Source organism: Crocodylus siamensis, chromosome 8 (assembly GCF_052110815.1).
Source record: "Crocodylus siamensis isolate JL-2025a chromosome 8, ASM5211081v1, whole genome shotgun sequence".
NCBI classification, from domain to species: Eukaryota; Metazoa; Chordata; order Crocodylia; family Crocodylidae; genus Crocodylus; species Crocodylus siamensis.
Window position 1 is genome coordinate 32,486,732 of NC_143402.1, and position 72,089 is coordinate 32,558,820.

Here is a 72,089-nt window from a genome sequence, read left to right on the forward strand (position 1 = left end):
CTGGTTTAAGTTGAAAAAAGGTGAGGAAATAAAAATACATGCCTAAGTCTAAACAGTATTTGAAATCCCAGTTAGGCTGTGTGTAACTTTGAACAATGTGGCTGTATCCACATGAGTGTGTACGTTTGATTCCTCAGGGACAACTAGCGGCGGCACACTTTGTGCCGCCGCTAGTTGTCCCCAGGGAATGCCTGTGCCATGAGCCCTCTGTAGTGTGGCAGGTTACCCCAGGTGGGGTAAGGGAGGCTGGGGCCAGGAGTCCTGGGGGCCTCCTAGGGCTGCAGCAGCAGCGATCCTGATGCTTGGAGGCAGGTCAGCAGCTGGAGTGTGGCTCCAGCCAGCCAGGCTCCAGTTTTGAGCAGCTTGTGCTGCCCCCCATGTGTTGCTCCATGTTTTTTTGCCAGGATTTTTCTGACCCCTGGATATCCAAGGGTAAACCTCCTCCCCCCCAGCACTACTTCTTTGGAACGCAAAAAAGAGCTGAATGTGTTTCAAATGTGTCTGGGGCACCACATATTGTATAGCCACGCTCATCTGGACACAGCCTGTTTGTGCTAAGAGTGGGTTAAATAAGTCACCAGAAGTAAAGAACATTATATAGAAACCATTTAATTAATTATTTTAAGCAAAAAGTGGCAGTGTTATGCAGAAATTGCCTAAATATTTTTCTTTTACAAATTATACTGAAATAGCAGGTGATAGGATAATATGTTACTTAAAATATCTTTGGTCTTTTTGTATTTCAAGAGAAATCTAAACCAAGCTGAATCTTGTTACTGTGCATTAACTTGAAATGTATAGTTTCCTAGTAAAAGCGAATTTAACAATAATGGTATTGTTTTTTCTAGCATTTTTGCATGTCTAGACTGCTCCTTAAACACAAGCTGCATTGTAAAGCGTAGCAAAAAGACACAATATATTTCAAAGTTTTCTTGGACTGCTATTATTTTACAAGTCATTAATCCCTAAAGACCTTCAAAGATGTAGAGAACAGCACAGTTTGGCACTTGCTAAGTTTAAAAAGTCAAATTCAGTGTACAATTTGAGTGCCTTTTCATTCCCCAACTAGGTACTTTTAGAAAGGGTAGATGAAAAATACTTAGCATCTTGTTGCTATTCTTGAATTGCTTATCTGACTTTACAATTCCAAGTCTGAATTTCTTCTCACTTATTCAGCTGTACACTATGGCTGAATTGATATTGTTGGCGTTGCTCCTGATCTGCACTGAAAGAACTGAAAGGGGAATCAGGCCCCAAAATTTTATTATTTGTGTTGCTAATTAAGTTGCGCTTCAAATTTCTCTTACATCTTGTCTTGCAAGAGTCTTGAAAAACATTGTAGCCTTTTCAAAAATGCATAGATGAACTCTCAAAATGCTCACTCTGAAAATTAAGGATTTTGTAAATAATTCATGAGACATTTAAAAAACACTGTCACTTGACAACTTTATGATAATAAAGTTACATCCTACCTTCTGTTGTCTTTTTTATTATTATTTTCCTGTGTTTGATACATTCCACACTTGAGCTTTAGAACAGTGGTTTTCAAACTGTGTTCGGCAGAACCCTGGGGTTCCACAACAGACTCAGGGGATCCACAACCCGATCTGAAGTAATGGCAGAGTGGGCTGGGAGGTAGCGTGTTACCATTACTGGACCAGGTCGCTTAACTCCTAGCATCAGTCTTTAGGGTGAGAAGTGATAAGAAAGGGCACAAGTGATATGAAAGGGTTCCATGACTTTAGGAAGTTTGAAAAGCACTGCCTTAGAAGATAATTGATAGCATTGTTGATTCACCCCCTGAACATGCTAAATTAGACATCACAACAGTGCTAAAAATAATACAGTCCAGAATTCCTATACATTGTCAATGATGATCTTGCAGCTTCACTGTTGAAAGAAGAAAATATCTGCTACAGTCATTCAGAATAAAAAATATTGAAATAGAAAATATTTTCAATTTGTAGACTCTTATAGGACTGTGATGTTATCTAATTAGTACCATATCTACATAATAATACTTAACAGTGTCACGACTAAATTATGCTCCAGAACATGAATTTAGCTACACTGAAGGGTATGAGGTTGCACAGGCATAACTGTAGGCAGAATTTGGCCTTCAATTTATAGAGCCCTTTACAATTGTAGCTCCTACCCTAAAGACCTTAAAGACAAATTTCTCCTAAAATGAATGGGTGTGTCATATTAATGAGAAACAGAACATGGCCAACAACCCAAGGAATCTTTAAAATAGTAGGACAAACGTGTCATTTTCTTCCTGCACTGAAAAAAGTGAGGCGATGGAATGAAACATATGAGATCAGTACATAACCTCGGGCCAGAGCTGAATTAAAAAATTGGAGGTTCCAAGACTCCAGAACTGTACTGAGGCAAGCTATACTGGTGAACTGTACTGGTAAATTAATAACCTATAAATTAAGTGCAAGCCTTTTGTCTTGGCCATGCCTTGCAGCAGTCGGTCAAAACTTCGCATGAACTAATAGCAGGTGAAAAACTTCAAGCACCAGAAATGTAGGAAAAGCAAAAATTGCCTTTCATCTTAAAGTTTCTAAGAGCTATCGAGCAGTTTTGCAGTTGACTTCATAAGATTCATAAGACACATTTTCTTCATATGCTCCTTTTAAAATTTTAAATCACTATATTTTGTATACAGCTTTCCATACACCTACAAAACTTCACTTGTGATTTTTAGTTACAGAAATACAGCAGTTACTACTGGATAGTAGAGCATTTAACAATAGATCCACAGTGTCCTCTCTAATATTAAAGTTGCAATCAGCTTCCATTTTAAACTATTTTAGACCTAACAGCTTTGGATTGGAAAACTGATTTGGCCTAGAAATTGTAAAAATTATCCTCAAAGCAAATATGATTGTCTTGTAAAAAATAACTTATCCCACCATTTCAAATTACAAGTAATTAAAAAAAAGTACCAAATTGAAATTCTGAAAGGTCAGCTTTTAAATCCATGTATCATTCTCAGTTATAGTATTCAAGTGATAATCTGTTCCTAAATACCAATACAAAAACACTGCATCCTGCAACAGATAATTTTTGGGAACACACTGAAGCACACTCTCACCCTGCACACAGATCCGAGGGGCATATGCCCCACCCCCATGCTTGCCTATGATTGCACACAGGAGCGTGAGCCACCCACCCCCCATCCCCGCGTCCACCCAGACGAGCTGCTTACAGCTATGTCCCATGTCCCACCCCATCTGGACAGTGCCTATTGACACTCCTTTGCTTCAGCACCTGGGATGGTCATCCCACTGCCCTCACAGCCCCTCGCCCCTTGCTATGGCACTGCTCCAGGCATTTATAGGTTGGCAGTCTCTCCCATGCTAGTATGCATGAATGCTAATCTTATCACCCTATTTATTTAAAACTTAATTCTGACCTATAGTGAAATCTCTGACCCATTGCTAATCTCAAAATATAAATCATACACAAAACTTTTTGAAATATCAACATAGAATATGTACACACAGAGTGCACATTTTTCTGCTTCAAATCCAAGTGTCCAAATGCATGTAAAAGTATAACCCACAATGCAATATTATGCACTTAGCATGCATATACATTATTAAGAATCACAAATAAGATTACTTTTAGTTAAAAATTATATTACCTAATTTCCCTCTAGTAGTTGTTCTTAAAAGACAATGTTAGAGACAGAAAGCAAAATTAAAATACAGTAAAATCTCTGTTATCTGGCATCCCCAGAGTAAGGGGATTGCCAGTTAGGTAAAAACTCCAGTTATCTGAAATAACCCAGCAGGGTTTTCAGATAATGTGGAGTGGGAGGGTGAGGGGAGGTTGGGGAAGGGGTCAGAGGTAGGGGCAGGGGCCGAATGTGGAGCTGCAGCAGTGTGGGGTGGTGGGTGGCAGTGGTAGCTGCCATGTGGGAGCTTCCCCTGGCACCCCCGCAATTTCCAGCTGGAAACTCCAGTTAATAGAGTATTCTGGTTGGTGAAATACTGGATAACAGAGATTTTACTGTATTGTTCAAACCTATGGGTCATATATAAAGACATATGTTTTAATTTGTATCAGTTGACTCATATTCTTAACAGATGTTGAAACACTGCTGGCAGATCCAGAGATTTTGACTGACTTTCTGTGGCAGATGTGGCTTTTTACCTCTACCTATATAAACAAGATCGGGAATAATCCTCTGGGCTCTGAATATAGGACAAAGTTCTCCATGAGGAATCCTAGAAACAGGATAGTCTTGTGCTAGATTATTTATGCTTGTTACTAGATTCTCTCTTAACAAATGCAAGGAGGCTAGCTTGCATCTACATTGTATGCAGAGATTTGGTCCTGCTCCTGCCATCTATAAACATGAGGAATGCTTTTGGGATCTATTCCTGTGCATAAATTAACAAAAGCAGTTGCAAGACTGAGACCATGGTTTACATCAGCATAGCAACAATATCTTCTGACAAGCTGAAATTTCTTTGTTCTGGTTAAGAATAATGCATTTGTTACATGGACAGCATAAAATTCATGCTGTCTTTAACTATTCATTTCTTTGGTTTTAAGTGCTTTGGGTTTGTAAATGAAGTGAAAAGTAATTACACTGTTGTCAGTTAGCTAACTCATCTGCTCTTGAAACATTTTTTTGTTTTTGTTTTTTTGAATAAATCTATATTCCAAATCTAGCTGTTGGGCATTACCAATGGAAATACTTCCATCCCTTAAATACAGAGGCCTCCTTTGGGACCTAGTGCCCACCTAAGAGAGAGCACTATTTTCAAATATGCATAATACCCAAGTATACATAACCACACAGTCCTTACAACATAAATTCATGAGAGTTCAGGCTCAGTGGCCACTGGAAGAGGTGCTGAACCATAGAGAGGTGTCTCTCTCCACCCTGAGATTTTTTTAAAATCGTTAAATATCCCTGAAGTATGTAGAAGGCTACACAGATGCCAAAAGGTTCCCTCCACCATAAGGTCTTACACAAATTCAGCAACCATATGGCCTACTATATCTCCCTACGAGGCCAGACTTTGCTCAGAAAAACTGCCTCTGCTTGTCATGAGTCAACGGGAAGGAGTCCATATAACATTCTTTATATTTTTGTCTCAGAGCTAAGGCAAAAGAGGAGGGGGGAGAGAACTAATTAGTGGAAGAAATGATTACTGAAGCCACTTCTTTCACTTAGTTTGTAATAAATGCTGTTCAACAGAAGGCAAAAAAATTCTGGATGAATAAGTTACTTTATGGTTTTTTTCAAAAGTAAAATGAGACTTAGGTTTTGGCTTTCATAAATGTAGCAGCTAAGTCAAGAATCCGTATTTAGAAGATCAAATAAAGGGCTAGGCCAACTGTTATTCCAACTGAATGAAACAGACGTTAATGTTGAAAATCAGGTCTAATAGATAATGTAAGTATTACAAGGATCAAAACACAAAATACCTGTTCCTTTTCTACTATTCCTTTTTCTTTTGATTCTTCCCTTTTCTCCATGTTACAAATGTGTTACAATCGTAAGGCACTTTTGGTTGATTTCTGTGCCCTCTTTAAAGAGTTACATTGAAATAATCTTCATGCTTAGATGTCTTTACAACTGGACATGGTGAATAAATGTGTTCTGAAGAGCATCCCCTATGATATGGTGACCATAAAATGCCATTCCCTCCCCCATCAGTCTCTCGTATGTTATCAGATGAACCGTAATGTTCAGATGATATTTTACTTTCGACGTGTGATGCTGTAACCATTTTTGTATGATAAAGGAAGGAAAGGGAAAACTTTGGTGCTCTTCATTTTAAAATATGGATACATACCCATTTTTCTGGTCTACCAGGGAATGTCATCTTTTACTTGTCAGTAAAGAGTTCCAATCCATCTCCTCCCCCAAAACAACAAAATTCAGAGAAGATAATGAAGCATTTATTAGTAAATCACTTTGTTCAGTGAGACCTATTCACTTCTCTTCAGGCATCTTGCAAAATCAGAAATGTTTCAAGATCTTCAAATTATGAGAAAAAACCCCATCAATTGTCTGTTAGCTAGGGTCTCTTATCATGGTGATCCCTGGCAAAATGGCCAGCTGCAATTAGAGGTTATTTTAATAAACCTCTGATACTATATGTATTGCCCAGGCTCTAAATTTGTGTTGGTTTGATTTTCACTATAGGAGGTTCAGCCAGTTTTACTGCCATCACTCCTTAGAACAGGAGTGTAAAAGAAAGGAGCTCCCCTCTGAAAAACTGAACCTTGCTTGCAATCTCCCATGTCTAAAAAAAAAATTAAAAAAATGCTGAGGTGAATGATTTCACTGGAGCCAGAAGACTGTCGTCCTGTCCCCTTCTTTGGAAGGGGAAACTCATCTTGTGAAGGTGGGTGGGGAAGGGCAGTGCGGTCCCCAGGCCTGTAAGCGGGGGAAGGAGGCTCGTTCTCATCCAAGGCAGCTCCAGGGCTCTGACTCGGGCAGTTGGGATGTGGTTGGCCTCCGCCTCACAGCGGGACCGGGTCTGGAGCTGGTGAGCCAGGCGGGCGCCAGGGCCGCCGGCTGGAGCCCGAGCGGTTCTGGCCCTGGAGGGTTGGCGGGGAGCGCTGCCAGCACCAGTTGCGCCCAGCCGAGCCCGTTCCTGCGTGTGCCGCGGGCAGCCGGGCGGGTCCCGAGCGGGCCCGGGGCCCCAGTGCAGCCCCTCCCGCCCCACAGCTTGCGGTTGCGGGTCTGCGGGCAGCCCCCGCCATACGGCCGCCTCGAAGCTCCGGCCTCCCCGCCCCGCAGCGGGCGGCTCTAGCCTCCAGGGACCCGCCGCAGGGATCCCCCCCGCCCCCGGCCGGCTCGCTCCGCGGGGCCGGGCAGGCAGCTGCGGGGGAGGGGAGCAGCGGGAGGAGGCAGCGAGCCCGGCGGCCAGGGACCAGCTCCAGGCTGCAAGCTCCGTGCCGGCCCCAGCGGGAGGCTGCGGGGACCCCGCTCCGCTGGAAAGCCGCCAGGTCCCTTCCCGGGCGCGGCTGCCGCCCCGTGCGGGCCCCGCTCGGGCAGTGCAGGGCCGGTGGCGGGCGAGGAGGATGGAGACTCCCCCGGCACGAGCCGCCTCAGCAAGTAGCTCCCTCCACCGCGGCCGCTGCTCTCGGAGACTGGGAGACGGGAAGAGTGGGGGCACCTTTAAGGGGGGGGGGAACCAACCCCTTAGCTCCGCGATTTGCATCTTCCCGGGAAGCGCCTCCCCTTCGCAGTGATGTCAGGCGCGGAGAGCACTTGCTGGCAGCGCCAGGCAGCCGAGTTCAGACGGCAGCGGCGGAGCCGAGCCAGGCGGTGGTGCCGCGCGCGGAGCTTGCCTCTCCCCTGCACCCCCAGCCGCGGCGCACTGTTGGCCGCGGCCGGGCACACCGCCGCCTCGTGCCGCTCGCTCCTCGGGGGGACTCGCGGAGCGCTCCAGCCGGCGGCGGACCGAGGAGTCTCGCAGCGGGGCCGAGCCGGCGGCTGCCTTCACGTGGGACCCGCTTTGCCTTGAGCTGCGGGAGCAACAAGAGCTCCCGGCCCCGCAGCCGCCACCGCGGACTTCGCCGAAACTTCGGCTCCTTCCTCCCGGCGCGGGAGCTGCCGCGGGACCAGGCGCGAGGATTTGGTGGCGCCCGCGGGTCCAGCGCCCATGCGGCGGGGCGGCCGGTGCCCGCGGAGCCAGAGCTGCGGCGGGAAAGGAGTTCAAGGTAAGGAGGAGAGGGGCTTGTCCCGGTGCTTCCTCCCAGCCGGCAGGGCGTGGAGCCTGAGCGGCTGCGGCCGGGGCTAGCGTGCCCTACCCCCTCGGTTCAGCCTCCAGCGTCCCGCCCGCCGGCTGCCTGCGGACACTGTGCCTGGCGCTCGTGCGAGACGGGCAGCGGCGCTGGGGGCGGGGCGGGCCGGGCCGGGCCGGGGGTGAAAGCCCCACATGGAGCCTTGCGTTGCTGCGATCGTAATCTTGTAATGGAGATTGCGCTCTGTCGAGCCTGCTGTGCGGGGGCGGCAGCTGCGCTGGAGGCTGAAGTTTGGCTGAAGGGCGAGCCGCGCAGGGCCGGCCGGGTGCGAGTCCCCGGGACGGGTTGGGAACCACCGCAAGCGGACGCGTGTTTGCTTGCCTCCAACTTGCGACATGATCGAAAGCTGTGGGAGAGACGCGCTCACTGCCTCTTGTGCTGCTGCGGACACGCTGGCCAGGCAGCACTTGGTTTCATCTGCCCAGACCACTGGGAGGAAGAGAGCCCTGCCTGGTTTTGGGGGGGGGATAAAGGGCTCACTAATGACTTTTCCAAGAAAGAAATTGATGGCACAGAGCATAGAGCCGGCTGGTTGCAGGCAGAAGCCTAGTAGATGAGCTGGGGAACAGAGCCTAGCTCTCCTTTTCTGTCTACACCATTGGCATTGTAGCCTTTAAGAACTGTCTGTACTATACGTGACAAGAAGCAAGCGGGGGCTATTAGCCTTTCTGGGATGCTGAAGAAACCATAAATGTAGAGCAAAATTGGCTCAGCTACTACAATCCCATTTTTGAGCTTGAGAGCTGATGTTTCAGTGAATGAATTGTGGAGCAATCATTTTATGAAATGCTGTTGCTTGCCTCATTTGGCAAAAGTGTGGAGCTGTGCAAGATGTGGGAGTCTGCTGAACCACGTAGCAACTGAAGGCAGAGGAGACTCTAAGTGTTCTCTTAAGTTTGCTTCTTGTTCAGTTTTTATGAGACTAAAAAAACTGAGCCCACAAGATCCAGTTGCTAATGTAGGTTTTATTGAAGGGAATATCCAAAGAGGATACCAAAAATGAATTTCAACTTTTTTCTTGTTATCATTGAAAGAATGGAAGTAATTTTGACTTGCTGTATGTAGGCAATAAGAAGGGCTGATGTTGTGGCAGGGTAGGGCTCAGTTAACATTCTGACAACTGTCTTATCAAAAAAGATTGTGGTGGTGTTCATATGGATAGCAGACTGCAAAAGAGTCATCTATAAACATCTAAGGAAACTGCCGGGACCAGCATCTTTGTGCAACTGCTAAACAAAGGGACTGATTTAAATCTAAAGTTTTATACTGAATATAGCAAAGCAGAAATATTTGAGGTAGTCAGAAATAATTTGTTTCTGCATTTGAAATGTGTACCTAAACCTGAGTAATAGTTCCACACTTGAATGACTCCAAAACTGTAAATTTTGCATAAAATAAATAAAGTTGAGAGAGAATAATAATGCTTGTTTTAAATACAGTGGAGAAAATCTGTCTGAGCGCATTGAATTCCACTTAAGCATTTCATCTTGGCAAAAGGGAAAGAGGTTTTTTTTTTTTTGTGAATTGTAAAAGATGAGGTGAGAATATTAATAGCTAAGCTCTGGGGACCTAGGGGTTAGTTCAGTAGGCAGGAAACTCTTTCTTTTAAGAAAGAACTGGAAAAGATACCTGTACATGGCAATTTGGGCTGATGGTACCGAGATTTTAAAATTAAATTTAGTATAGCTTAAAAAAAATCTTGCAGCTGTAAGACTCACTTAGTTTTTCTTTATGGAAATACCAAGCGATAGTGCACTGAATGTGTGTGTGTGTGTGTATGCGCGTCTGTCTGTGTCTGTGTATGACAGAGAGAGAGAGAATATTCTTTATTTTAATTACATTTTCACCAAATAACAGGGATATATTTATGAGGGAAAACCTGTTTTTTTTTTCTATAAGGTCATTACACATTAAGATCTTTGTTTGTATTTTTTCTCCAGAAGAAGTCTTACTGCTTCATGGCTCCCTTGTTCATCCTTGCAGCGTTTCTTTAAATGTGAGCACGAGAATGCCTAGCTATAGTTAAAGGATAATTTATATTCAGTGTAGTACTGTCTGCTCAGTAGAATTGGTTTTATACATCACAGCCTCTGCAAAAAGGGAGATCAAAGATCTGAACCTGTGGTCCTGTACTGAATTTGTATTCTACATGGACCTGAGCAATATTATACTGGCGCCACTTACACTTCTACAGTCAGTCTTCCCATTACAACACCCATTTGTTTAGTGGTTTATAATTTAGTTCTAAGGATGAGCTCTGAGCTGAAACCAAAATACATTTGGTAAGCACAAAGCATTGGGAGAGATTGTAATAAGGTCTGTGTTCTCATTGTCTGCCTGAAAAGAATTCAGAAACTTGAAGTGAACAGTAAGGAGAGGGGAAACCAAACTTCAGATTTTGGGGTCTCCTTGAATACTAAGTAAGTTTTTGGTCTTAGATTTTCAGATGGCTAGGAAGCTGGCACTAAGGCTTTTCAGGAAAGTGAAACAATGCTGTCTCAATATAGTATGTAATTAGATCTGAGTTATGATGTTTCAGCCTCAGACCATATTAGGGACTTTGCCTCTGAAATTATTCTGCTTAATTCTTTTGAGGCTAAGGTATAATAGGAAAACCAAAGGAAATCATGTAACTGCCAGTTAAATTAGCTATAGAATAAACTAAGAAGAAAGAAAACTATGTTAAACTGGTGTTTAGAGTGACCTAAGTTCGGAAAAGATTTCGGGATAAGGCCACAAAAGGTCACCCTTAACTTAGTACACATGAAAACAGGCATTACTGTGATTATGCACTTCCATTAAGAGGATACCAGAACAGTAAGTGATGCTACTTGTTATCTTGCATTTATATACTAGCTTTCTTATTGAAGGATCCCAAAGTCCTTCACAATTAATATCCATGCATATCTAATATATACCTGTCTCCAAGGAGTAAAATATTTACTTCACCAGTGTAGAAAAAGTGTGTGGATGGTTATAAATATTTTGTGCCTTGATTAGGTTACAGACTTAAAGTCTATTCTTGAAGTGTATTTCAGTGTTGTGGTCATAAGCATCTCAGTGCCTAGGCTCAAATAGGCTGAAATAGAGGAGCATTTTCACTCTTAACTCTGAATATTTTGGTGTTGGTCGAAATAGATTCTGATGTTCCTTGGATGTAAGTGTTTTTGTTTTAAATAAAAAGTTCATGAGCCAGGTTATTCTAAGAAATGGAAAAAGATAATTGAGCCTTAGAATTATTGCCGTTAGCCTATTTGTCTAAGTACTGGTGACCATACCTTTCTATGAGTATTTTGACGGCCCGCGTTCTCTGCAAACCGACTTACGGATACCCAGGCTAGTAATGTGGAGCAGGACATTTAAGGCAGAAATGGGAATTTCATTATCCCTTTAGATTTGTGGGGAGACTCCAGTTCTCATTATCCAACAGTAAAACAAGGAAAATAGTTTAAAAGGCAGTTTCTTTCAATTATGCTCTCTGAATTAGTAGAGCAACTTGCCAGAAATCATAAAAGCTTCTACTGGTTTCTTTTAAAAGCTCCACTGTTAGAAGAGTTTAAACTGCCCTTGAAATTGTCTCTGATGTGTTACGTAGTGAATAGTGTAGAATTAGTAGAATAAACATTTTTAGACTAGGAGTGACAATAACTGCATTTGTTATCTCTGGTACAAATCGGAATGAATGATCTTTTTTTTCCTAAATAAGACTTTTCTGATCATAATTGTTTTAATGCAAACTTAGAAAAGCGTTTGTCTGCAAATACTCTTAAAAAAACCCCAATATTGTTAATAATCGATAATGGTACGGTACAGTACAGCTTCAGTTCTGAATGAAATAAACCTGTTCATAGAGAAGCATCAGTGAAAGAAGAGATATTTTATTAAGATGGAGGAAAACTTGATTTAAATAATAAAAATGTAAATAGAAAGAACGTATTCTGCAATCCAATGCCAGGTCATCATATGTTTGAACAATAAATAACATGTTTTAATAGGTTTTCTGTTATAATCCAATTAAACATTGTTTTTATCTGAGGTTTGTCTCAGTGCTGATAAATATATATCTGGTGAAAATACTGTATATCAGTGTACAGGAAAGTAAATGTTTTCCTAACCCTTTTTCCTCTCTGTTTAGTTTGCTTTATTAGAGCCTGATCCAAAGCCTATTGCAGTCGATTGGAATATTCCTATTGGAATAGCCCCTAATATCTTTTTGTATCATGTACATTTTGTACTTTAATTTTGGCAATTTTTTTTCAAGAATGTTAAGATGATATGGAGATAGGGCTCTGCTGAAAAGGGAGTTTTGCTGGGGAAAGACAGGATTTGGCCCACTTAATAGGCGGCACTAAGCTAAGTATGCAGAAAGAAAACTTTGTAATTAACATAATTTCCTTTCCTATCTATGTAAATAGAAGTATGTTTCACATAAAATATAATTTTAGTTGAATGGAACTTAGTAAATAGAACCTAGCAACCAAATCAATGGGAGTAGACGAGTTCTGCTCTATGTCTAAAGATATTCCAGACTTAAAATGGTGCAATTGAGAGCTGGCTTTGACCACTATGTTTAAACACCGTAGTCATTAAAATGGTAGTTCATACTGCCCAGAAATGTCTGTTTAACTTTCTTCCCAGGGAAACATCTTGTATTGGATGTTGCTTTGATTTGAGTTGGTAGTTTCTGGAATTATTTTCTTCTTCCAAGCTTTTCTAGAAATCAGATGTTTCTAGTGATGAAGTTTTGTTTGCCTGTCAGTGTTTCTGTTATATCCTTCAGGACATGGTTTTGTTATTTTTTGTACGAATGTAATTAGTAGTTATGTGAGTCGCATGCTGTCTATTGAAGTGGTAGGAAAGAAATGTTAAGAATAAAAGCCAGCCAGAAAAAAATGGGGGACTTTTAAGGATAAATGGAAAATATTATCGACATATTTATACCTTCAGTGTCATTATGTGCTAATTTAGCAAGTAGCTAAACTGCAAGGATGTTGAGATCTAAAGTGATCATATACTTGGACACACTGAAGCAAATCAGTTTTGTTTGCTTCTTCATTGTGTCTAGTTCTAAAATACTTTCTTGGCCCTAGATTTATAAGTATCAGTTAACTCAGTTGGGAATATTTAAGATTGCAAATGCTATGAACCAGAGGAAAACTCCAGCTGCTTTCCATCCCCCCGTTTTCTTCCCTACAACTTGTGTTCTCCAAGTTGTGATCTGCATGTGTTATTCAAGTTGGTATTCAGTCACAGGAATATGATGTTTCATTAAAGGTAAGTGTTTTTCTGGTAGCCCATGTGGGAAGACTTGTGATGCTGAAGACAAAATCACCTCAAGTTTTCCTTTGCTCATGGAAGTCAAAGGTTAAACTATCATTTACTTTGATAGTTTAGGATTAGGCAATTGTTTGAGTAATTAACTGTTTACTTCTCTCTCTGCTTGTTTCCAAATGCCTGGAGATGCAGGGACAAACTATCATGGCCCAAATTCAGTAGTACATCAATTACAGTTGCATGCACTGAAGTTTCCCCCTCCCTCAAATTGGGGAATTTCAAAACATCATCCTGCCAATGCATAGGCTGGGTATGTGAAGTTGGATGAGACTTCCTGTGACCTCTGGGGAAGCTGGAATGTGGCCCCGCATTTATCTAGGGAAAGAAAATTACAGCAGGAATCTTAACGTCATGATTTAGTTGTGACGCATTCTAACTGCAGTGGCAATTTGCATACTGCTATGCTCAAGTTTGGGACTTGCATTCCAATTAACTAGCTTGAGTTTGTCTATGTGTTAGTTTATTGTAAACAGGTGCTATTGTATATTGTATATTTAAAAATACATTTGAATAGCGTGATATGAAGGAGGAAACAAAAAGTAGAGTGTATTAATGAGAGTAATTGCTTTACTTTGTCAGTCTGGATAACTCCTGGAATATTTATTTAGCAATTTGCTCTAAATCTGAGTTGTCATAGAATACCAGTCAGTACTTCCTGAAGGATAAGCTCAGGGATAAGCTATTGCAAGACATTTTCATTCTATCTCTCTGTCTGGTCAGCAGAGGTGTAGCAAGCTCATTAAGTAAAAGTGGGGGTAGTGGGGTATGGGTGTGTCAACCATTGTGGACTAGGTCAGGGAAGTTGGAGAAGGGGGAGCACATGTGAGTGAGAGGAAGGGGAAAGTTTACCTTTTCCAGGCTGCTGCTGCTACTTCTGTAGCTGTGTCAACTACACTCCGGTACCAGCAGCACTGTGTGGCTAGACTTCCTGGGAGCTGACCCTGGTGCCTTGTTAGCTCCTTCCCCAAATACATACGTATTGGGTGCAGGGTTATGCGAGCACGGACAAAGGCCCCCCGAGGGGTGGGGAGCACCATTTGACTTGCTCCACTTGCCCCCTCCCCATAGATAGTGTGCGGTGTAGGACTGCCCTGTCCAGCTTTTATGGCTGGCATGGTGCTGCTGCCCCTGCTGTGGCAAAGATTCCCAATTCTAGCACCTTCTCCTAGGCAGCACCTGTGGTTGGTGCCCTGCTTGTCCCACTGTAATAATGCTGCTTCTGGTCAATTAAGTGTGATGAAGGATTTATGTCACTTAGATTTTGACAGTGGTTTCCTGAGATCTGGATTTTATTGATAGACTACTTAAATGCATTTTAGCTTGGAATGCAAATATACTCAATTAGCAGATGACTATGTTTAAAAAGAGATTAAAGTTGAGGAAGCATTTTCTTAATGCTTTGAGGGGGAAAATAGTAAGTGAGTGCAAAGTGTCTATTTTTCTGGTACTGTTGGTGTCCATTCCTTCTTACACATAGGAATCCCCCCCGTCTGTCCAATGTAAGCAGCAGAGGTGACTGATGGCATATATGACACTGGTTTGAGGTGCCATTTGATTTTTAAAAAGTGAAGAAGCTAATCCAGTTTTTTAATTTAGAGTATAATATTAAGAAAAAAATTGTACACATGTTTAATTGTTTTCTGATTATTGCATATCTTTTTATGTAATAGAAAGATGACATGCAACTGTGATGAAAAAAATCAGGATATTGTAATAAATCAGTTGTTATGTATGCATATTATGTTAGTTAACCTTTTTGAAAAGGGATTAATCCCTTAGGAAGGGGAATTTGGGGAAAACATAAACCTTTTTTCCCCCAAATAAACTAAAACTTTAATTTAAAAATATCCCTGAAATAATATTTTTTTAATATTAATTAAATAAAACTGTTAGTTAATTCATAGACAGTGGGCTGATTCAGAACTTGAACCAGACAACAGTAAGTTTTCATGGTTAAGAAGTTTGCTTAATATTTGTATTGTAAAGCTAATTATAGAATAAAACTTGTATGTAGTGGACCGGGTATTAAAATAGCATATACATAGAGGCAAATTTATTAATTAATTCCTGTGTTCAACAGTCTGTGGGGGAAAAAGAGAGAGAAAAGATCCTGTTACGTTAGGTACTTTAAAAACAGCATGTCCAATCCAAACATTAGACTAAAGAGTGGGAGGGGTGGAAAGCAAAAAACACTTGTATTGCATTTCTAAGATTAGTACGTGATGTCAGATGTGTTTATTGATTTAGGAATAAAGGTTACTGGAATTTTGGGGTAAGGGGTTCTGCCAAGTGTAGGCATGGAGTCCTCATAGTCTTCACAAAAGGAACAATCATCTATAACAACTGGTGTTCAGTTGTACTGGGCCATATCCACACTCCAGAGACTTCAGTTGACTTTCAAATGATTTTCGTGCCAAATGGCTCTTTAGCCTTCAAAGACTTTTCACTAACTTCTCTGAGTGTGTTTATAAAACAATCATCTCTTCTTCCTCTTCTGCTGTCTTTTCCCCACTCCTGAAAATTAAAAAAATTGGATTTTACAGAGTTTACCCCTCCATCGCCTTTTTTTGAACTTTTAGGTAACTGCAGCATCTATGTGCACATAATATAGATTCCATTTTTTTTTTATTAGACTGATTTTTATATGCTCATGAAAACTTGATGAAAACATCAGATTCCTTTTTACACCTACTGTAATACTGTCTGGAAAGCTACAGGGAAAAGGTCTTGGTGGATCTCTTGCTAGTTGCTTAAAAAAAACTAACAAAACCTGTTATAGGGCACTGAACAAACAGTGGGCTGTGAAGTACTGAGCCATTGTGGGGAGTTGCTTATTTAGATTCTGGAAACTTTTGGTAGTTGAGCAGGATGTCTATACAAAGCTGGCTTGATCATGGGTTTTTTTTTCTTTCGTGTTGCCTCTCATCTCAGAGTGGTTTCTCATTCTAGGTGTTGTAAGTTCAATTTTCCTAAAGTGAGATGGCTGTTTAGGAGTCTAAGTATCACTGAAAGTCTATGAAGGCTTTTGAAAATCATACCTATTCGCAATACCATCATCATCATTAAAATGTTGCTGTGATGATAGTTAATGCTTTTTACCATCAACCTCATTCAAGAGTAGTCGTCTTTTACACTCAGAAATCACTCACTTGTGATTTTTGTCCTAAAAAACTGAAAGCAGTGAGCTGAACTTGAATTAAAAACTGGCAACCTAGTTCAGTGTAGAAGCAGTGGCTTTTAACTTTTGGTCTGCAGACCCATAGGGGTCCACAGGCTATGTTTTAAGAGGTCTGGAAAAGATACTTTTGATTGGTCACAGTCATGTGAATACCCACACTTAGAATTCATAGGGGTCCACACCTCCATCTGAAATTTTGTATGGGTCTGTAAATGAAAAAAGTTGAAAGCCACTGTTATCTTTTTTAAAAAGATTGTTGTAGCACTTTATCCTTGATATACTCTTCAAAATAAATGTTGAGTACCTCAATTGACTAATGACAAAATGGGGGGAGTAAAGAGAGAGAGATTTGTCTTGATCCAAGAAGACTTTAAATTTAAGATGATTCCCCAATAATTAGATTCTATACACGAAAAATACAGTGCTGTAGCAAGGTGGGTTGAGTGGGGTGACCACCCCAGGCACCAAAGTGAAGCCAACAGGTGCTGCCCAGCTGTGGCAGGGCACAGGAAGGAGCTATGAGCGGCTTATGCCAGGATGAGGGAAAGGTAGCTCCCGCCACTGTGTGTGCTCCTGAGCAAGCATGGGCGGGATGTGCTGCCTGGATATGTGCATGGGGTGAGGGCAGGCTGCTCCTGTGGCCTTTGCCCCAGGCACCAAACTTTGTTGCTATAGTACTGAAAATATATATAATATATAGTTTTCGTTATAATTTTCCCATGTGTAGAATCTAATTATTGGAAGATAATCTTAAAATCATCCCCCTTCACTTCTGTAGCCAGAAAAACAGTGGCAGAGAGGCAGGTGGTGAGAGGACAGGCAGCGTGACCCTTCTCTTCTTGCCTCCTGTTGCCTGTTTCCAACTTACCCTCTTGTGGAGCGCCCCTCCCATGGTGCCTGTGCCTCTTGCCATCTGTATCTCCCAGTACTTAGTTCCCCCCCCATTCCCCACTGCCATCTCCCTGCCCCATGATGCCTGCACCCCCTGGAGCTAGCCCTTCGCCACTCCCCCCCCCCAGCCATTTGCCTACTCTGCAGCTTCCTGTCCCCCCCATGCTTCCTTCACCCCTTCCCCCACTTGTATTCCTCTGCTGTCATTTTTTTCAGTTGGTGCTCCAATCCCACTTGGTCAGTGAAAAGAAGATGGCTGTGGCAACTTTAGCCCAGCCCTGGGATTGAGTCTGAGTCCATCAGAGCTGGGGTTGAGGCTGCCACCATTGCTGCTGGGCCAGAGTGAGGCTGGAGCTGGAGCTGAAGGTAAGTTGTGGCAGAGGCAGAGCAGGGGACAGAGGTAGTAGGGTAAAGGTGGTGACTGCAGCTCTAACTCTGACCCCAAACCATGCCCTTATATTTGAATCCAAAATGTGGGTTTTTTGCCTCATGTTAAATGGGGAGAAAGCATTTCTTGGAGTCGAGTAAATGTGATAAAAGAATCTTGAAATCCAGGTTTACAGTTTTTAACATGAAAAATGACTTGGTAATGACTACAAGAGCCTATAAAAGGTGAAATATTTTTGAGTTGTGTTGAAATAGAAAAATATGGATACTGTGCCAAAGTGTCTAAAGATATCATCCAAGATTGCACTGAAGAGTGTTGCTAACAATCTTGCCTGTTTTTTCAGGCAACAAAATATATATAAGAAAAAATCTGAGAACTTGTCATATGCATCATTTTAAATTTCTGGACTGACATTCTTCTTCCACTTGTCACTAAAGTAAACGAGAAACTCCTATCCCATCAGGATACTCTGCTCCCTATTTTAAACATCATTACAGGGAGAAATGTAATATGCAACATAGACTTAAATTCATAGATTCATAGATGTTAGGGTTGGAGGGGACCTCTATAGATCATTGAGTCCGACCCCCTGCATAGGCAGGAGGGAGTACTGGGTTCAGATGACCCCAGCCAGATGCCCATCCAATCGCCTCTTGAAGACCCCCAGGGTAGGGGAGAGCACCACCTCCCTTGGGAGCCCATTCCAGATTTTGATCACTCTAACTGTGAAGAAGTTCCTCCTAATGCCCAGTCTAAATCTGCTGTCTGCTAGCTTATGGACATTATTTCTTGCGACCCCCAGGGGCGCCTTGGTGAGTAGAGCCTCACCAATTCCCTTCTGCACCCCCATGATGAATTTATAGGCAGCCACAAGGTCACCTCTCAACCTTCTCTTGCGTAGCCTGAAGAGGTCCAGGTGCCCTAGTCTCTCCTCGTAGGCCTTGGCCTGCAAGCCCTTAACTGTATGAGTGGCCCTTCTCTGGACCTTCTCCAGGTTATCCACATCCCTCTTGAAGTGTGGCGCCCAAAACTGCTCGCAGTATTCCAGCTGCGGTCTGACCAGTGCCTGATAGAGGGGAAGTATCACCTCCTTGGTTCTGTTTGTCATGCATCTGCTGATGCATGATAAAGTGCATTTAGCTTTTCTGATGACTTCTTCATCACGCTGATGACTCATGTTCGTCTTGGAATCCACTAGGACTCCAAGATCCCTTTCCGCTTTTGTGCTACCGAGTGGGTCATTTCTTAGGCGGTAGATGTGCTGGACATTTTTCCTCCCTTGGTGCAGCACTTTGCATTTCTCCTTGTTAAATTGCATTCTATAGTTTTCTGCCCATTTGTCCAATCTGTCCTGGTCTGCTGTTGTTGTTCCCTGCCCTCCGGTGTGTCTACTTCTCCGCACAGTTTTGTATCATCCATAAATTTGGACAGAGTACACTTCACTCCCTCGTCCAAGTCACTGTTGAAGACACTGAAAAGTATCAGTCCAAGGACCGATCCCTGAGGGACCCCACTGCCCACTCTCTTCCAGGTTGATACCGATCCATCCACCACCACTCTCTGGGTATGACCCTCTAGCCAGTTTGCCACCCACCAGACTGTGTAATCATCCAAGTCACAGCCTCTTAACTTGTTCACCAATATGGGGTGGGATACCTTATCAAAGGCTTTCCTGAAGTCTGAGTAAACTGTGTCAACCCCTACTCCTGAGTCCAGGTGTTTTGTAACCTGGTCATAAAAAGAGACCAGATTAGTCAGGCATGATCTACCTGCTATGAACTCGTGCTGGTTTCTCCTCAGCATAATTTTTCCTGCTGGGCTCTCACATATATGAGCCTTAATAATCTTTTCAAAGACTTTGCCAAGGATGGAGGTGAGACTGACTGGCCTATAGTTGTCTGGATCCTCCTTTCTCTCCTTCTTGAAAACAGGGAACACATTAGCCCTTTTCCAGTTCTCTAGGACCTGGCCCTTGCACCACGAGTGCTCAAATATTCTTGCCAGTGGCTGTGCAGTGACATTAGCCAATGTCTTCAGTACTCTCAGATGGAGCTTATCCTGGCCTGCTGATTTAAACCCATCAAGTCCTTCCAGGTGACTCTCTGTAACATCTCAGGGTCAACATTTGGTAGTCTGGCACCCAGTTGCTGCATCTCTACAATCCCACTGTGAGACTTGTCTTGCCTTTTGTTTAGGAACACTGAGGCAAATAACTCATTAAGGAGTTCAGCCTTGTCCCCCCTGTCTGTCACCAATTGCTTCTTCCCGTTCAGTAGTGGTCCTATTCCACCCTGGGCCTTCCTTTTACTCCCTATGTATTTTTGTTATCCTTAACTTGGGATGCCATCCTCAGCTCCATGGTAGCTTTGGCCTTTCTAACTGCCTTCCTATAACTGCGAGCTGAGGAGGTATACTCCTCTTTAGTAATCTCTCCCTGTTTCCACTAATTATATGCCCCCCTTTTTGTCCTTAGGCTGCTCTGGATTTCTCTGGTCAGCCAAGGAAGCCTCTTGGCCCCACTCTCCCTTTTCCCCCGCATCGGGATCATCTCCCTCTGTGCCCGAAAGATTGTTTTCTTAAGGCACAGCCACCCTTCTTGGGCTCCCATCTCGCCAAATCTGAAATCTCAATCCCAAATTATGTTTAGGAAGTTAAGAAATTATTTTGATCAGATAATTGACTTAAATATTTATGTCTCACTTCCCCATGGTGTTCTGTTGACCTCCTAGGGACAGTTCAGTCTGTACATTTGAATCCGGGTACTAGATATATATTAAAATTTACATTTCGCACAAGGCAAACCATGATCAAAAAACAACAGATATTTTATGCAACAGTATACTCTGAAATGAGGCCATAGTGTTGACAATTTAGGTTTGGGAACAATTTGATAGACTATAGTTTATGATATTACTTTTTCAGGAGAAATTTTGATGGGTCTGATTCATTACGAAGTACCAGAATCATAATCACACTATGCAGAGAAATAGTTCAGTGAGACTGTGGAACTTTTCATTTCTTAGGTAGTATGGATAATCCTTTGTGCAAAGGTCTTTGGTTGAGCCCAGAACAAGAATAAGAAGCTGAAATATAGCTAAGGAAACAGAATTTGAATCCTTTCTTCTCTTCTACCATTTAAAAGTTGTTCATATTTTAACATCAAAACTGCATTTGTGAAAATGACTGTACAACAATATAATGGAAATTTGTGGAAGCAAATGCACAAAGACTGGACAATTGAATTTAGTGTTTGCCAGTTTTTAAATGATCAGCACTTATTCCCAAGCAAATATCATATTTTCTCACATAATAAACACATGACTACTGCAAAATGTAGCTGCTGGAAATTACAGTGTGTATTAATTACATGTGAGACAAAGCTGGAAGAGCATTTTCTGCTTTACTGTGGAAAAATGGAAGTAAAGTCTGCCTGCATCTCAGAGGAAATAGAAGAGTGAGCAGGCATGGCTTCCAAGTTACTGCTACTCAGTTTCTTAGTACAGTGAAATAACTTTGTTTTTCATTCTTCCTTTTAAAAATAGGCTGTGTATTTTATTCTGGCGAGTGTTATATATGAGAGAGTATGGTAAGTGACAGTCATATTTTTAGTGCATTTAGTTAGGATTAGTTGAGACTTTATGATATACTATATGCTGAAAAAGTTATACTATATGCTGAAAAAGTTGATCAATGCCTAAGAGGAAAGAATAATAAATCAGACTAGTGAATTCCAAGAGAAGTAAATTATTGTATTCAGGTATGTGTATCTATGTATACTGATTCGGATGATTTCAGTATAAATTGATGCGTTTCCCCAATATTTAAATAGCAGTTTATTCTTGGTGTGGGAGAAGTGTATTTCTTCACTTTGTAGAAAATAGCTTCCTAATGCTTGCGCTTGTGCATGGGAGGATTCAGGATTTTCTAAAGAGGGGTACAGGAGCAGTGACTGGCACTGCAAAGGTGGCTGTGCCTCCACTCCCAGTTCCAATCTACCCTAGGATGGGCAGACCATCCTATAGGAGCAGCAGAGAGGGACTTTTTTCAAGGCCCTGAGTCAGATAAGAGCATTGCTGTCCCTTGTCTGCATTATTTCTCTTTTCCCTCCACGCTCAGTGGCATCGCCCCAGCTAGGGCAGGGCAGGAGGAACTCTAGTATCATCAACAATACCAGTATCATCATACAACAGGCTGATAAAGAGGATGCTAATATGGAAAAGCCAGGAGTACATACAGGAAGCTAAAATAAATCTCTCTAACAAGATCCAGAAACCTGGCAACCCAGTGCATCCCATTGTCTGTCTCTGGCACTAGCATTGGCCCCATCATACAGGAAGTTTCAGGTTATGTCAGCTCAAAGCTATCTTCATATGCTATGGGGGCTGTCAGCTATTTGAAAGACACCACATATTTCCTGAAGAAACTAGCTTCTATGGACAAGCTTCCAGCTAACATTATATAAGCTTCTATGGATGTTACATCTCTGTATATCAACACTCCCCATAAGGATGGAGTAAAAGCCATAAACAGAATTATTCCCAAGAAAGATGCCACTTCAATTTCCAGTACTCTCCTGTTCTGTCCTCACAAACGGTTATTTTAGATTTCCGAATTGCTTATACCTACAAATGAGCAACACCACCATGGGTGCACACATCTCTCCTGCCCCCTCCCCACCCCATCAATATGCCAATATATTTATGGCGGACCCTGAACTCCACTTCCTCTTCAAGTGCCTTCTCATTCCCCCGCCTCCTGTATACTCCGTATACTTATGAAGACCTTGTCATCATATGACCGCATGGGAAGAAATCTCAAGAAAATTCCACCAGGATTTTAACAGCTTCTACCACTCCATCAAACTAACTCTCGAATACTTCTCCTAGCTAATTCATTTCTTAGACACTACTGTAAAATTTGCAGTGGCTGCATCACCACCACGTTGTATTGAAAACCAATCAACTATTATAGCCACCTTTATGCCATTAGCTGTAATCCTAACCACACCACTAGCTCCATTGTCTACAGCCAAGATTTTTTTTTTTTTTTTTTTTTTACAGCCGTTACCTGCTCTGATTCCATGGACTGGGATGCACACTTTGAGGTTCAGGAGCAGAGATTCCTACAACAATAACATAATCTCAAACTGCAGTTACTTGAATCAACAAAGTCAGATTCAGCCCCTGCTCTGACCTGCTACAATACCAACTCCAAGACAGACAACATAGGCCAGGTACAGACATTACACTTTTATTGGTATAAATGATCAGAAACCTGTCTATACCTGTAATAGAATAGAAGTTTGGCATTCATCAACTGGTTTAAAAATGGCAGAACCTAGTCTAAGATTCCTACCCCCCAACCAAAGAGTGAATGTATGTTCTGTTAGCTAATGATCTATACTAAACTATGCAGCTTACAAAAAACCATGTGATGGAGATCAATTCTGCCTTGGGCTTATTAAATGTTTGTACCTAGCCAGAATCCTTTTGTTTGTTACCTACTACTCCTACCTTGAACATCTCAGACACCTCATTAGTGACTTCCACCCCCTGCTGAAAAAGCATGATCATCTGGGCCAGCGACAGACATTACACATTAACTGTTTTAAGTGATCGGAAACTGGTTTGAACTTGTAACAGAACAGACATTCAGTGTACATAAACCAGTTGAAAATGGCTGGCTGAAACCGGTTTGAGATAAACCTGCTTGAATGTAGTATCAGACATAACTGATTTGGCTCAAACTGGTTTATGCATTGTCTGTTCCAGACCCTTTGCCTGTTTCAGTTAAGTCAGAAACCCCCAGCATGCTCTGTGGGTGGAGCTCTCTGCTCCAACCCAGCCAGGCTGGCCCCACCCCTCTGCTTTGCAGCCTGAGCAAGGTGTGGCCAGAGAGGAGTTTAAATCCCTCTCCCTGTGCCACTGGCAGGGACCCAAGCCATGTCTGCCTGCACTTCCCCCTCACTGCTACAGCAGGGGGGTACCATGGCCCCTGAGGTAGAGTGGGGCAGGGAACAGAGTTCGTTTCCCCTTTACCCCACTGACAGCTGGGTGGCTCTCTGCCCGGAATAGTCCCCTGGCCTCTTTATTAGAAGCCAGAGGAATAACCCGTTCCCTGCCCCCCAGGGGCCCTACCTGGCTGTGCCCCCTTCCCACGGCAGCAGTGCCTGCTCACATTGCAGCTGGTTCTGCCCAGCAGGGTCTGCCCAGCCTGGCTGCTGCTGTCCTGTGTTTGGAGACAGTGGCTAATTAAGCCACCTCCTGGTGGCTGGGAGCTGTCTCTGAGCACAGAGCAGCAGTGGCGAGGCTGGGCACACCTGTCTGCGATGTGAGTGGCCAGCAGCTGAATAAATCCCTTCCTGCTGGGAGGGGGCTTGTTTCAAGCACAGAGGGGCTGTTCCACCACAGCAGGATCTGCCCAGCCGGGTCTGTGTGGCCTGGCCGCTGCTGCCCTGTGCTCAGAGACAGCTCCCTGCTGGCAGGAGGGGACTTAATTTAGCTGCTGTCTCCAAACACAGGGCAGCAGGAGCTGGGCCAGGCAGATCCCACTGGGCAGACCCTGCAGCAGTGGAGCAGCCTCTCTCTGTTTTGGGCAAGTCCCTCCCAGCAGGAAGGGGCTTATTCAGCTTTTGGCGATGGGGTTTGCCTGGCCAGGCTGTAGCTGAAGCTCGCGGGGAATAAAGGGGGCTGAATAAGCCCCCTCGGTGTCTTGCCCAGGCACAGGATGAGCTGCGGAGGCCAGCCCCTCCACTACTGCCTGGCAGGTAGAGCAACGAGAGGTGAGTGACCCATCACAACTTCCTGGTGGGGCTGTTGTTTGGGCCGGCAAAGCAGCTGTGGAGCATGGCAGTGCTGCAGGGCTTGCAGGGCTCTGGCCCATTCCACACCCCATGCACTGTCACACACAGCCCAAGCCCGCAGCACAGCTCCTTGTGGGGAAGGGGCTCGCTCTCCCCTGCAGTGTGACGGGGGCTGCCATCTCCAGTGAGGGCCCTGTCTTCTCCTGCCACAGCGGTGGGGAGGGGGCATGGCCAGGCAATGCCCCAGAGAGGGGCAGGGACAGGTTTACTCCTTTGGCCTACAGTGGAGGGAATAACTGGAGTCCTATTCTGTGCAGACAGCCACCCAGCTACCAGTGGGGTAGAGGGGAAATGAACCCTGCTCCCTGCCTTCTCTGCCTCAGGGGCCATGGTGCCCCCCTGCTGCAGCAGCAAGTGGGGAGTGTGGGCAGACCCGGCTCAGGTCCCTGCCGGTGGTACAGGAAGAGACAATTAAACCCCTCTCTGGCCAGTTCAGCCTTGGATGGCCATGCCCTCCCCCCTCCCAGCACAGCTTCCCTGCAGACAAGGGCCAGCTTTAGTCACCCCTGCACCTGGCCTGAGCAACTGCAGGCTTGTGCCTGCATTACCTCAGTCCAGAGAGCATGTTTGTCCTGTTATGAACCAGTTCAGCCTAGGCAGGTCAGACTATCCTGCAAAGGTTGAATCAGTACAGGCTCTGGTGTTTGAATGTCTGTTCCTAGCCCTGAAGGTAGCCATGAGCATCAAACCTATCTTGGTTTACAGGCAGCCCCCAGGGTCAAAAAATGCTAAGAGACTATCTAACTCTTATTTTCACGTATGCTCCAGACCTTGCTCCAGACTCAAAGGCCCCCTCATCAACACAGACCACATCATCACTAGACTATGACACAGATTATAACATCCAAGGTTTATTTACCTGCATCTCAAACCAGCTTCATATGTTATCACCTGCTTACAGGTCCTCTCTCCTGTCTGTGTTGGACAGATGGGGTTGACTCCTGCATGTAAGAATGAATGAACACTGATCTGCCACCAGTACCAGAAATGGGGGCAAGCCTGTGGCAGGATGTCTGAATGTTCCATTGCTGACCTCAGAGTGGCTGTTCTTAGATAAGAAAACTTTAAAAACAAACTTGAATGAGAAACTGTGGACCCAGAAATCATCCACCGACTGGACTGCGTTAAATGTTGTCTAAAGCAAGACTACAGCTTCTTATTCTTATCCCATTACCCGGATTAGCTTTTATGTGCCCTGTGGCCTTCGGTGGGTTAACTGCTTTGTTTTTCTCTTTCCTACTCACCTTGCCTCTCTGAGCAGTGCTCTCTTCGTTTTTCTTCCACTTTCCTTCTCTTTCATGTATTTTTCTAATTGCTTCTTTCTATTTAGCAGCTCTGCTTTCTCCAGACCCTTCATAGCATCTGACACAGTAAGCCCTCTGGGTATGAAAGCTTATGGTATACAACTCTAGTTTAGTTAAGTTTATCTGCCCTGCTTTCTTGTGTCCAGGCACCTTATGAATTTTGTTCACAAACTCACTTTTTAAAGATGTCTGGTACATTTTTCTTGAGCACGTGGAGTGTGAGGTCAGAAAGGGAGTGGTTGTTCTATGAAAAACATGCACGTACTGATGGTCTGTCCTTATATTTTCTAGTTAATACTGGTGTACAGTTTCTTCTTAGTTTCATGCATGTGATTACCAGGAAGGCAGCTGGTGCATTGGATAAGATATATCACATTTTGAGAGAGGCATGTATAGGATCTATAGATTCTCCATGGAGTCTTCTAATTGGTTCCATGGATCTGTGGAGTCTTGTAATTGGTTCCAGTATGGGGTGGTAGGTGACCACCAGAAGCATGCAGTCACAGAAGGGGTTTCTTTTTGCATTGTAGTAGGTTACCATGGGGTATTTGGGTGGCTCTTTCAAAGAGACAGTCTATTTATTTCTCTACTAGAGTGTCCTTGTAAACAGGCAGATCGTAGCTTAGCTAGGTGGCCATTGTGAGTATTCTCCTAAGAACAGATGTGGTGGTATCTGAGGGCCTGATAGTAGATTACAGCTTTTCAGGTGTGCTTGGGCTGATTATGTCTTTTGGACATATGTATGGTGGTTTATGGGTTTTTATATACAACAGTAGAGTGCCATCTTGGATTTGGATCATGATATCTATGAAGTTGATGTTAGTGTATGAGTATTTTAGGGCAAGTTTGATTGAGGGATGATAGTTGCAAAACCTGTGGTTGATGTCAGTAAGTGAACCAGGGATGAAAATATCATCTATGCAGTACAGGTATGGTACAGTCTTCTAGATATTCCTTCTTCAGGTGGCTCATGAACACATTAGCATATTGAGATTGTCACGGGGCGGGGTCCTAGAAGTGGCCGTGATCTCTCTTAGCACCCCCTACCATGCCAAGTTGGTATAAATACACCCTTGTTCTTGCCCGCCACTTCTTTGATGTTAAGAGTACTAAGGGAGGCTGCCTTTTGTCCTCCTTGACACGGTACCCCGACGTATTCAAGTTGGTGGCCCCTCTAAAGGTGACTCTGTGCGCTCATGCCTTAAGGGCAACGCGTGGCTTCTACCATCCCTGATGCCACGCCCCAAGCCTCACAGATGTACCGGATGTTGTCTAGTCAAAATCCTGCCTGTGCCCTGTGGGCACCCCTGGCTCCTCACGGGTTCCCTGGGCTCGTCTTCCCCGGCCCAGGCCCTCACAGGCTGTCTGGCCTCTTTCTCACTGGCCTGTGCCCTTATGGACGCTCCCTGGCCTTCCTAGCTATTGCCAGCGCTGCCCGTGGACGCGCTCTGGCCTCTCGTGGCTGTGCCCACACCGGGGCTCTCTCTCACGATCCCGCCCGCACTGGGGCCCTGCCTCACAATCAGGGCTCAGGTGGCCATAGCCGTGCATGGCCCCAAATCCCCTCCCTGGGGTCTCTCGCCTGTGTGCCCTCTTCCCGGGGCTGTGCGCCCTCCCTGGGGCTTTGCCCGCACTAGGGCCTTTCTCTGCACTTAGGGTTCAGGTGGCTGTAGCCATGCTTGGCCCCCCAAATCCTCTCCCTGGGTCTATGACTCTTGTGGGGCTCAGGCAGCCTTGACCATACCTGGCCCCCAATGCACTGTGCCCCTTCTCAGGGCTGGGGTCAGTGCACCCCTAAATGCTGTGCCCTCTGGCACCGGGGTCCCCACACTGCTGTGGAGCCCCTGTGAGGCCTCCTTCAACCCTTATTAGCCTCACCGCGGCCTCTGGTGTAACAATAAACAATGACATGTAATAACAGGCTACAACTCATACTAAGCCTCCTGGCTAAATGTAAACCTCTAAGCCACCTGGCTAATCATCAATCAGATCCCTACAAGGGCCTTCTCCTCCCAGTATCCTCAAGCCAAAGCTGCTCAGGCCATTAAGGTTCTCTAGGCTGCCTACTGTAGCAGAGCTCTTTCTCCCTTAGATGTTAGCAGGGAACTGCCTGCTTGGCCTCAGCCTGGGCTGTTTATATAGGCCAGGCCCTGCCCCCTTCCAGTCAGCTGACCAAACTGCGGTTGCCCCGGCAACCGGCACCTGTACCTTTTCCTAAGAGCAGGGCACTGAAGTGCCCTGCGACAGAGAATATAACTTTGTGTCCATAGCTATGTCTGTGTTTGGATGACTGTTGCAAGTGAAGTTATTGTGGATGAGAACAAAGTGGATTAATTGTGCAACATGTTGTTGCAAATCTGTGTGCTCTGCTCCTGTAAGCATTTCAGGTAGGCAGCTGTGCTTTCCTGGTGTGGGATGTTAGTGTACATGCTGGTGATATCTGTTGTGTGTGTGGCCTTCTCAGGGAGGGTTGATTTTTTTTTTTTTTTCTTTTTTTCTTTTTTCTGCATTCTGCATTCTGTTGAGGGAGTCTGCTGTGCCTAATAGAAGTTTGCTCTCTAATTGACACCTGGTTTCAGGATAGTTTATATGAATCCTGATAGCTCTTCAGTGAGGGTACTGCAGTTGGATATGATTAGCCTACTAGGGTTTCCTTGTTTATGACTTTGGGGGGCATATAAAAAGTTCCTTGGGTAGCCTTGGAGATTGGTGGAAGTAGGTGTTCCTGAAACTCCTGTGAAAAGGATATGATAATATTTTCAGTTTCAGGGAGAATACTGGTCCAGGGTCCTCGCCAAGTTCTTTATAATATTTGGTGTCAGAACATTGTTGGCCCCGTTGATGTGGTGTTGATGGTTGAGGATTCACTTTTGTTGGCTGGGTAGATTTACTATTTTGTTGTTAGATCTTAGGGACCGTATGGATTTTCCCTCTCTGAGGAAGTGAGGTTGTCATAATCCTGGCATTTGTTGAGAACGTCTTTGTTAGCTGTCTTCCTGAAATGGTCAACATGGTAGTGCAGCATGAGGTTACATCTGCTAGGTAGTGTCCAGTTTTATTGTTGGTTTTCTAGGTTGTGGCAGGTGGGCTCTTAGAGGTGGTTGTCCTGGTTGTGGATGTATTCTTTCAGGTGAAATCTTAGGAATAATTATTCTAATTCTACATATATTAGTATCTTGTCAAGCTGTTTCTTTGGGCAAAAATTTGGAGAGTACAGATATTTCAGGGTGAGATAGGGAGTGCTGTGATACTTCAGTACAGTCTGCTTTTTGGGTGGTGCTGTCTCAATTCTTTCTTGTATTGTTGGTACACTGCTTGTGAGATGTCTCTTGTTGTGATAGTTGATTTCACTTTTTCTTCTTATTTGCATGGCTGTTGTTAGGAATTTTTAGTAGTATGTTTGGGTTTGCTCTGTAGTAGTCAGATATTCATCCAGGTTAACATCCCTTTGTTTATTAGCATAATTAAGTATGCCCTGTTTAATCGTTTGTGTTTTACCTGGAAATTTCTCCTCTCTCAAGTTCCACAGATTTACTCATTCTTTTTTCCTCAGACCTAATGAAGAATGCCTTGCATTTGAAAACTTGTCTAATTTTATCCAAACTATGCAGTTGTTCCAATAAAATTCTTGCCTCTTGCATAATCCCTGAACCATCACAGCTACAGTATCATACCAACACTAAATCTTGGGTATTCCTTAGAAGTGAATTTAGAGAGTTTATGGATGCTATGTACTACTAGAATTTTACGACTAGAGACTTAAGTTGCATTTCCGGGTCATAACTGGGCAATTTCCTGATCCTATTTAAAGACGTTCCCTCTACTTTACTGGGATTCTCCATGCTCAGTGGACCTTAAACTGAAGACTCCTTGGGGTGGAAACTTATGTATGCAAAGTACCATGTGCATCTCTTTCCATATAAGTAATCCTTCATCTTTCAGTCTTTACTGGCATATCCATTTACTCTTCTGTCCTCTTTTTAATTTGTTTGCCACATCTCCTATATCTTGGAGCATGAATTCTATGTAAGGAAACAAGGCATTTTCATTTCCTGTTGATTTATTTCAATTTTTAAGGAGCACAAATTAGACAAATCAAGCTAATACACAGATGAAAAAATGCAAAGGAATTAAATTTATGAAGGAAGAATGTTATTAATCGAAATGTTGCAGAGTATGTGGCAGCTGGGATTATATTACTGACACTTGTATGAATGAATATTTAAAGTGGTATTGTGTTGAGTGTCGTAACACTTATGGATGTATGGGTCAAATTTGGTGCATATGTGAAATGTATCCTCTGGCATAACAGATAAAAATGCTTATGAGAATCCTGATTTACGCTATTCTTTTTCAAGGTCCAGAATTGTATTCATTAAGGTTCAAATCTGAGAATCAGATGCATGGGGCTTGGCCCTAGTTAAATATTTGAGTGTTGTTTTTTAGTTTAATTTTATGTTGTCATATGCAAGATAAACAAAGTAGTATTTCTATGTGAGAATATTGTCTTAAGTTATTAGGTTATCCACCTTATGCTGTCTATAGACATTTGTAATTTTGCTAATTTGAAAGCAGCTCTGGTTCTTGTTAACATCAGCAAGACGAGTGGGGGAACTTCTCAACAGTTTCAGTGAGAGTTGGTTTGGACTTTTAACAAAAATTCTCTGACATAAAAAGTAAATTAGTTTATATAGAGTCACTGATCATTTCCCCCTTAAATGGACAGTGTGCATAATTTCATCCTATTATATTTAACAAGGAACTTTTAAAAATTAGCTTACTAAAAAATGTATGGAGTCAGGCTGAAAAAAAGGCATTTACAGTCTCAGCTTCTCATGTGTAATTCATCTTGGCAGGTACAGTACTTTGAGGTTTTATTGTATTAAAGTTAAAAAAAACTTGAAAGAAATCATTGGAAAAGGGTTTAGAGTAAGTGATTTAGATGAGGTTGGCAGGTGGTGCAATATGGCTATTGCTGGATTAACTAAATTCTGAAAATGCTGTCACTTCAGCGTATTGGATCTAGGTCTTGATTTAGTCATTGCTAAGGCAAAAGCCATCACCTTGCTGATCAAGCTGTGTGAGGCAGTAGTTGATGGTAATATCAAACAGAAGCAGCAGAAACCATTTCCTGAGCAATTTTGGAGTCTGTAGCGTTTAAAGAGATAATTAGATCAAAATACCTCTTTAACTGCTCTGTGTGTGCATGTGTGTGTGCATGTGTGCGTGCACACGTGTGCACGCATGCACTGACATAATTTCCATTTAAAAATATATCTGAAGGGAGGGAAGGAAAGGAAAATGATGGAGTAAAACAGTGGAATCAAACATGATGAAAGAGAATTTCAAAATGTCAAAACTAATATAAACAGTTCTCATTTTTGAATAGGCAGGCAGTTGCCTATTGAAACATTATGGAAGCAAACCTCAGGGGACAAAAAACAATGTGGAAATGACCTAGTACAAATATTAATATGACTAAATATGATAACTGTAAATAGGAATCCAAATCTAGATAAAATGTTCCTTTTTTCAGAGTCTTAGATGAGAGGTGGATGATAGAAGGTGCACTGCTTTTTATGTAGGCACACTAATCCATATATTCATTGGCTTCTAGTCAGTCAGATTGTGTTTTCTGGGAATCTACTTTTGCCTTTTGTTCATACTGCTAAAACTGAGACGGATACTAATGTTAAAGTCTTAGCTTTGTAAGCTTTGAGGCTGAGGGCTGGGATGAAGGACCTGAGACTTGCATTATTCTCATTTAATTTTACAGCGCCCATGTTTGTTTGTTTGTTTGTTTGTTTGTTTGTTTGTTGTTTTGTTCTAGGGCCACAAAACTCTTATGCAGGCATCTCCTGAGGAAGTAGCTTATGGGGATGTGTTATTTATGATTGGGTTTAGTTTTATATGTATCAGTTGATACCATTTTGCTAATATTTCATGTTGATGGATTGTATTGGTATCTGTTAGAGATGTGCCTGGAGGTTGATCAACAGATAGATTTATTCCTTCCATTTTTATAATGTATCTTGATTGTTAGCAAAATATTTCACACAGCATTACACTGAAAGACTAGAGAAGTACCCAATTAAAACAGTTTTGGGGACAGAAAACAAAGCCTTAGGTGCTACATTAGATTATCAAGAGACTGTACAAGCAACTAGAATCCTTCAAGATGCTCATATAGACTGGTATTTTCAAAGAAGCCAAAGGGTAGTATAGTCATAGGAATACTGCACTGGGAGGGACCTCCAGTGTCAAGTACACTCGCATGCTTTTTGTAGGCACCTGTCATATATTCTTTTTCATAGATTTTCCAGGCTCCCTCAGAATCCCTCCTTTTTACCTTTCACTATTACATCATTGAGATTCTGTATATGAATCTACAGATTCTTAGACTGCAGTCTCTTGAGGCGTGGGGCTCTTTTGGGGGAAGTACCATGTACATCTTTTTCCATATAGGCATAGGCATTTATTTTCCTGTTGCCTTCCTAATCTGCTTGCCACATCCCTTGTATTTTGGAATCATGGAGGTGAGATAGATTCTAGTTTCTTTGCTGTCAGCACTTACCACTTCTCAAGTGCTGGTAATGAAGCAACAAACAGAGAGAAATGGAGTGGGGTGGGATAAAGCAGGAGGTATGATTTGCTCCTGTCTTTAAGGTCATAGAAAAGCAGAATGTGTTGTTTAGAACAGCATACATTCCACCACGACCAAGAATTCAGTGTTCTTCAACTCCAATTGAAATTCATATCCAGGCAATAATCTTAGAGGAAACTTTTAACTAGCCTTACATGACAGTGAGTGTATCCTAGTACTTTAAAAAAATGAGGATAAATTGGCCAGGATCAAAATACCTGACTTTTGGGGATGCTTAATAGAGTCTACAGACAGTTGGGATGGAAATGTGGAATTCTAGATTCAACAGTTGGGGAAAAGGAGGAGGAGTTTAGGGGAGCGGACAGCATATTTTACAAAAGGAAACTAAGGAATTATTGAAGCCAAAGGATTCTATTGATACAAAAACAAATAGGTATAGATCAGTCGCACACAAATTCAGGTTGTAAATTAAAATAAGGTTTCTAAGGAGCCATTCTGGAACAGCCTTTTGATAGGAGTAGTGGAGGGCAAAATGCCTAGTAATTAATTTTAAGATGGAGTTTGGTAAGTGTTTGAATGGGATTATGTGATGTATTGTCTGCAATAATAGGGTGTTGGATTCATGGACACATAGGGTGCATCCAGATGAGCATGCACATGCCTCTTGCAGCATCTCAGAGGCTGCAAATTTGCAAATGTTCCCCATGCTGCAAATTTGCAGTGTGGGGGCCAAATTAGACCCCTGGATATCCAGGGGTCAAAAAATACCTTGGGCAAAAAAAGCAGGGCAAGCCATGGTCCAGGACTGCCCTGAGGCAACTGGAGGCTCGGCCCTCCACAGCGATACTCTGGTAGCTAACTGAAGCACCTCTGTGGCTGGCCTTCACCACAGTGCTGAAGCATGCTGTTACCCATGCAGGGCAGGCAGCGTGCCAGCTGCAGGGAGCTGGACCCGGGCTCTGTGCAAGTACGTACAGGGTGAGAGGGACTGGAGGAGGGGGGAAGGGACCATGAGAAAACACTCACCAGCTCCATCCCCTCCCACTCCCTGAGCCGCCCGGATTGCTGCCCCACCTGGCCCCATCCACTGCTGGCTCCTGCAGCCCCCTAATCACTGCCTCACCCAGCCTCAGCCCCTGCCTGCCCCCAATTGCTGCCCTGCCCAGCCCCAGGAACTCAGCAATTATTAAAAAAAAAAAAAAAAGAAAAGAAAAGAAAAAAGCCCCACACTAACCGGCAGTAGCAGCAGCCATTGGGGTCACTGGGGCCTTATGGCAGAGCCCCCCCCCCCCACACAGCACATGGTAGTGGGGGACAGCGGGGACCGACCCTGGCTGCCTGGCACCTGCACTGCCACTGTTCCATTGTGTGGGTGCAGCCGGGGTTGGCAGGGCGCTGCACAGCTCTGAGCTCTGTTGGGCAGCTGGGGCTGCTGTGGCTGTCACCTGGGACCCGGCACTGCTCACCCCGAGTGGCCCCAGCTGCCTGACAGCTTGCAGTGCTGTGTGGCACCCTGCTGACCCCGGGCCGCACCCGCACAATGGGGCAGTGGCAGTGTGGGTGCCAGGTGGCTGAGGCTGGTCCTTGCTGCCCCCTGCTTCCCTGCGCTGTGCGGTGGGGCTCTGTCATGAGGCCCCAGTGACTCTGACTGCCAGTGAATGCAAGGTTTTTGGTTTTGTGATTTTTTTTTTTTTTTTTAAAGTGCCGGGAGGCTGTGGCTGGGTGGGACAGCTATCGAGGGTCTGGGGGTGCAAGCAGGGGGTGGGGCTGGGTGAGGCAGCCATTCATAGAATCATAGAAGTAGGGTTGGAAGGGACCTTGTAGATCTTGAAGTCCAACCCCAAGCCTGGGTGGGAAAAAAACTGGACTCAAATGAGTCCAGCCAGGTAGGCATCAAGCCTCTTCTTAAAGATCCCCAGGGTAGGAGCCAGCACCACTTCCCTTGGAAGTTGGTTCCAGCTCCTAGCCGCGCTAACTGTGAAGTAGTTCTTGTGGATATCTAATCTAAACCTACTCTTCAATAATTTGTGTCCAATATTCCTTGTCATGTGGGTGGGGGGGGGTGCTAGGGGAAATAGTGTTTCCCCCAAACCCTTCTGGTCCCTCCTAGTGAGTTTCTAGACAGTCACCAGGTCCTCCTTCAGCCTTCTCTTGTGAAGACTGAACAGGTTTAGGTCCCGCAGTCTCTCATTGTAGGGTCTGCCCTGTTGTCCCCAGATCATGCGGGTGGCCCTCCTCTGGACCCTTTCAATGTTGTCCACATCCCTCCTGAAATGGGGTGCACAGAACTGGACGCAGTACTCCAGCTGTGGCCTGACCAGTGTCGCATAGAGGGGGAGGATCACCTCCCTGGCTGTACTTGAGATGCACCTGTGGATGCACGACAAGGTCCGGTTAGCCCTGCCAACCGTGACCTCGCATTGTCAGCCCATGTTCATCTTGGAGTCAGTAATGACTCCAAGATCCCTTTCTGCCTCCGTGCTCTCAAGAAGGGAGTTTCCCATTCTATAAGTGTGCTGCTGGTTTCTATTGCCTAAATGCAGCACCCTGCACTTGTCAGTATTGAAACGCATCTTGTTTATGTTAGCCCACTCCTATAACCTATCCAGATCTTGCTGCAGTCTTTCCTTCCCTACTAGTGTGCTCACCTGACCCCAAACTTTGGTGCCATCAGTGAATTTAAAGAGGTTGCATTTCACCCCGTCGTCCAAATTGCTGATGAAGAAATTGAACAGCGCGGGCCCAAGGACCGAGCCCTGGGAGACTCTGTTGCCCATTTCCTCCCAGGTCGAATATGACCCATCCACCACCACCCTCTGAGTGTGACCTTTGAGCCAATCTGCAATCCATCTGACTGTGTAGGCATCAATGCCACAGTTGTCTAGTTTTTTAATGAGGTTGGGGTGGGAGACGGTGTCAGAGGCCTTGCTGAAGTCCAGAAAGGCTACGTCCACAGCGACACCTGCATCCATTGCCTTTGTGACCTGATCATAAGAGGCAATCAGGTTGGTCTGACATGACCTGCCCCTAATGAAACCGTGCTGGTTGCCCTTGAGCATCATCTTTGAGGCCGGCCCATCACAGATGTGCTCCTTGAGGATCTTCTCAAAGAGTTTCCCTAGGATTGAGGTAAGACTGACGGCCCTATAGTTTCCCGGGTCCTCTGTCTTCCCTTTTTGAAGATGGGGACCACGTTAACTGTCTTCCAGTCATCTGGCACCTGGCCCGAGCACCACGAGCGCTCGTAAAGCCATGCCAGGGGCCCTGCAATAACTCCAGCTAGCTCCCTCAACACCCTGGGGTGGAGAGCATCTGGACCTGCTGACTTGAACACGTTCAGCCCCTCCAGAAGCTCTCTAACCCGGTCCTCCCCAACCTGAGGTCTTTGGGGGCTGCAGGAGTTGGTGGGGGATGGGGCCAGGCAGGGCAGCAATCTTGGGGGCTGGGGAAAGAAGTGGGTAGTGGGGCACATGGGTCCTGCAGTGGGGGGTTGTAGACCCTGTGGGGGCCATGTGGTCCCTGTTGGGGGTGGGGCTGTGGCCTATGTTGGGGGCTGTAGCCCTGGGGGGGGTAGTCTATGAACTGTGTGTGGGGGGGCTGCACCCTGCAGGGGACGGGGGCGTCCACCCCCACCTACTGACACACCCCACAGCCCCCCACATCTCTCCACAACCACCTACATCCCCCCACCCCTCTTCTGAAAACCCTACATCCTCCCAGCACACACCCTGTGTGCCCAGCTGCCAGGCAGGATGAGACCTGCTGGCAGCAGCTATGCCTGCAGGGGCAGCTGTTCTCCCATCCTGGCTAGTGAAGGGATCAGGGGGAGCTCTAACTTCTCTATGGTAAGAAAGCTGAAGGCAAACAGAAAAACATATAGGTATTTAGGATTCATTTTATGATGATGATAGAGACACTGGTAGGCTTCCAAATCACTTAACGCTAGATATATCAATAAAACATTGCCCAAATGATCACCGTCTCTCTTTCTCTCTTTCTATATATAGTGGTCTTTTGTTTTAATTGTGGAAGAACATGGATTTTGGGGTATTTTACAGAGTGACTTTGGGACTTTTTATCAAGGATTTTTCAGTTTTCAAATGGGGAACACCAAAATGCCTGCTGGGAGGCAAGTGGCAGGACTTAGGCAGAAGAGCCTGCTCAAAGCTAGCACCTTAGACTCAACTGGAGGTGGCTGATCTCCTGGCTAATTGGGGCCAGGAGGACATGTCTTGACTGTTCAAAGCAGACCTCCACACTGGGAACATCTTCTGGAATAGAGCTGCCTAAATGTTGAGGCAGGGGCACACATAGCAGTAGTCTTGCACAAAGGCAACTCTGCAGCCACAGCCCACTGGCAGGTGCACAGCAAGACACAGCCAGGCAGCAGCCCCCACTGCCAGACTACTGTAGTGAGTAGAGGGTGCAGGTAACTCTCAGGGTTGCTTCAGCAGTCCAGCTGGCTCAAGGGGTAGTGTTGCCAGGTACCAATTGACTGCACCCCAGAAGCTCCTGAGAGTGCTGCTTGCCAGGGCAGCTTTTTTGGACTGATGGGGCCAGGGCAGGGCAGCTTTTTATATTATACAGGTGCTGGCCCCAGGTACTAGCACCCCTGACTGCAGATTTGGGAGGAGCCAGGCAGGGTTATTTTGCCCCAAGTGGCACAACTTGCATCACACTAAACTGCATGTCTAGGCACATGCACTGGGACAAAAAGCCTCAACTCAGATTTGCACTGCTTCTATGTGAGCCACTGCAAGTGCATGTGCCTGCATGTGTGGATGCATGCATAGGGTCCACTCTACTATGGCTTTAGGACTCCTCACTTCACTTACAGACTTCTAGTTTCATCAATTTAATTTCTACAAAGCCAAATGCAGAACCATAAACAAACCTGAAAAGAGGTCATAGTAATAGTTGGTTGTAGTCAGCTGGTTATTGTTAGTAACTTTTCAGCTCAAGGTGGTAGGGTGGCTGTTTTATACTATAGTGTCCTCAGATGTAGATCTGGAGTTTTTTTGTACAAGATAGGGGGGGAAAAAAACAAACCAAAATAAGTGTTTCCTGATACCAGTCTGAGAACCATAAAAAAAAAATGCTGTTAAGCTCAAGAAAAACCATAGTCCAGGTGTTTAATGCATCCAACTTAGAGCCATGACTTAGATCAGAAAATAAAAAAGGTACAAATGGAGCAAACAAACAAACAAAAAAAAGTTAAGAAAAATCTCTTTTTCCCAGTCGTCTCTATGCTTCCTGTGGTTTCACCAGAATCTGGAATGATCCTGTATAGTATGTTAACTAGATCTGCTGCTTAAAGAAATGAAGTCTGAGTATACATAATTTTCAATCTTGATATTGCTATGGTCAGTGGCGTACTGATGGGTGGGAGGGGCCAGGCCCCTGGGTGCTGACAGGGGAGGAGGGCAGTGCTGGGTGGGCCCTCCAGGGAGCACTCTGTCCCCTGGCAGCACTTCCAGGCTCAGCGATTGCCTGCTGGGGGACCCCACTCCTTCCTCACTCGGTGATTAGCAAATGCAGGCATTGGCCTGCAGGTGCCGGAGCCCCCAGGTACGTCACTGGCTATGGTAAAGGATGTTGGGTTCTTTGTAGAATCCAGGCATAGGTAATTAGTGCATAAGGTCTTATAAATATTTGCAACCTCTTTCCACCTAGTGAGGCATGTGTATTCAGTCCACTGTTGTGACAATACTTTTTAGAAGGTGGAGAGTATGTTTGTAATATTTAAGCCTGAAAGGCTTTTGTTGCAAAGTCTCTTGAAAAGAAGGTCAGTTCTCTTCTGAAACACTCATTAGTGGTATAGAGAAGTCTCAGTTCTGTCTGTGTTGCCCAGGATTACGGGTATAAGTAAAAAAAAAAACAAAAAAAAACTGGGTAGTGCCAGGAGGAGGTAGATAAAATCACTTGATTCTCAACAGGGATGCAGAAAAAAAACAAACCTCTTCCTTTCTCTAAGCTATTCTTTTGTATTTTTGCTGTCCTTTTTAGAACATGATGCTATTGGACATAGTTTTGTAATACATTAGTGGAGCACAGTGCTGTATATATCGCATCGGTGGTTTTACATGCATTTCAGGCCAGAAGTAACTACTGTGGATTTATTTTGGTTTGTCTTCTGAGTGTCAAACCGTGACTTCGGCAGCATTTTGAATTGTCAGTAGGTAACCCACACACCAGCATCTGCTGAGTTGCCTTTCTGTGCTAACATTTTGGCAGTGATACACTTGCTCAATATTTCCTGATTAGCAGACTCCAATTATATTATACTGGTATTCATTTCTGTTTCTTTTACCTAAGAGTAAAATACCAACAAAAACCATTATTTTTTTTCTTGATGGATACAGTAGCAAAACAAAAATATTTCATCAAGATTTAGATCTGCAGTTAGCTCCTGGTAATTTACTCATGAGATTCCTTTGTTGCACAAGGACAAACTCACTATTTTGGGACCATATCAGGCCTTTTCAGGAAGATTTAAGGCTGGAATTTTTAAAGGAGTATGTCAAAGTTGTTATTAATACACTATCTCCCTGGAGTGTCCTGGAAGAGAGATTCCTGAGCATGCTCCTCCTACTTGTAATTGTTCACACATGCCAAGTTTGGAAATTCCAGAATGAAACCGCTCTGGGAAATGGACCCCTCTTGGTTGCTCATGGCATTTTGGTCTGAGATTGCCACTGGGATGCTTAAAAAATCAAGTTCTGGGTTTGGTGCATGCAAACAGGATTGGGTTGGAAGTGTCCTTAGAAACATTCCTCCTGAGACATGAGATTTACATAGCCTCCTTGCTGTAATGTCCAAGGGCCTCATGGTCTTATCTATCCTTATAATATTCTCTGAGGTAGAACAAAATTGTCTTCTTTCATTTTGCAAACACACATTGGAGGCATAGAGAAAGCAACTGACTTTCCCAAAGTTTCTGTAATCCAAGAAGAGGACCTTAATCACTCATCCATCTTTCCTCTCGGGTTTCAGTGGGAAAGTTAATTTCAGTGGGATTGTGGTTCCTGTTAAGCTCCTTAGAAAATCTGAGCAGAATGCAGCTTTACACTGTACTGTAAGCCTGTGTCTGAAATATTTGGCACATACACCTTGTTCTTGTTAGTGCTTGTTTTAGACATAAAGCTTAGTCCTTCATGGAGATGAGCAACCCCTAAAGGTGCTGAACATAATAATGTTAATATAATTAGTCATTTCTAGCATAAAATCACTCCTGCCATTTTTCTTGCTGTATGGAGGAGCGTGTGAACTGGTTTCCTATTATGCTGTATCATTTAGGTTTTCTATTTGTATCAGCTGGGAACACTTCCCAATTGCTTTCTCCCCTCCTTGTACTCAAGGATGGGTTATTTGACAAGACAAAACTTAATAAAAGAAAAACACTGAGCTAGTTTCAACTGGTGATAGAACAAAAAAACCATAGGCAGGAATGGGAAATGGAAGTATTCCTTGAACTTGATATACTTTTCCCATACTCAGTTGGGTTTACATGTAAAATGACACTTCTATCCTTATAATTTTCATCCAAGAAATGTTTGCTAAGGTGATGGAAATATTGTAATAGGTTGGGTGCTTTGAGTAATGGAGGTTTACATTCAGCAAATTCTAACCTGTTTCCTGGCTGCAAACTGAAGTCAAAGGAATCATATCAATGTAGGTGTAGAATACATAAGATTAAAAGCAGCCCAATGGATCCTAATCTTCCTGTTTAAATCAGTGGAAGAACTTTGAAGAGACCTTGCTAGGATCAATACTGATGCAGAGAGCTATTTTTTAAGTTTACAGTTGCTGGTACTTATACATGGTCTATTTAAACCACAGGGAAATCACAAATTTCAATTTCCCTTGGAATATCTTCATTATTAGAAGGCATTACCAGAATATCATTTGTTGTCAGAGAAGCAAACCCTGTTTAGGTTTTTTAATGAATCTCTGGGGAGATTCAGCAGACATAAAGGTAGAAAATGCTGTAAATATTCTTCTGAGGATAACCATTAAAAGAGAAGATGAATGTAAGTTATCTTTACAAAACAATATCTCGAAGGTATTGTTACAAACCAAAGAAATAGATTATTTCAGTGTTCTGAAATGCCATATTCTGTAGCACAGCATAAAGTAAGGTTTAAAAGTAACTGTTTGCAAGGAGAAGTTCAGACTCACTAATTTTCCTTGGACAGTTTATACTGGGAGCACAGCATAGCTTTGAATGTGAGCTGAAGGAGGTTTAGAGTAATGTTTCCTAGGTTTCTAGACTAGGAAAAGCAGTGGAATGAGAAGGAAAAAACAAAATAAAACAAAAATACCCTTTACTTCATAGTTAATCAACTTGAAGAGCTTGGGTTGAAAATCTGATTTTGAAAATTAACTAGAAATGAATTAATAAAAGCTCTGTCATTTAAATAAATTCTGAAAAAAAAAAAGCAACTCAATCCTTTTGTGAATCAAAAAGTGACAGCAGAGGACTGCTAAAAGGCTTGCTTTTCTACAAAGCTTTTCAGACCCCTGATTAGTCACTCAGGCTTGACTGAACCAGCAGCAAGCTATTCACAACTCATAATTAGTGGGCTTTGTGATGAAGCTGTTTATTTAATCTTTATTTTTCTAGCTGAAATATTGCAGGTTCTGTGAAAGAAGAGGCTGGGAATATATTTTTAGAAACTATGGTGCTAGTAAATATTTTGTCTCTGTATTAATATGTTAAAAGTTTATTCAAAAGTTTTAAAATAAATTTAATATAAGATTACAGGGTGATTTTTAAATTTGAGTCTTCTTCAAAAGATGCCTAACGTTAGCCATGAAGAATCTGTCTGTTTTTATCTCCTAATGAATTTTGGCATTAGATATGTTTTGTTGATATACAGTATATTTGTTGTCCATTAAGTTACAAAACTTTGATAACAACAAAATGTGAACTGTGTTTAACTGCATCTGGCCTGAAATGCAACAACAGTAGTTTCATATTCATTCAGCTTTCCAAGGGGTCACACCCTGTGTGAATAATATGAATAACAGACTACTTTATTCAAAATGCCTCATCATTACGAAGAGTGTGTTTCAGCTGACAGAGCAATTCACATAATGACTTTACCAGTTCAGTAGTGGACTGTGAATTTAGTCTTTTTATTGCAATGGAAATATTTATGGGCTCCAAAATAAAATTGCTGCCTTCCTAGAAAAGATTGTGGTGTCTGTATTTACGCTGCTTTTTGTGTTCTTAAAAGTATTTCTGGTCACGGATGACTTCTTCATGATGCATGTCTACTTTAAATTAAAAACATAAATACATCGTTTTCTGTGTTTCTATGAATATGTAGTGGTCGCAAAAGTGGTATGGTTATATGCCTAATTTGGGCCAGGCTTGGGGCTTGCAGGTTTGTGCTAGTTTCTTCTCTACACTAACGTGCAACTACCCAGACCTGGTCTCCTCTGTCAGTCCACTGAGTTGTAAGTGTGCCTGACTGAGGACAAGAATAAGGCCAATTAAATTTATTTTATACTGTATCTACAGTGTCAGAACATGGAAAAAATCTCCATTAATGCAGCATCCTTTGTGATGTAGAGTGTAAGTGAAGGAGCAGAGAAACAGAACTCAGATATAAGTTTCATCATGTGGAATAAAAAGGACCTTATGTCACATTGCATAATATCAGTGTTTGTGTATCTCCTGAACATCAGTGTTATCAGTTTAAACAATATGCATGTTTTTAATTTTTTCATCTTTTCTATAGATTTACGTTCAGATTCTGATATTATAGGATGTTGAGCTGGCCCTTGCTAATTGTCTTTTTTTTGTTACTGCTCTCTGTGTGTTTTCTACTGATCTCTGTTTTTCTTCAGATCTGCCTTCTAACTCTCTTGCAAAGAGAGCATTTTCTTGTTACACATGGAGTAGGTGTCAAAAATAGCTCAGAAATGTTAAAACTGTTACATGGGTTTGCAATTTTGTTTTTAAAAAGCCAGCAAATGCATACATAGTTCGGCTGCCAGAGCCAAGTGTTAAAGTTAACATCTTGTAAATAGCTGTATGTTGCCATTATCTTCAAACTCTGCCACTTGGGAAATATGATTGGGGTTCTAATAAGAATGTTTGTTCTTCTCCCTCCCCCTCTTTGCTTCTGTAGACACTTACTGAAGAGTAAGATTTAAAAGTTGGACAGTTACTGGCAGGGCCTTGTTGAAATTTCTGCTTTCAGCTAATTACTAACAAATGCCCAGATTGCTTTCATTCCACAATAAAGGATCTAAGGAATAATTCACTCTATAGAAAAAAAACAAACCAAACCTCTGCCTTAATGGTTTTTCCTACAAAAAACCTAAAATTGGGAGAAGTCAAGAATTTTGCATTTGAAATTAAATTTAAATCCAGTATTGTGTTCAAGGCACTGAATATGTTTACATTATAATAAGAACAGTCATTGCCAAACAAATAAGGGTTTGCTTACAAGGCAGTGATCCATGGCTGATGTAAATTGGCATAGTTCCATTGTTGTCAATGAAGCTACACATTTATATCGGCTAGGGATCTGACCTATTCTATGTAATTCAAAATGATGAGATAAATTACAGTGTCTCTCTTTGCTAGAAGTTTTATAAGACATCTGCTTAGTGTATTTGATCGAACGGATTTTTTGCTATTCATTTGAAAAAGGGGTTGGTTTATTGGTGAAAAGGTATGACACATTAGATTCTTAATAGATTTTCAAAGTGAGAGAATTTCATTTTTTAAATTTAGTAAACATATATCTAAAGGTCATATTTTTTCACTGTGAAATTATTATTGTGCTCTCTAGCACTTTCTGTTTTGGGCCTCAGATATATTTGCCAGGAACTGAAGCTTGATATGTGTTCTGGTACATTCTGCCAGTATAAAACTGGTCTCAATTTCAGGAAAAAATGTCAAGAATTAAAAAAATAATAATAATAAAACTTGTGATTTTTTTTTTTAAAGTTAAAATGCCAAGGGAATAAAGGTCACTATAGGTTGATGAAGAACAACAATATATTTTTTAGGAACTCTTCACAGTTTTTTTACATTTGTTTTGAGTTCTTCATAATTCTCCATGGTTCTCCTATCAACATTTTTTTCCAAGGGCCATGTATGATCTCTAATTAGTTTGCTTGTGTATGGTGTTTTTCTTTCTTAGTCGTTGCACTCTGCCTGGAGCTATGTGCTGCGCTATGACTGCAACTTGGTCCTTGGCTCAAGCTTGGTGAATTTGCTGCAAAAAGTATTTTTTTAAAAATAAATGGACTTGGAAAATATTAAAGCAAAGCTGAGAAGCATAATTTCACAGACTTTGAAGCCCTGGTGAAAGCATGTGGTTGAGACATCAAAATGCTGAGGCAAATGTGCCAATGGAGTGAGGTGAAAAAGTGCTGAAGCAGTTGGGCAAGGTGCCACTATCATGACAAAATATTCAGGAAAAACTTTAAGACACTGGAGTATCAAGACAATGAGAGGGTTTGAGGCAAGGCACCAGGGCAAAATATTGAAAAGCCCAAGACAAAATGCCAAGACACTGGAAGACAAGAACTGAGGCAAAACATTAAAGTCTCATGGCGAGCTGCCTAAGTGCCAGGGGAAAGCACTGAAATGCTGAGATAAAACATACAGTGCCAAGGCAGAGTACTTAGTCCTCTGGAGGCAAACATTACAGCTTTTCAAAGCAGTAAGGATGAGGTAAACTGCTGAAAACAAACTGAAGAGCCAAGGGAGTCAGAGCAGGAATCAAATTTGTCATCTTAACTAGTCACCTTTAAATTACATGGAGTTACATTTTAGAGGAAGATGAGATTGTACTGATGACTGTCTCCATCTGAGTTGTAGCTAACCTACTGCAAAGTGAAAGGGTGCTTACACCAATATCAGAAGACCTATTATAGCTTTGGTAGACCTATGAAACTTGCATAAATTACCCAAAAGGATAGGATAGAAATACTTAATTTAAAGGAGTGTAACAAAGGCAGGATTTTAGGCAACAATGAGAAGTGGTATGGTCATTTTGTTTAGCTGTTTTGGTTCGGGTTTGAGATTTCACATGCTCTTCTTAAATTCTGCTCACAGTTCATACCAGACAGGTTATTGCTAATAGTAATGTTGATTAAAAGGCACACTTTGCATTTTCCTTTTGTGATTTCTATGCATTTTGCTCTCCACATGCATTTTGTGTAAACCCTTTAAAAAAATTGCTTGCTTGCTTGCTTCTTCAGGATACTTAAAGTCAGGGTGTTTTCTTTACCCTCCATAGAATTAATAACCTTAGTCTAATTAATAGTGGGACAACTGCTTTGTCTTTGGAAACCTGAGGTTCATAGAATCAGTGAGTCGGAAGGGACCTAGACAGATCACCAGTCCGACCCCCTGCCATGGGCAGGAAGGAGCACTGGGGGTGGCAGGGGTCATAAGACCCCAGCCAGATGCCTATCCAGTCTCCTCTTGAAGATTTCCAGGGAAGGTGAGAGCACCACTTCTCTGGAAAGCCTATTCCAGGCTCTGGCCACCCTTACAGTGAAGTAGTTCTTCCTAATATCTAACCTAAATCTATCCTCCCTCAGCTTGTGGCCATTGTTCCTGGTGACTCCACGGGGGGCCCTGGTGAACAGGCTTTCCCTGAGTCCCTGCTGGTGGCCCCTGATAAGGTTGTAGGCAGCCACAAGATCTCCCCTCAGTCTCCTCTTGCAGAGACAGAAGAGATTCAGGTCCCTCAGCCTTTTCTCATAGGACTGGCCATGGAGGCCCTCAACCATACGAGTGGCCCTCCCCTGGACCCTCTCCAGGTTCTCCACATCCTTCTTGAAGTGCGGCACCTAGAACTGGACACAGTACTCCAGCTGCGGCCTGACCAGCGCCTCATAAAGGGGGAGCAAAGACCTCTCTGGCCCTGTTAGTGATGCCCCTGTTGATATATGACATGGTGCGGTTGGCTCTGCCTATTGCTTTGTTGCATTGGTGACTCATATTCATCCTGGAGTCAATCCTGACTCTAGGATCCCTCTCTGCCTCTGTGTGCTGCTGAGAGGGTCAGCCCCTAACTTATAACCATAATGCTGGTTCCCTCTCCCCAGGTGCAGCACTCTGCCCTTGTCCTTGTTGAACTGCATCCTGTTCAGATCCGCCCACTTCTCCAACCTATCCAGGTCTGCCTGGATGCAGTCCCTGCCTGCCGGTGTATTTACTTTACCCCACATCTTGGTATCATCAGCGAAATTGAACAGGGTGCTCTCCACACCTTCATCCAGGTCGCTAATGAAGATGTTGAACAGCACTGGCCCAAGGACCGAGCCCTGGGGGACTCTGCTGCCCACACCTTCCCAGGTCAGCATTGACCCATCCACCACCACCCTCTGGGTGCACTCCTGGAGCCAGTTTGCCACCCATGTGACTGTGTGCATTCGTCAGTGCTGCAGTCCCTCAGCTTGCCCACCAGAATTGGATGGGACACTGTGTCAAAGGCCTTCTGGAAGTCTAAGATGACATTGACTTCCTTCTTCACATCTAAGCTCTTTGTTACCTGGTCATAGAAAGAGACCAGGTTAGTCAGGCAGGATCGGCCTTGCACAAACCCATGCTATTTATCCCTCAACTTCACTTCCCCTGCAGGGCTCTCACAAATGTGGCCCTTGATAATTTTTTCAAAGACCTTCCTCAGGATAGAAGTGAAGCTGACTAGCCTGTAGTTGCCAGGCTCTTGCTTCCTCCCCTTCTTAAAAATACGGACCACATTGGCCCTTTTCCAGTCTTTAGGGACTTGGCCCGAGCACTAGGAGTCCTCGGACAGCCATGCCAAAGGCTCTGCAATGACACCAGCCAATTCCCTCAGCACCCATGGATGAAGGTCAGCTGGGCCGGCTGATTTGGACACATCTAAGCCCTCCAGGTAGTCCTTAACTAGGTCTGAACTAACTGTCAGGGAGCTCGCATCCTTCCCAGACCTCTCTATGCTGTCACTCGAGAGCACCCCATTGTCAGCAGACAGGAACACGGAGGCAAAGAACTTGTTGAAGAGTTCTGCCTTCTCTTGCACGTCTGTCACCAACTGCCCTGCCCTGCCTCATAGGGGTCCAATGTTACCCCGAGACTTCTTCTTGCTATCTATATACTTGAAAAAGGACTTTTTGTTATCCTTAATCCCAGAAGCAATCTAAGCTCCAGTGCTGCTTTAGCCTTCCTCACCAAATCCCTACAAGCTCGGGTCAGGTAGGTGTACTCCTCCTTTGTCCCTGCCCCCTGCTTCCACTGCCAGTATGCTTTTTTCTTTGCCCTTAGGCTAGCCTGGATATCTGCACTTAGCCATGAAGGTTTCTTGGACCCTTTTCCCGCCTTCCTGCACAGAGGAATTGCATCCTGCTGTGCCCCAAGGATAGCCTCCTTGAGGAAGGACCACCTTTCCTGGACCCCCATGCTAGCTTCCCCCTGGGCTCCGAGTGCCTCCCTGACTACTGTCCTGAGCACATCGAAGTTGGCTTTCCTAAACTCAAGCATTTGCGCTGTGCTAGTTATCCTCCCCACCTTTCTCTGAATAGCAAACTGGATCATTTCATGATCACTGTCCCCTAGCCTCCCTTGTACTAGCACCTCCCCAACCAGCTTGTCCCCAGAGGCTAACACCAGATCCAGTATGGTGTTTCCCCTAGTGGGGACAAGTACCTCCTGCACGAGGTGTAGGTCCTGTTCTGAGGTTCTGCAGGGCCCTTTCCAGTATTACCTTATCCTGCCCAGGTTTTGTGGCTAATTGCATGTTCAGTGACATAAATGTAACATGTAAAGAATCAAATATACTTGCACAGTATAGTCATTGATCATTAGGAAACTAATTTTGCCTTCTGTGGAATCCATTCAATTCATTTATTTAAGTAGGGTTGCTTCCTTTTTAGGGTGAAAAGAGCTTGGCCTTCTGAGCACTAAAGCATCTTCAGTATTCAAATCTTTCTGTATACTACTTAATGTATTTTTTCCTTGGATTACTCTACTTCAAGGATAGTCAGGGAACCATGCACTAAATAGTGAATTGTTACTTGTGTGAAAATTACTGAAGGCTAATTAAGTGTATATTTTAAAAAAAAATCATGCGCACTGATCTTTTGGCTGCTTCTTAGCTGTGGCATGATACTACTAGAAAGGTGAAAGTGTGAAAGATTGGCCCAATCTTTCATTGAGACTCAACTTGAATGAAACTTGTTTCACTCCAGCAGTGGTTGAGGAACCAGACTAATGACCATGAACGGCGAGTGGCCCTGGTGGCTGGGGGATCATGGCTGTGCCAGCCATGGCAGGAGCCTGGCAATGGTGAGCAGGGAGCTCTTGCACATGCTGCCAGTGCTGGTGGCAGCATGGTGGGGCGTAGCGAGTGCTAACCATGGGTCGGCAACCACCCACATTGCTGCTGGCAGTAGTAGTAGTGGCCAGGGGCAATCACAGGCTGCCTCCAGATGCCACCAGCAGTGCTGCTGGTGCGGCAACTGATCACAGGTATAACTGCCACTGACAGTGTCGGTGGTCCCTTTTTGTAGGGTGCACATGCACCCATGTTCACCCCCTACTCGTCACCCCTTCTGATGAAAATTTATTTGTGAAATTGTGTCATTGTGAATCGATGTACATTTGTCACAATTCAAAGTACCATGAAAAAACATACTCCTATTCTAGATGCATGTTTCTGGTCCACCAAGGGTGATGAAACTGCCATTTTAACTCCCTGTATGTAGCTGAATTAAGTAACATTTTTTCCTTACTGAATGTTTAGACCAAAAACTATCATATTCTATAGGAGACTAACCTGAGACTACCAATGTCATTTCTCAAATAATTCTCATTAGGGAAAGATATTCAGTGTGATATCAAAGGAAAGATATTTTATTCTCGTTTACACTGCATTCTCTTTTGTAATAGTTTTATAACAAATTATGGCCTAAAACTTCCTTGAGTTGGGGATCATGTAGGCTGCATACCTAGCCATACCGTCAGGGGTCAGGTTTCAAACCTAGAGTGTCAGCCTGGTCAACATATCTGCTCACCCTGCCCGGTCCCCTTTTAACTGGTTGCCTAGACTGATCCAGGTTACCTACAAGCCTCCAGTGGACCTTAATCTTCTTTCTATTCCCTATCAACACAGTGGTTGGCCGGGGTGAGATGACCCTCCATTTCATCTATAAATGCCCCTGAATAGGAACAAGAAGTGTCGGGGCATCAGGGCTCAACCTAATCATAGATTGCTTTGCTTTCCCCTCTGGCTTGTTCTTTTAGTCCTTGCTTAATCTCCCAGCTTCTGGACCTGGCTTGTTCTTTGACTCTGCTATCTGCCTGATCTCCTAGTTTCCTGACTCAGCTTGTTCCTAGACCCCTGTCTCAGATTGACCTCCTGTTTTCCTAACCTAGTTTATTTCTGTAATTTGTTCACTCCTCCTGACCCTGGCTGGGACCTTGATCCTCAGATTTACCTGTCCTTTTCGAGGCGTGTCATTTATTAGGGTTACATTTCTGGAGTCTCTGTAATTCTATTCACGTCCTGCTTGTGTCACTTGTGTTTCTATACAGAGCTTATCTCTCCCTTCTGCAAGTCCTCACTCCCAATGGAGCTACCTTGCAGGGTTCATTTTCAGTGGGACTTGCTGACACCCTCATATACCACAGACTTAGCACAGAACTTAGTTCAACAGGGCAACAATAAAATGCAGTCGCACACAATGACAAGTTAACAGAGCAAGTCTGAGCGGGCAGGGTTATTCAGTATTTATATGCTGACACCCTCATGTGCCCTGGACTCAGCATTTCCCAATCTCCTGTCCCAATTGTCCTGGTAGTAACTCCCTTGATGGGTAGACCCCACAGGATTTTGGGGCTTTATGGGGATCTTTGGCTTAGGTAAAAGAAGTGTTGCTGCACAGCAAATGGGGAGGTTGAGGAGAAGGAAGAGAGTAAATGAGGTTCAGAGAGAGTATGGCGATCAGCTTTTCCATAAAAGTTGTCAGGTATTGTTGCCCTGTTGGATCAGGCCAACTCTCAGGATCTCACTATAGACAGGAGGGTATGACACAATTGCACATATACAAACGCACAAATCAGTTGGGTGTATACACACACTACAAACGCAGGCACATACACATCCAAACCAGCCTAAGCACATGCATACCCATCACTAATTCAAGCACATACACACTACACACCAAAAATTAGGCAACAATCAGTTGTCAATACCCACACACTGTGTGCAGATACATGGATCACTAATTTGTATATCACACACACGATGACATATGTGTGTGTATATTCACCAGTTCACACACATACCACACACCTATACATACAGGTGACTTCCTAACTTGGATGGTATGGTATGGTACATATGTGTGTGTTTGGGGTACTTGGGAGACCTGAGGGAAGGTTAAGGTGAGAGAGAAAGTGTAAGGAGTGAAAGTTGCTGGAACTGGAATTAGAACTGGTAGACTAGAGAGAAGCTGTGCTGAGGAACTGAGGCTTGGGGAAACTTAAGGTCAAGTGGCCCAGGGTTACTCAAGGTCACTGGTGCAAGGGAAAAAGCCCAATGGCAAGGAGGAGACAGCCAGGAAAGAAACCGAGGCATCAATCTGGGAGCTTGGGGCTGGAAACTGAGGCAGACAACTGGGAGTTTGGGGGGCAGATAAGTGGTGGCAAGGAGGAAAGAGTCAGAAAACAGACCAAAACCCAACTCACGGTTTCAAAATAACAGGTTTATTAAACAGACACATTACACATCCCCATGAAGTTATTGGATCACATGTGCACACGTACACACACGCATGCACACACATTCACAATGGCAGCAGGAGAAAGAGACTCAGTGGAAGGGTTGGAGTCCAGGTAGGGAAGAGAAGCAGAGTCCAAGTCCTTGGCTGAAGAGAGGGTGGGTGAGATAGCTACCTATCCAGGCTGGAAAGGCGTCTTTGTCCAGCAGGTGTTGTCCAGAGGGGGGGTTGCCGGCAAGGCCTCTGACTGGATAGGTGGTGTGGCATGGTGCTGGTCCAGATGGAGAGGGCATCCCAAGGAGTCAATCTTCACTACCCCTTTTTATGGGGCATACTACCTATGGGGAGGGCCTGTCCAGGCAATGTCAGTCCTGTTCCAGAGGGTTCCAGGTGTTCTTACTGAGCATGTGCAGCCTTGACACAATTGTAGGTTGCCTCATCTTTTGTTTCTTGAATGCTGAGGGTGGTTCCAAAGGCTGGGTTGTTGGTCCAGGTATTGGTGTTGATGGTTCCGTCATTTAGAGGGAGCTATTTTTAGACCTACTGCCATTGTTTCTCAAGCACACTCATTCATCCCCATTCATTCAGAAACCAAGTTACATAGGAGGGGTAGTATGAGTCATAGGTTACACAACCAGGCATGGGGATATGATGGAGTCTTGAGATTACAAGATGGAAACTTGACATGATTTATGATAACTTACCTAAATCATATGGTAGGCCTAAATCATACAGTATCAGTAAAACAGTAATATAGAACAGTAAAAATCAATATAAACATAATTATTATACGATATAAAGGAGGAGAAAAAACAAAATAAATACAACTTGCTACCAAAATAGAATGTTGAAGCTTATCCTATGTCTTAGCTCACTTATACTTATCTATAGGGAATAGAGAGGGAGAGAAAAAGTCAGAAATGGTTGGGGAAGGGGAGGGAATGCATTTTAAAATAAAAAAAACAAGGAAAACTGGGGGTTTTGCTACAGTATATGAAACTTATAATGACACTATTAGTAATAGTCATACAAGGAGAGACAAACAAAGCAGTTACAATATTACAGTTTCAGTTGGGTATTTGGGGAAGTGTAGCTCAAGTTTGATCAGCAAAAGTCAGGTTTAGAAAGCTGTGCCTGGAGTGAGAGAGAGGGATGAAACCAAGTTTGATGTTTAGAAAGTGGGCTCAAACAAAGAGAATGAGAGAGTTGGGGGTCTCACCACTCAACGAAGCTTGAACCAGTCGAGGTTACCAGGTGTTTAGGGAACTTGCAGACAAACTGTTCAGCATCTACTGTGGAGGTCTTGAAAAGGAGGCTACATAATCACCTAGCTGGGGTCCTATGATCCCAGCATGCATTCCTGCTCATGGCAGGGTGTTGGACTTGATGATCTGCCCAGGTCCCTTCTGACCCTAACAACTATAAAACTAACTTGATCTGAAGAATGAATACTGGTATATTTTTATATTTTTGTTGTAGTTGATATTTTTCAGCATGTTGGGACACTGAAAGGAAGCAACCCTAATTTCAGCTCTTTACTCATCTACTAGAGAGAGTAAGGCATGTGGCTACGCTGAGGAGCCTGCTCTCCACTAGCTGGACGGTGGCTGGAGAAATTGTACAGCATAAGGAGGACAGCATCTTGCATCCCCTTGTGATCATGCACTGCTGTATTAGCTGGGTCACAATGTCACCTGTTGTAATTAAATTGATTTTTAAAAAAATCATAAACAGGTGACATTGTGACCCAGCTAATACAGCAGTGCATATTGTATAGATGTGTAAAGGATTTCAAAACACTTAAGACGTGGATCTATGCCATAGCAACCCAGCCCAACAGTATTTGTCAGTGGAGTATATGAAAACATTTAAACAGATCTAAACATAAACAACGGCTCTTATAGTAATTTATTAAAATTTCAGTTTCTTTTAAACATTATCTGTTAAAAGTATTTGCATATTATGCATACTTACTCAATCTAATTCAAACTAATGGGCAGTAAAATGACACACGTCATCACATTGCAATCACTAATTATTTTGTAATCAGTTTTCAATTGTATTATTAGTGTTACCAGTTCAGTTTCATATTGAAAGATCTCAATATTTAAGAATAAGCATAATAAAGAATTAGTGGTATTTCTGACTGTAGGACCCTCTCTACACATTACTCTTAAAATGTGATTAACCGGGTAATTGTGCCTTAAGTTGTGACTCAGTTATACATTCACTTAATCAATGGCATGATAAAACAAGCAATAAGCTGCAAAGTCAGTCCACAAAAAAATGAATTGAACATATGGCCAACTGCTCCCCTGTAGCACTGTTAACAGAGGGGCTTCCAGCGACAGGGGTGCAGCATCCTCTGCAAGTCCAGCAGCTGACAAGGCTCAATGTTGGAACCTTGTTAGCTGCAGGGCTTGCAGCAGGGAGAATGCTGCCCCCCTGCAAGTGTCTTCATTTGTGGAGCTCACAGCAGTAGCAGTGTTCTCCGCACTGTGAGCCCCATACCAGTATTGGGTTCTTACTGGTATATTCAGTAGTACATTCACAATTGCAGTAAAGTTACAGACGATGGGAACTGGAGCCCTTTTCCAATTGTACCGGACCACTCCTGATCACCATGATTTTTCGGAATGATGGCCAGAGGTTCTGCAGTCACATCGGCCAACTCCCTCAACACCCTTGGGTGCATCCTGTCCATCTCTGTGGACTTCTACAAGTCAAGCTTTCCTAAATAGTCCCTAACCTGATTTTTTTTCACCACTGTTGGATGCTAATCTTCTTCCCAAACTGCTCCCTGGTGCAGTAGTCTGGGAGCTGACCTTGCCTGTGAAGACGGAGGTAAAAAATTATTGAGTACTTAAGACTTTTCCTCCTCATCTGTCACTAGGTTGCCTCCCCTATTCATTAAGGGACCCACACTTTCCCTGATTTTTCTGTTATTGTTAACTTATTTGCAGTAACTCTTCTTGTTACACTTTATGTCCCTTGCTAGCTGGAACTCCAGTTGCGCTTCGGCCTTCCTGATTTAATTTGTGCATGCCCTTACCTGTCCAAGCTTCCACTTCTTCTAAGCTTCCATTTTGGGTTTAAGCTCACTGAAGATGTCTCTGCTAAGCCAAGCTGATCACCTGCTGTATTTGTAATTCTCCATGCACATTGTATTGGTTTGTTTCTGTGCCCTTCATAAGGTTTCTTTGAAATAAAACCAGCTCTCCTGAACTCCTTTCCCCACTCAGACTGGCCTTCAAGGGGATCCTGCCCATCATTTCCCTAAGTGAGTCAAAGTCTGCACTTCTGAAGTCCTGGGTCCATACTCTGCTGCTCTCCTTTCTTACTTTTGTCAGGATCCTGAATTCAGTCATCTTGTGGTCACTGCTGCCCAAGTTGCCATCCATTTCCACATCCCCTAGCAATTCTTCCCTGTTTTTGAGCAGCTGGTCAAGAAGAGCAAGGGCCCTAGTTGACTTCTGCAACACTTGCACCAGGAAGTTGCTTGTCTCCAGCACTTTCCAGAAACTTCCCTGACTTCCTGTGCACTGCTGTATGGCCCTCCCAGCTTATGTGAGGGTGATTGAAGTTGATAATTTTCTTCTTAGTGTACCACTTTAACTTCCTCTTACCAATGCATGTCAGAGCCCATTGTTTCAAGCCCTGCTCCAGTTTTGATGATGAAGTCACATACAGCAATTTAAGTGGCATGTAATTTTTCCATGTACCTTGTCTTCCAACATACTTGCTGTTCCTTTTTACTTGTTTGGTTTAATTGGTGGGTAACTATTAATAAGCAAGATGAATCCTTTTGAAACACTTGGCTAAAAATCTGTTTAGCATTAGTTGACTCTTATTACTGAATACATATGCAAATGATTACTTACTTTTAAAAAAAAGTATTATTTTGTACCTAGCAATGTTTGCTGTCCACAGTTTGAAGTGGCCTGATATGAGTTATCTATAACTTTAAAGCACATTATGTTCAAATATCTTGTTTGATGTAGTGCAAAGGGTGCAAAATCCAGGAAAAACTGATTCTGCTAGGTGGAAAAAAAAATCATGTTTTTATTGACAAGGGGAGAAATGTTTTCTTTCCTGCTTGATCCTGATTGATACACACAGAATTATGTGTAGCCCATAGATGACCAATTTATTAAGTGGTAATGAGATTATTTTTTATGTAATATCTACTTTATACTTTCAAGTATAAACACTTCTAAACTTTGTAGGTATTTCCAGAAATAACATGATTATTTTTATAACTGTAATCATAACAGTTTGTTTTAAGGTAGATCACTACATGGTTAAAGAATGACTTCACTCTGTGGGTGACTTTAAAGTATATTTTGCTTAAGTAATAATGAGAGAAATGCAATGACAGCATAGCACCTGTGTAGAATACTTACTTTTGTTTCTTAAGGATGTAATATTCTTAAATATATTTATAGGCTGTATAAATCAGACAAAGACTGTAGTAGTAAGATCAGATTCAGATGAAAGCAATCCTATGTTGCACCATTCTTAATTGCCATTACTTGAGTTAGTCACTCCCCCATAAATGAAATATAAAATGTAATCTGTCAGCTTTTTTCTTTGACAGGAAATATCATCCTGACTGATAAACTGCTGAACAGTTTAAAACTTTAGAATGCTCCATAACAATATGTCACTTTCTTCTCTGCCCCCTTAATTCCCCAGATAGATGTAGAAATTTAGTACTGATATATTTGAACCCAGTTGTGCTGCTTGGCTCCTGTGTAGTATGTGGATTTTATTAGATAGTTGAAAATGTGGATTATTCACAGTTTGAAACTGAGGGTTGTTATTGTTTGTGATGCTGCAGGCAAAGTGCACCATGCACATGTTTGGTCACTGTAATACCTTGTGTTGTCCCCATTCTTATTTAAAATTGTGCCAGTACTTCATTTGTAAACTACAGTTTTCAGGTGATTACAAATGAATTTTCAGGATATAAAGAAAGTCAAGTTCCACCTAACTCATGTTTTAAATTGTGGAAGTGAGCATTTTTTTAAACTTTGAACTAAGCAAGGAGATGGTAGTTATGCATTACAGAAACTTTTTTTATATTATACACTGAAAAAGAATGTCAATTAAGACAAAGTTTAAAAAAGTAAATATAGCAACTGGTAAATTTACAGTAGAGGTTTTGACAGGAACTTAAAAAAAAAACAAAACTTCAAAACCCCCAAGGTATCCATCATTGTTTAAGGACATCTAGCAAAGTGGCATAACTCTGGCATTCCATTCAAATAAATGTTTAAGCAGCAATGATTGAGCACAAAACATTTCTTGGGGATTAATGATGAACTAGAAGGAATTGATGGCTTGAGGCAGTCAACAGACCTTAGCTGACTATTAATTCCCAGGAAATACTCTGCACTGAGGCATGTGTTACTATTTTAAGCAGCGAATGGAAGGGAAAAATAATATGTCGTTTTGTTTTTTTTCCCCCATGGATGATAGAGAATTCAATTGATATATATTTATTTTGCTAATGCATTTAAATGTGTTACCAAAGCAGCTAAATGTTATCCTAGAAACACAAAATGAAGGAGAAGCTTGTGCAAAGTTATCCACAATGGTTGGGATAAAAACTGCTTCATTGCAGTAGTCTGGGTATAGATGTTGAATTATCAGGAACAGTGTGCAAACGGCAACATTTAACGAAAAGACGTACCATACAAATAAACCTTACATCATGCTCTGAAGGTGTTAAATATCTGCTTATGAATTGAGGGAGGAGTTAGTGCCTGCTGCTCAGAAAGGACTACTGATCATCATGAAAATGTGCATTCCAGGAACTGTAACAGGGAGACCACTCAAGCTTCTGTTGAGTGCTTTAGTAAAAGGATAGTGTGTGGAAAACTGATTGTACCCAGACTGCATTGGGATTTGAATTCCAAGTACACCTTTACTTACCCTGATCAGCAGAGTCACTTGAATGTCCACCAGATTTGCTTTAAAATGAGGGTTGTTCACAAGGAGATCTAGATACTGGACTATGTTATTTTAGTTTGTTAACCTTCTGGACTAGGGACAGAAATTGCATATAAACTGGTGTAAGTGACTGGAAACTGGTTCAAATCTATAATGCAACAAAAGTTCAGTGCACGTAAACCCCTTTCAAAATGACTGAAACTGATTTAAGACCAACCTAGATGGCTGTAGTATCAGACTTAACTGATATAGGTTAAGTTAGTTTCTTGAATTTATGTCCCAGATCCCCTCCAGATTCACATTATCTCACGGTCCCCCCAGCATCCCAGCTGCCTTGTACCTCCGCCCCTTACAGGGTGGGTGCACTAGCTGTGGCCCAAGCTGTCTGCTCCAGTTGAGCAGGGAGGCATGCTCTAGGACCCCTGCCCTCCACCCCCAGCTTCTAGTTTGAGCCACTGAAGGCATATGGCTGGATTTTCAAAATCCAAAGTGAATATTTGTCCACTTGCTTATTGGTTCAACCTATGCATTTTAGACTAACCTGTGAAGATTGAATCGCTTCAGCTTTGGGCTTTTTGACTGTCTGTACTTAACCCTGGTGGTATTTGGGATGGCAGAGAAGTATCAAACATAGAATTATTACTATAGATAAGTACTTATATTTCTTCATGGGGCAGTTCTTTATAAATTGTGTGTGTTATTTATATTATATTTGAAATATCTGTAGAAAGTTAAATAAATTAATATAAATAAATGAATAAATACATTGTTAGCTTTGTGACTGAGCCATTTCCTCAGTCCAGAGGTAATGTCTGTGCACTTGCAAACTGATTCAACCTAGGCAGGTTAGACTAACCTGCAAAGATTGAATCGAGTCAGGCTCAGGCTTTTTAAATGTCTGTCCAAGTGTCAAGTTGCTTGTAATTCAGCTAAAGAAAACTATCACTTTGTTGGTCACCTATGGTCACTGGGTATATATTCTAGGTTCATGGACAAGGGCAGCCCTTTGGCATTCAGGTATCTGCATCTCAGAAGAATAGTTTTTGCATAATAAACAGTGTGAGTGCTTTCTCATATAAATTATACCAAAGAAAAAAAAAAAGGGTTCAGCTTCCTGGGAACCTGTTAGAAGTGCCAGAACTAGATCTGAGGCCACCACAGGCAGCTTAAGAGTCAACACTCACCTCAATAGTGTCAGTGAGCAAATTGTATGCATCTTTGAATCCTTAATCTGTTGTTCATGTTGATTGACATAAGTTTTATGCATGGAATAGCCATTCAGGCTTGTGGAAGACTTGCTATGCTTCCCAGTAGCAGAGAAAAAATCAGACTTCAAAAGTTTTAAAAGAAATTATGAAAATAAATATTTTATTTTCAAACTACTGGGTGGTGTTTGTGCAAATCTCCTTGTATGTTCAAACTGGTAGAGAGTGTTGTATGAATCAGGTGTGAAAACTGGAGTTGGAGAAAAAATTAGGAGTTATTCATGTCTTACAGGAAAAATATTTTGGAAATTTGACTTTTGCTGCTGAATCATTTTTATTATTTTAATATTCTAGAAGAAATATGACTCTCTTAAAAGTGCACAAAAGATCCACATAACATGGATGGATAAAGTATTTAAATATGTAAACTTGAGCTAAAAATGTCTGTTGTGTTTGCTGTATAAAACATTGTAAATCAGTTAAGAAGTTAAATAACTAATCTTTTACCTCTTCCCAAGCTGCATAATTTGCTATAACTGTCTATTACTCTGAATACAGTATTCGTAGAATTAAGATAGGTTAAGTAACAGAAGTTCCTAGATTTCAATAATTGTATACCTTATCATCTATTTATGTTTAAAATGTACTGGTTTTTTTCCGGGAACAAAGCTTCACTGAAACAATGCAAAATATTTTAACTCATGCTTCAGTATTTCGGTCTGGCCTCTGTCAAACCATTTGGTGTCTTCTCTTGCCAGCTACCTATATTAATTCAGGTCCTCTGGTATATTAAGGTACATTGTATCAATCTGGTTTTCTCTGAAGGTGAAAAGCCATGTCTATATTCCCAAAGAGTTTTGTCTTCTCTGTAACTGTGGGAAACATATATACCTGTATAGTGACTAGATGCCTCCTGTTAAAGGTAGAGGGAGCAAAACTGGAAAAAGAATTTGGAAAAGGCAGTCAGGTTTCTGAGAGTGCAGCAGGAAACTTTGAATCACTCTGTGTTATGCAACAGCTTCAGAAGAAGCTGAAAGTTTGTGTTTTTCCCCTCATTTTATTTCTGAATTTTCATTGCTCTAAAGTCAATCCAAATGACACTTGTGTAAATCAGAAATTATTTTAAAAGTACCAGACAGGAAAAAAGGAAAGGAAAAGGTGCATATTTTTGCATTCTTCCTTGGTGCCATATTTTGTTGTTTGTTTGTGGAAAAGTCTCTACAATGTTCCCTAGGAAGTTAAGTATAACAATGAGAATATTGGTTTGTAATTGAAGGTTTCCACTTCTGGGCCCTCTGTATAGGAATAAGTTTCACATTTTTTTTTAAGTATTTATTTATTGTCCTCCGCTTTTTTACCTGAGAACTTAATTCTGCTACCTTTCCACATATTGATTTCTCAAGGTTATGGCTGAGACCCTGGGAATGTGAATAGTCTTGAATAACTATTGTATGTGCGGAAGAATGGCAGAATAGTGCCCCAATTTGTTATCTCTACTTAAATAATAATTAGAATAACAATCAAAGGTAAGGTAGAATTTGTTTTGCTTCTTGACTATGGCCTTGATTTGGGCACAAATGCTCATTAAAGCTTGTGGCTTGTTGTCTCTCAAGATCACCAAGCATTTTCACCACCTTTCATTCTTACTGCTAAAGTCTTGATCTTTGTCATGGTCATCTCTTATATTACATAAGGCAACAGTCTGTTTTAAGGCTTTGCACTTCAATATTTCAATACTTTGAAGTTGGAAGAGACTCTTTGTTCTTTATCACAAATAACCCTTCTGTCAAAACTTTTAATGCAACAACCCTTCCTGCATTCTTCATTTCATCAGTAATATCCAGAGCTCTCTGTCTAGCACATACTAGGGTTTGACTTCTGGGTATTTGTCTTTCCTAATTTAAAAGTAGGTTTTTATGATAAATAAGTTTACTTGGAAGACTGGACTAGAATTTAAACCTTACTTGACTTAATTGGTGAATAGTTATGTGAACAAGTCAGTGGTGGCATTTGCATGCACACTTAACTGTGGGGTAGACTAGCTGCGGAGTAAAGCATCGTTGTATACACATGCAATGCTATTAGGTTGCAGTAAAGTAATTTATGCTGTCACTAAGATAGTACCATCCCTAACAGTACTATCCTGCGGCAGGGTAATCAACTATGATTAAACACATATGTAGACTCTAACCACAGGTGCAAATTGTGCCTGGTCAGTCCTGTCCACAGGGGGCCAGAGTCTTGGTTGCTGCCTGGCCACATGGCTCTGCATTTTCAGTGCCCTCATGCCCCAGTAAGCCCCTCTCTACCTGCCGCCACTGCTTGGAGTCTGGGGCTGACCCCCTTGTTCCTCAGCCCTGGCATAAACTGCTCAAAATGCTGTGCCTGGGAGTAGTTTACTCTGGCTCAAACTGCTCCAGAGTTTATTGCTTTGAATTAATTGCACATGTGGATGCACCTACTACTATCTGCATGACTGACTGATTATTTTTAACAGTAAAGTTCTGAGGTTTTAGGGTCAGTTCCTAGGTTTGTAAAACATTTAATATAAACAGTTATATAAACTCTGTTATACACATTATAAAGACATACTCATAGTATCAATTATATAAATGTTACATACACACATAATTCATCTTATTGTATAGTTTTGGTGAAAGTTATAAATAAACTACTATTAATTACTTTCTGTTTTTAATGGCTGCTCTCAAATTGGTATTCTCCTGTGGGTTGTGGTTTTTGGGATTTTTTTGTTTTGTTTTTAACTCTGTTGCCTGGAAAGCACTCTATAAAGTGATGGTAATCTTGGGCTAACATTTAAACAAATTCAAGTAAGATGGTAGATGGATCTGTACTTCATGGCTACTAGCTATATAATGTTTTTTTGGGAATGGGTGCTGAGAAATTTTATTAAAATTTTTTTTAACCAAGGACTGTACGTTTTTCTTCCTTATGCAGAACTGTCCTTTCTGGGTGGTGCGTAATAGTATGTAGAATTAAATTGCTCTGAAAGGGCACATGCTACTTGTAGCCTTTTTATACCATTTCACTGACAAGCCATGCTTCTGTAGCTGCTGTATACAGTGCTTATTTCTAGTCCAAATCCAGGCATAGCTGCACTGGATTGGACCCATTCAGCAGTACTAGCCTATTGCTACAAAGTCTCTCTCTCTCTCTCTATATATTTTTTTAATTTTATTAATTTAATTTAATTTCTTTTAATAACCAGTCACCAAATCATTCACTGAAAAATTTAGAAGCCATGATAGAAGGTTAAAAGAATTAGAAAAATAAGATGCCTTAAAAAACTAAATGTGCTATCCAAAATACTAACTGATAAAAAGAGAGAGGCGCACTTACTGTAAATGATTTTGTTTCTTTGAAATAAGTGAAGTGCCTGACTAACACCAGCTAAGGATACAGCCCAGAAAAATATCATATGTATGAACAAGTTGCAGTATTAGTAGTAAAAAGATTACAAAGGAAAAGACATGTAGGAGGAAGGCAGAGCCTGAAACTCTTACAAGAGCTGCTTTTCTTGAAGACTTTACATAGAATTTTAGAGAGAGCCTGAAAACCTATCTCCATCTCTGGTAGAGCTCTGAAAGGATGCTACAAAAGAAGCAGCTTCTGAATAACAATAATGAGTAAATTCATGCAGTAAAAATCATTTTTAAAATTCATAGAATCATAGAAGTAGGGTTGAAAAGGACCTTGTAGATCTTCAAGTCTGACCTCCTGCCTGGGCAGGAAAAAAACTGGGCTCAAATGATCCCAGCTAGGTAGGCATCAAGCCTCCTCTTAAAGACCCCCAGGGTAGGAGCCAGCACCACTTCCCTTGGAAGTTGGTTCCAGCTCCTAGCTGCCCTAACTGTGAAGTAGTTCTTACGTATGTCTAATCTAAACCTACTCTCTAATAATTTGTGTCCATTATTCCTTGTCACGTCGGGGGGGGGGGGGCACTAGGGGAAACAGTGTCTCCCCCAAACCCTTCTGATCCCCCCTAGTGAGTTTATAGACTGTCACCACGTCCCTCCTCAGCCTTCTCTTGTGAAGACTGAACAAGTTTAGGTCCCGCAGTGTCTCATTGTAGGGTCTGCCCTGTTGTCCCCAGATCATGCGGGTGGCCCTCCTCTGGACCCTTTCATTGTTGTCCACATCCCTTCTGAAATGGGGTGCACAGAGCTGGATGCAGTACTCCAGCTGTGGCTTGACCAGCATTGCATAGAGGGGGAGGATCACCTCCCTGGCTCTACTTGAGATGCACCTGTAGATGCACGGCAAAGTCCGGTTAGCCCTGCCAACCGCGACCTCGCATTGTCAGCCCATGTTCAGTAATGACTCCAAGATCCCTTTCTGCCTCTGTGCTCTCAAGAAGGGAGATTCCCATTCTATAAGTGTGCTGCTGGTTTCTGCTGCCTAAATGCAGCACCCTGCACTTGTCAGTATTGAAACGCATCCTGTTTATGTCAGCCCACTCCTGTAACCTATCCAGATCTTGCCGCCATCTTTCCCTCCCTACTAGCGTGCTCACCTCACTCCAAATTTTGGTATCACCAGCGAATTTAAAGAGGTTGCATTTCACCCCATCGTCCAAATCGCTGATGAAGAAATCGAAAAGCGCGGGCCCAAGGACTGAGCGCTGGGGGACTCCGCTGCCCACTTCCCGCCAGGTCGAATATGACCCATCCACCACCACCCTCTGAGTGTGACCCTTGAACCAATCTGCAATCCATCTGACTGTGTAGGCATCAATGCCACAGTCGCTCAATTTTTTAATGAGGATGGGGTGGGAGACAGTGTCAAAGGTCTTGCTGAAGTCCAGAAAGACTACATCCACAGCGACACCTGCATCCAATGCTTTTGTGACGTGTTCATAAAAGGCAATCAGGTTGGTCTGACATGACCTGCCCCTAATGAAACTCTGCTGGTTGCCCTTGAGCATCATCTTTGAGGCTGGCCCATTGCAGATGTGCTCCATGATGATCTTCTCAAAGAGTTTCCCTAGAATTGAGGTAAGACTGATGGGTCTATAGTTGCCCGGGTCCTGTCTTGTCCCTTTTTTAAAGATGGGGACCATGTTGGCTATCTTCCAATCATTCGGCACCTGGCCTGAGCACCACGAGCACTCATAAAGCCATGCCAAGGGCCCTGCAATAACCCCAGCTAGCTCCCTCAACACCCTGGGGTGGAGAGCATCTGGACCCGCTGACTTGAACATGTCCAGCCCCTCCAGAAGCTCTCTAACCCGGTCCTCCCCAGCCTGAGGTCTGGAAGCAGTCCCCTTAAGTCCATCTTGCATCACGTTGGGGAAGTCCCGGTCCCTGCCCAAGAAAACAGAGGTGAAGAATCGGGTAAAGAGGTCTGGTTTCTCCTCTGGCACAACCACCAGAAAATACCTACCTGCTTCAGCCTCTGATAGACTGATTTAAAAAAAATCCCTTTATTTCTGTTATTTTTAGAAATTAAAGTTCTATTTTGAGTTGAATTATGGATATAATTCTGACTTGGCAGATTCTTCATAAATTGTAAAGAAATACCCAGATTTCTATTTTTTTTTTTTTTATTGTTGCAGTCAGTCTCGCTCACTATATTTAGAAATTGTTTAGTGAAATGCTTTATATGTGCTTGTTATTATACCATTTTCCTGTTCCTACAAGCTACAGAATTTGCACAGATTTTTTTCCCTGGCATATAAAAAGCTTTTCAGTTCCTCTGGTATTCAGATTCCTACTTTAGCTTTTTAATTTTTGTTTTGCATTATTGTCAAGATCCAAATGGTTATGGTGGATGACAATAACATCCAGACTCTGTACTGTATGCTGCCTTACCACATTATTTCTCAATTGCCTTAGCAACGTGGCTCCTAGAAATATTGCCAGGAATTCTAGGTACTTGTTGCCAGGATGAGAGAGTTTGTTCATTACCAGCATGTTTATTTTTACCTTTTCGATTAGAACCTAATGCCTCCTACATGCATTCTGTTTACCTGCTTATTACCTTTAGATCTGTTTAACATGTAAATGAGGGATCGAGCCATTAAATATATAGGACAAAAGAATCCAGATTACAAGTAGAGGAATTTATAGAAGAAGGGAACTTGAATGCTATGAAAGTTCTTCCAGATAAATAAAGTTTTTTCAATTTTTTTAACATGATAAATAATTCAGTATTTTTATATGAATAATTTAAGGAAACACAAAGTGGGGTATCAGCATGACTTGTGGGGGGCAGGAGAGGTTGCAGTTCAAGTTTGATCTAAAAAGATTGCCTTTGTAATGAAGAGGAGTTGAAAGCTTTGATCTATTTATAATGAGTATTCTAAGGGTTTACTAATTATGTGAAACCTGGGAAGAGAAATTCAGAGTCCATTTCTCTGCTTCAGATGAACAAAAATAAAACTTTCTGGACTGTAAAGGCAGAAAGTCATAAAGTTCAGGTGTGTCAGAGGTAAAGGATGACCATCTACAGGATGGAATTTGAACCAAAAGAAGAGTCCTTACTTTAGAAAGAAAAAAAGAGAAATGTCATTTCTGTTTTTGTCTGTCTTCCTCCTTCTCTTCCTCCTCCTCCTTTTGTAGTGGATGACAGTTCACTTAGATACTTTTAACTCCATGCTGGAGCTTTGACATCACCTCCACTGTTCACCTTTTTTTCAAAAAGCATAGCAACCAGAAAGCTAAATGATGAAAAGAGTGTAGCTCTTCTTCCCCCTGCTCCCCCTGCTTTGGTATGATAGTCACAAAGGGAGAAAATGAGTGTTTTTCATCTGCGATGCAGTAAGAGAATCAGATTTAGTACATTTAGTCATAGAATACCAGATTCATGAAGATTTGGGTAATAAAATTCAGTTGTCAAAAAGAGCTTCATACAGACTTCATACAAACACTATACCTGCAAAGCTGGAGCAGAAGAAATCAATCAGAATCCATGATATGCTGGGAATATACCTTCTGACTAGAACAATTAGATGTTACTGGTTCAATTGTATTTATACTAAATATCAGATTGATCTATTTTAACTCCTAGAAGCATTCGGTTCATAGTGCTCATTCATATTGATGTGGTTTAGCATATAATAATAAAACTATAGATGGTTCTATGTTTCAGAATTTTTGCTTAAACTATGTATAAGGCATCATGTTTTTGGTGACAGATTTAGATTACACTCTCAGTGCTTGAACTAGGTCCAATGGCACTTGTAAAATGTTTATACGTGCTAAAGAACAGTTATAACAAAGTCCAAAGTATTGTACGTATGCCTTCCAAAAATGTCATAGTACGTAGCACAATCTTAATTTAATAGCTAATTGTGTCAATTAACTTTTCATGAAAAAGGTTATTCAGATTTCAAATACTGAATATATTTTGAAGTTTCTGGGGCATTTGTGAGATATTTCACAAGAGGGAAAATCTGAAAAAATGTTGAAAATGTGAAAATGAAATATTTTATATCAAAAGGTTTAGTTATTTTAACACATTTTATAAAACTGCATATTCACCAATTGACACAATGTGCCACACAGTACAGAGAAACTTGAAATGAGAAAGAGAGCACAGAACAAAACAGAAAACTCAAAATAAAACAAATATAACAATCTACTTGATTTTCAGTTATTTCCAAACATATTTTTATACATTTTAATAAAATTGACATGATCTCATAAAACTTTTTGGTTTCAACAATATTGCAGTTTTCAGTTAAAACAAAATCACTTTTTTCCCCAAACTTTTTTAGCATTGCACCTCCAAAGATATTTGTCTTGTATCTTCCATGTCATGACTAGTTTCATGTCAGTTTATATCAAAAGTGCTGAAAATAAACTGACTGGCTTTTTTGTTGGAATGTGGAGCAGTCAATGACCAGGAGGAATGTGTTCTGATTCTGAAAACAGAGTCTTCAATTGCTTCTCAGGATATGGACAAATGTACCTCTTAACCTCCTTAAAAGGGTAGGGGAAGTCCTACTCAAAATCTCACATTAGCTTTTATGATGTACCTATTACATCTCCTTGATCCTACAGTGTTAAGTTAGCTAAATCGTGGGATACCAGATCGTGGTATCCCATGATCACCTCTTGGCTAAACTGGCTAACTGTGGCCTTGACCTCACTATGGTCCACTGGCTGGGGAACTGGCTCCACGATAGGACCCAGAGGCTAGTGGTTGCTGGGAGCTAATTGTCTTGGTGCGCTGTGACCAGTGGGGTCCCTCAAGGCTCTGTTCTAGGGCCTATACTATTTAACATCTTCATCAGTGATGTGAACATTGGTGTCAGAAGTAGACTGGCCAAGTTTGCTGATGACACCAAACACTGGGGTAAAGCATCCACACCTGAGGACAGGAGGGTGATCCAGGTGGATCTTGACAGGCTCATGAAATGGGCGGATGAGAACCTGATGGCGTTCAACACTGGAAAATGCAAGGTTCTCCACCTTGGGAGGAAAACCTGTAGCATGCTTATAGGCTTGGCAGTGCTACACTGGTTAGCACTACAGATGAAAGGGACGTGGGGTAGACCACGAGATGAATATGAGGCTTCAGTGTGATGCTGCGTGTAGTAAAGCGAGCAAAATGCTGGCTTGCATCCATAGATGCTTCTCGAGCAAATCCCGGGATGTCATTCTCCCCTTGTACTCGGACTTGGTGAGGCCACAGCCGAAGTACTGCGTCCAGTTTTGGGCTCCACAATTCAAAAAGGATGTGGAAAAGCTTGAGAGGGTGCAGAGGAGAGCCATGTGCATGATCAGAGATCAGGAAAACAGAACTTATGATGAGAGGCTGAGAGCCATGGGGCTCTTCAGTCTGGAAAAGCCCAGGCTCAGGGGTGATCTGGTGACCACCTATAAGTTTATCAGGGGTGCTCATCAGGATCTTGGAGCCTGTCTGTTCAGCAGAATGCCCCAAGGGATGACAAGATCAAATGGTCATAAACTCTGCCGCGGCCGATTCAGGTTGGACATAAGAAAGAACTTCTTCACTGTCCAAGCCCCCAAGTTTTGGAATAGACTGCCACAGGAGGTGGTTCAAGTGCCCACTTTGAACACCTTCAAGACACATTGGGATGTTTATCTTGCTAGGATCCTATGATCCCTGCTGACTTCCTGCCCATGGGGCAGGGGGTTGGACTCGATGATCCTCTGGGGTCCGTTCCAGCCCAAATGCCTGTGAAATCTATGAAATCTCATTTTGACTCTAAACAAAACAGAATTGCAGTTGAAATGGTTTTGCTACACTTGGTGGGCACAGTTTACCCAGGGGAAAACAATGGTAACAGATTTTTCCTTTTGTTAGGGAAGTGTACGAATCTCAAAGGAGCACTGGCTGGGCTGACAGGTTTGTAACATATGAAAGAACTTTCTTTTTCTTTCTTATTTCAGCATTTAGGGGTTAAAGGTGAATGCTGATTTCATTGTTCAGATCTTCAGAATAGAAAGATATGCCAAATCATCCTGGTACTACTAATAACAATTTTTAAAGGTATATCACTGATTAGCAGTTCTTGGTTTTTTAATTATGCAGAGTGCTCAAACAATTTTATTTGATAATTTTCTGCTGATATTAAAGAAACCCCACCCCCTGCACACACACCTGACACTACTCAACCTGACACAAATGTGGTTACCGTAAAGGTTTCTGATGGGTTTTTATACTACTAAACTGGACAGGAGTAAAGAAATGAAGCTGTCATATACCCAAAATTAAGTTAAGGATTTATACCCTAGGCATAAAATATTCCAGGGGTGTGTTGAGATCTTCATATGGCTCAACAATCTTATATTTCCTGAAGTCAGGAAACATTTTCTGGAAATGATGCCTTTAAAGGTTCATCACAAAATTCCTGATGACATCATTCCTGATCATAGAGCAATCCAAAAATGTTGTAAAGAACACCTAGGAGAATCAGCTTCCCACCTGATAGCAAATTCTGCCTCTATAGATGCAGCAGATCTGGAGTACCTTGCAAGTATGGCATTTTTTGTAACTTGTCATAGAATTAGAGAAGTAGGACTTGGAAGGAAGCTTGAAAGGTCATCTAGTCCAAACACCTGCCTGAGGCAGGATCATCCTTATTCAAACCTTTCAATATAAATCCATTGTCTAACCTCTTAGCAAAGCCACACAATCAACCCTGACACGCAACCAAAGACATGAAACCCTTATTATTAAGGGGAATGAGCACATATTGTACCTCTTTAACATCAAACTTGTGTCTAGTTTAAGTTTGCTGTAACTCAGCAAATACGATGTTGTAATCAATTATTTAATTAACCTGCTGCTGTGATTAGATATATTTTACCAGCTGAATGAGGCATAGTTATTGCCTGCTAATTAATTGCAGAATGATCATTTTAAAATTTGTTATTGGAGACTAGACTGTTCATGGAATTGATAATGGAAGACAGAGTCTGTTACCAGTTCAGTAATGCTCTTGGTAAATCATGAGCCAAAATTGGTGCATGTTTAGTGAGTTGATGGCTTTAATCTAGTTTCTGGTGGAAAGGGTTTAAGTTAGGAACAGCACAATTACATAAGAGGATCCGTGATTTTGAGTACAGGAGCAGTGATGAGATGCAAGATGGGAAAACTGACTTGCTGCTTGCTATCCCAGCCATTCCTGCCCTGTTTGAGCAGTGGTTGTGGAGAATGGCTATATGGGGAGCTGGGTTTAGCAGGAGATAGTGTCAGCAGTGGGCAGGTTCCACATATTTGCACTTGCTTCTGGGTTGACAGAAAACACCCAAGCAGGGAAAGGGAACTTCCACCATTGCTATCCCTGGCTGATCCCCATTCAGCCCTGCTAGAGTGGGCCAGGAGTAGCTCTGGAGTTTTCAGTCTCTTCCCTCACCCATCTCTGGGTCAGTCAAGGACAGTAGCAGCAGCAGGGGAGGGACTGGGAGAGTGGGAATGGAGGTACTGCTAAGAATAGGAGGGAAAGGAGGGGATGCCAAGAAGGTAGGGGAGTCTTACTAGGGCTGTGAGAAGCTTTGGGTGGTGATTCGATTCAGAGTAGATTTGGCCCAGTTCGGTGGCTGAATCTCCAAATCCAAATCGAATCGGGGACCAATAAAAAGATCTGAATTGATTCAAAGCTCTCCAAATCTTTGGAAAAGATTCGGAGAGCTTCGATGATTTGGACAGTGCTTGTTTGCTGCAGCAGGGAGCCGGAGCCAGTAAGTAGGGGTGGGGGAGGGGGGCTGCAGGGGGGAAAGGGGACCATGGGAGGGCCCTTACCAGCTCCCATCCCTGCCTACTACCCCAGCCCTGTCCCCATGGCTCTCCCACCTTCCCCAGCTTCTGGTGGTTTTAAAACCCCCCACTCACTGGGTGCTGCCGAATGGGGGGGGCAATCCCCACTGCCTCCTGCTGTCCCCCGTTGCAAGGGGGGTCTGCCATGAGCCGCACCAACCCACCTTGCTCCTCCAGCCCCTCCCATAGCTGCCTTACCTGCTCCAGTTCCGGCCCTTTAAGGAAAAAAACCCTGAGTCCTGAAACCGCAGGACTTGCCAGATCCTGCAGCAGCTTCAGGGCTTCAAAGGGCTTGTGCACAGAGGGGGACAGCGGGGATTGCCCCCTGCAGTGTAGGAATGGTGAGTCCAGGGGTTTTTCTCGTTCATTTGTTTTTCCTTTAAAGGTCCGGAGCTCGGGTGGGCAGGGCAGCCGTGGGGGAGGTACTGCAGGGGGGTCAGGAGGCTCATGCAGAGCCCCTTGTGCAGCATGGGGTAGTGGGGGGGGGGGGCAGCAGTAGCACCTGGTGAGGTGGTGCTTTTTTTTTTTCCAATGTGCCAGGAGCTGGGGTGGGTGGGGCAGCCATTGCTGGACTGGGAGAGCGGGCAGAAAATGGGCCTGGGTGATTCAGAGATTCGGCCAAATCGATTCAGGACAGTGATTCGAATCATCAGATCAAATCGCTGTCCCCCGAATCGGTCGAATCCAAATCCAAAGCGAATACTAGCCACTTTGCACAAGCCTAATTCTTACCTGCTTTGGGGTCTTAAATATGTCCCTGGGTGCTGATTGTATGGTGGGGTCTTGAAAGCAGGAGTACTATCACACTCCCTCTGGATCTGTCTGTTGTAATTAGAACTAAGTGATAGTTGAGATTTGCGACCTGGCATATGAGGCTGAGGACTGAATGGACTATGAGCTGAGAACTCCTTTTTCACTCCTAGTGGTGTTCCCTTTCACCAGAATGAGGCTTTGTACTATATTTTGAAAGTCTAGGTGCCACAGTGAGTAAAACACTAGCAACTGCTAGTGCCTTGTCTACAATACCCCTTATGCTCTTGTTACCAGTAGGGAGTACTGTTTTACCAATGTGAAATTTGTTATAAGTGTATAATGTAGATGCAGCCAGAAATAGCTCAACACTGAAGATATGACAGAGGTCAAAACTAATATTGACTCCCATTAGATCAGGGAAACAGGAGTTTTGTCTGTCTACAGGATTGTACTGATCAGTTCTTGATTGAAACCATTGACTTGTGTGGTTTTATCACACTTGATTTTAGTTCATGCCCATTAGGTGTAAATATTGTTAAATTGTGTGAAATTGTTTTAAATTATGGTAATGTACAATGTGTGTATTGTTTTCTTAAGCGCAGGCTGTTATATTTTTACCCCTTTAATTTTTAGTAGTGGCAGATCAATTGGTGTAAATCAGCAGTTTACTAAAATGGAAATTTGTGGGTGGTTGAGAATTTTCTGGCATTTATCATTTCAGTTCAAACTCAACCTCAGATTCAGTCTTTGGTAAGCTATGTTTTCTTTCATATAACATGCCCCTATTTTGATAATGTACCTAGAAGGAAAAAAATCTCTTACTTTAGAGTACAGGTAATGGTGGCATCTCCAGTGCTGAGGGGTTGAACATGGTGGCTGGGATCTACATGCTGGGACTAGCATTTAGGAGTTGAGATCCATGTGGGGGCTAAGCAATGTGTGCCATCCCTAATGCCAGACTGGTGCTGTGGTCAGACCTGCATAGCATGCCTGGTTCTGCCAGTGCTTGGCCAGTGCTGAGCAGTGGGCCTGATCTGGCCACGCTGGCACTGGAGACAGAGCAGCACAGTGGACCTGATCATACCAGTGCTGGTGCCTGAACTATGCTGTGCTTCCGGTTTTGATCTAGCATGCGGCTCTGGAGCCAGCATGCAGTCCAAAACTAAGTGCAATGGGTCTAACATAGCACATGGCTCTAGTACCAGTGTGTAGGGTCAGACTTAGTGTGCTGCAACCAGAGCAGATTGCCAGGTTATACCTGATATGTTGGATCAAGTACTGGGCCAACCCAGCTTACCAGCCCAGTCCAACATAGAGTTGGGGAAGGGGCCTCCCCATCTGTCTAGAAGTTTGATCCTGGAGGGCAGAGGAAAGGAGGGAATGGTGGTAGCATTAACTGCCATGTCTCCTGTAGTAAAATTTCCAGAGCCTTAGGGAGACGACTTCCTCACACTCTCATTTTCTTCAGCTGGTTTTCAGGTACAAGGTGAAGGTTTATACCTGAGCAAAAAAGGATAGTCATTTTACATGATAATATATGAAGAATATCTTTAGTGTTCACACCTTATAGAATCATAGGAATATATACAGTTAGGATTGGAAGGGACCTCATAGATTCATAAATGCTAGGGTTGGAAGGGACCACAATGGATCATCAAGTCTGACCCGCTGCCAGTGGCAGGAAAAAGTGCTGGGGTCATGTGACCCCATCAGGTGCTTCTTCAGTCTCATCTTGAAGACCACCCCCAAGGTAGGGGAGAGCACCACTTCCCTTGGAAGCCCATTCCAGATTCTGGCAACCCTAACCATGAAGAAGTTCTTTCTGATGTCCAACCTAAATCATCTTATGGCCATTGTTCCTGGTTATTCCAAGGGGTGCTCTGGTAAAAAGAGCATCGCCTATTCCCTGCTGCTCTCCACCCTGAACTCCCAGTCAATTTGTATACTGCCTCAGGAGATCATATAGTCCAACCCCTGCTCAAAGCAGGACCATCCCCAATTGGATCATCCCAGCCAAAGCTCTGTTTAGCTGGGTTTTGAAAACCTCCAAGGATGGAGGTTTCACCACCTCTCTTGGTAACCTGTTCCAGTGTTTTACTACCCTCCTAGTGAGAAAATTCTTCCTAATATCTAACCTAAACTTCCCTTACTTCAACTTGAGATGGTTGATCCTTCTTCTGTCATCTGCCATCACCAAGAATAGTCTAGTTCCATCCTCTTTTGAACCCCCCTTCAGGTAGTTGAAGGCTGCTATTAAGTCCCCTCTCAGTCTCCTCTCCTCTAGACTAAAAAAGCCCAGCTCCCTTCATCTTTCCTCATAAGTCATGTTCCCTAACCTCCTCACCATTTTTTTTTCACTGTCTGCTGGACTCTCTCCAATTTGTCCATATCCTTTTTGTAGTGGGGGCCACAAAACTGAACACAGTACTCCAGATGTGGCCATACCAGTGCTGAATAGAGGGGAATAATCAATTCCTATTACCTACTGCCAACACACATACCTAGGCAACCCAGTGTGCTGTTAGCCTTCTTGGCAACAAGGGCACATTGGCTCATATTCTGCTTACTGTTCATTGTAACCCCCAGTCCTTTTCTGCAGAGCTGCTTCCCAGCAAGTCAGCTCCCACCCTTTACTGGTGTATGGGACTGTTTCATTCTAAGTGCAGGACTTTGCACTTATCCTCATTGAAACTTATGAGGTTTCTTTTGGTCTAGGTCTCCAATTTGTCTAGGTCACTCTGAATTCTAGCCTTACCCTCCAGCTTATCTACTCCTTTCCCCACTTTGGTGTCATTTACAAACTTGCTGAGGGTGCGCTCTATGCCATCTTCCAGGTTG